The following is a 71910-nucleotide window of genomic DNA, read 5'->3' on the forward strand; positions in this document are numbered from 1 at the left end:
TTTGCTGCTTCTCTGGGCACACTAAAAACACCCAGCAGACACTCACTGCCTCTTGGTAAGCACAGGATTAGAACACAGAGAATTTGCCATCTTCATTTTTCCATTTGCTGGCGTCCTGCTCCGCTGCACACGTCTCTGGATAGCTGACATCAACAATCGAAATCCCTGCAGGAGGCTGAAGTCCCGCAGGCACAACCTGGGTCTCTCCTGGTGGAAGACCCCAGCACAGTGCCACTCCATCCTACGCGTTCTTTCTCCAATGTAATAGGAGCTCAAACCCAACTCGTGGGTTCATTATAACAGATGTATAGTCTAGGGACTTCTAACACAGAACGGGGCTGGGGGGCGGAACACGGTGCCTTACTTAGGGAACACGGTGTCCATTCCGGCACAGGCCATTGCTGACCAGAAACAATTGTGACTGGTCCCTCGCAGAGTGTGGGGAGGCAGACGGTGATGCTGGGCATGGAGCTTGGGGACACACAGGAGCTTTGTTTGAGTGGTTGGCAGTTCAGCTGGCATTACAGCCTTCTGTTCATCACAGAAAATCAGAGACCCAAGAAGCTAGAAATTCGTGAGGCCGAGGTCAGAACTGCGGACAGACCTAGACACATAGCAGCCTGACAGCAAATGAGGAGCAACGTAGGCTTGCTTTCCTCAGATCTGAGCAATCAATTCATTATCGCTGTTTACCCTCTGATAAACAAGTGGCCTGAGAGCTGTTTATAGAACAAAATGCTCATATTCATATTTCTACAACAAAACGGATGTATGAACGTCACCTGTCATCTGCTTCCATCGATGAGGTAGGACACAGTCAGGGCCGTGCAGTGCTCGACTTGCTTCAAATCATAAGACAACTTTTAAAAATTTCAATTATAAGCTGGGTATAATCCCAGCACTCAGGAGGCAGAGGCAGGTAGATCTCTGTGAGTTTCAGGCTAGCCTGGTCTACATAGCAAGTTCCAAGGCAGCCAAGGCTATGTAGTGAGACCCTGTCTCAAACAGCAAAAATAAATAGATATATACAAAGTTGAAAATAACAACAAACCCAGCAGTGCATTAAGTATGTATGTATGTATGTATGTATGTATGTATGTATGTATGTATGTATGTATGTATTATGTGGGAGGGACATGGGTCTCTGACCTCCACACACATGGCAACCCCAGCTTGTCCTAGTTAGCTTTAATTATCAACCTGAGACTGCCTAGAACCATCTGAGAAGGGAGTCTCAATTGAGGGATTGCCTAGATTAGGTTGGCCTGTGGGCACGCCTGGGGGGAGGGGCGGGATTTCTTTGACTGTTATTGCTATAGGAGGGCCTAGCCACAGTGGACAGTGCCATTCCCTAGGTAGGTGGTCCTGAGCTTTACAAGAAAGCTAGCTGAATGTGAGCCTGGAAGAAAGCCAGTTAAAGTGTCTCTGATTTAAATAAAGAAATAAAAAATAGGGGCTGGAGAGATGGCTCAGTGCCTTCCAGAGGTCCTGAGTTTAATTCCCAGCAACCACATGGTGGCTCACAATCATCTGTAATGGGATCTGATGCCCTTTTCTGATGTGTCTAAAGACAGCCACAGTGTACTCCTATACATAAAAAATAAATAAATCATTTAAAAAAAAAGAAATAAAAAATACCTTTCCCCAATCCCAAATATTCTAAGGAAACAAACAAAAACAAAGAAAAATAAAAGAAAGAAAATTAATTAGTTCGAAGAAAGTTGGCATCTTGTAGTAAAGTACTCCTATGTTTTACTTATTAAAATAGAAGAAAACTAGCGAGGAAGCCGGTATGTGTGCTTACCCCTGGTGAGAAGGCTGGGGATGTGGTTCTGATAACACCAGCTATCGGTTTTCAATGGGAGCCTCTGGACAGCATTTTGCCATTGCACAGAGCTATTCAGATGGATACATACAATAGCAGTAGATCTTGTTGGCCTTGTGGCAGACAGGCTTGCTTGTGCAAAAGGCTGCTGTAGCCAAACATCCAGGGTCCAAAACAGCAGGAGATGCTGCCTTCACGTCTCTCCCAAATTGGAAGTTGAGGTCAAGGTATCGGCAGGGCAGGTTCCAACGCGGTAAGGAAGACTTTGTTGCCGCCGGCCTCTCTCCTCCTCTCACAGATGCCGGCTTCTCCCTGACTCCTCACGGTGTCTTTCCTGTCACGTGTCAGATTGAAGGCTGTCCTATTGGATGGCATCCCACCTCAATGGTCCATTTTATCCTGGTTTCCTCCATAAGGTCCCATTAGATAAAGTCAGCCATAGAGGTACTGGGGTTTGATCCTCAATATGGGGATTTGGAAGCAGGAAACACAATTCAACCGTGACTGTATCATTATTGCTGTATTATGATTCCTCTTTATGGGGCCCAGGGAAGGGCACGGCATCGATAGCATGCAATGTGAGTCCTCAGGCCAGATTATTCTCCTATGACTTTATTTGTTATTATATTTTTATGTTGTAGTGTGCATGTGTGTGTGTGTGCGTGCGTGTGTGTGTGTGCATGTGTGTGTGTGGTGGGTGGGTGAGTTTGTGGGCATGCACATGTTATAGAAACCTTGTTGTGACCAGAGGACAACTGGCAGGACTCAGTATTTTCCCTCTACCATGAGATCCCAGGGACTGAACTCAGGTCGTCAGGCTTGGTGTAGGGCACCTTTACCAGCCACACCGCCTCTCTGGCTTCCTGATGTAAGTTTAACATGTCCATGGGATCTTATGGTCCCCATCTCCTTTGATAAGTTTCAAAGTGGAAACCTTTCACTTTCAGGAAAGAGTTATTTACACCTCTGCCTCACAGGTGAGGCTGGGCAGGCAGGCGCTGTTGCTGTGCACGAACAAGAACCTTTTGTGTAGACTCGGAGAACCAAATACCACTGGTGAAGTGGAGTCACTTAGGGTGAGGAACAGCCTCAAAGCTACAGTGTCACAAAGAGTGAAGTGATTTAGAGCGGGGCATAGCCCGATCTCCACACAAACCACAGACCCACCAACAGGCGGGGGCACCACAGTAAGCATGCAGCCTCACACACTACAGCTTGCCTACACAGTCCAAGCCATATTACGACGAAAATCACACTCACAAATTCCTCACAAACTTCATACTCTGAGTAGTTTACTCTTCACACACACGCGCACACACACACAAATGCACGAGTGGGTGTGCATTCATGTGCTCACATGCACACACACACACTTTTTGTACAAGGTTTCAGCTCAGCATGTTCCCCAATGCTTGACAAGGTTCAGGCAAACTGTCATCTGCCTGTCCACCATCTCAACATCAGTCTGTCCATCCATCCTTCTGACGGATCATCACCTCCACGGGCCCACGCCTCAGCTGGTCTGTCCTGTAGCTTGTCACCTGAATTACTTATCTAACTACCTTACCCTAGTTAGCTTTATCTGCTGACGGAGACAGCCTAGAATCATCTGAGAAGGGAGCCTCAGTTGAGGTATTCCCCAGATCCTTGACTGCTATTGACATAGGAGGGCCTCACCACTGTGGGTAGCACTATTCCCTAGGCAGGCGGCTCTGGGCTCGGTATGAGAGCTAGCTGAGTATGAACCTGGGAAGAAGCAATATTTACTTCTCAATGGTCTCTGTTTCAGGCTTTTGCTTGAGTTCCTACCTGACTTCCCTTGATGATGGATTGTGATATAGAGGTTTAAGCTAAGATGAACCCTTTCCTTCCCCAAGTCCCTTTTGGTAAGAATGTCCTGTCACAGGAATCTAGAGCACACCTGTAGAAAATTTCAATCCCAATCCAGGGTTTCTACCCCAGCTTTGACCATTTAGGTTCTGGATAAAGCACACACAGAACTTTTATTATTTACAATAAGTCTCAGTCAACACTAGAGCTGGGCAGATGCAGCCTGAACCCACAACCCTGAGATTGAGACTTTTATGTTTTACCAACTGAGCTAGCCAGGCTAATTTGGATTTGTTTTGTAGATTAGCCTGGCCTCAGACTCACAAGAAACCTACTTTGCCTTTGTCTCCCAAATATTGAGATCAAAGGCCTAGATTGATTTATTTATCTATCTGTATCCGTGAAGACACATCTATTTCCATTTCTTTCTCCCTTCTTTGGGGATTAGCATCTCTGTGGATAAATATACTTACATCATCTTCCTCTTTATATAAATTACATTATCTTTTTTACATATAACTTTATTTAAATTCCATTCCATTTACTGTATAAATGTATTTTCAAGTCACCATGTATTTACTGCGTTTTTATGACTTGACCCATGTGCCATGAGCCAGGACAAACAGTTGCCAGTTCTCCCATGGAAGCCCACGTCTATAGGACTCTCATGCCAGTGTGACACCCATTTTAAAGTTAGCTCTCATGAATTGACATAGTTTCCTTGTGAAACCCCACATTCCAAGGAGACAGGCTGGCTGCTCAGAGTAACATAAAACTCTACCCCACTTTAGCTCTCATGAACATAGCTTGTTGTTGTTGTTGTTGTCGTTGTCGTCGTCGTCGTTGTTGGATAAAAGCAAAACAATTTTGCTCCAACCCCAACTCCGGGTTCCCCACATTGACTAACAAAATATACCTTTCCTAGGGCAAAATGTTTTTTTGGCAACAAAAAAGCATTATCCTTCAATTTAAAATAATAACATAAAAATTATAAACATACCTTCTAAATATACTCATTTCCACATCTATTTCCTGTCTAAGCCATAGGCCATAGGTTTTTAAATTGACAGATAAAATATCCATACAATGCCATCCACCCCTGCCATGATTCTCTCTCACAGCTTTGTCTACAGCGGAGCCTCTTTATGCTCTGTAGCCTCCTTAATCCTTTGGATTCAGTCTATAACCTGCATAGATATTATAGATATCCATTGTAGCGTGACCTTTAATGTTTGATCTGGGAGTTAATACTAGTCATTAAATTTTGCGTATAAAACCCCGTGTCTGCCAGTGGTCGGTTATCAAAGGAAATCAGGATCACTCAGCAAGTGGCAGCCAATGAAACTGATGTAATACTTGGGAGCATGTAGTTTATGCATTGCAGAAAGATGTAAGTGTATTGCTCCATGTCTCTAGCACAGTCAGCGGACGGCCATTCTGTGGGTTGAGCGGGCATGTGGTATGGAGGGACTTGGCACAGGCCATCGGCTATGGATAGAGTGGCGGGAATGGCTTTGGAGAGGGGCGATGGTTTGCATGGGGTGTTGATTATGTGGTGGTGGGATGCTGGAGTGAGCCTGTAGGTTGTGGTGTGGATGCAGGGTGGGTGCGTGCATGTGTGACGTGCCTTTAGCTTTTGTTCAGATGTTTCTTTTACTCTTTGTCTTGGTCTTTGTTCCCATCTTTGTTGGCCTTTGTTTTCTTTTTGTTTCACTCTTTGTTTCAACTTTCTTTAGCTTTTGTTTGGTCTTTCTTTAGCCTTTTGTTAAACTTTGTGTGGCCTTTGTGCGGCCTTTGTGTAGCTTTTGTTGTAAAGTACATCTTGGTTGAGGACCTATCAAAAACACTTTCTGTAATGAAAACCCAGACGTAGAGCCTCTCCCTATATATTCCTCGTGTACTGAGGTGGCCCAGCTCCACCAGGGCCCGCTATCCACAGGAACCTTTCACAACAGCCATTACCCGCAGGTAAGAGGATTCCAGAGCCCTGGTTCACCCTGTACCTCACGTGGGAAGGGTACACACTCCTATGGGTCACACGGGAAGCTATCACAATGAGAGTAGGAGGTAGGAGGACGCAGAAGAGAGAGAGAGAGAGAAAGAACAGTCGTTTATTCTGATCTGGGCAAAGGGACCTTTGGGAACATTCCTCCTAATGCCCCAGGTTTGTCTGCTCCTGAAAAGACCTTGGATTTTCATGTTTGGATACCTTTGTTGTTGGAGAGAGAGATCAATGGTGTTGTTGGTGTTTTCCCTAGTCCCAATTTCTTTTTCAATTGATTGGCATGACTTAAAAATGAGTTTTTGTGGGGCTTCGCTCCTCCCTGAGGATTTACATACAGTTAATGGCTAATGGGGAAGAGAGATGTTGTCTTTAGTCTTTAGTAACCATGTAGCACTGCTAAGATGCCCGCACACCTGGCAACAGAGTCTCACTCATGCTCCTGTGAGGAGCCCTAATGAAACTCACTAGATCTTAACCTCCCCACAAACCCATGGAAACAGAGGGGAGGCCAAATAGGAAGTGGGGGAATCCTAGGAGCAGGAAGAAAGAAAGAGAGAGAGAGAGAGAGAGAGAGAGAGAGAGAGAGAGAGAGAGAGAGAGAGAGAGATGGAGTTACAGACAGTTGTGAGCTGCTAGATGGGTGCTGGGATTTGAACAGAGCAGTCAGTGCTCTTCACCACTGAGCCATCATCGCTCCAGCCCGAAACAAAGGCATGGATATGACTGAAATACATTATGTACTTGTGCAAAAATGTTGCAACAAAAGCCATGATTACGTACAAAGAATATATGCCAACAACAACAACAAAAAAAAAAACATTTAAAAGGGAGTAAAGTTCAAAAAGAAATATAAGTGAGTTTTCCTTCTCATCTGGAAACAGCTGCTTCCCTTAAACACACAGCTGGATTTGTATCGGGGTGTGCAGCCCTGATGACTAAGTCTTCACCTTGAGTGAAGCCACATTAATGCTTCGCCTCACACAGAAGCTCTCAGAAATCCTGGGAGTCTTCAGTCTTTGTCTGAGAGAAAAAGTAAAAGAAAAATCATGTGTCAGGGGAATGAAGCAATGCACTTGGCTAGAATATTAGGAAGAAAGTGGAGAAAAGGTTTTGAATGCTGTGAACAAAACAGGGCGACACCCAGGTGCGCAGATCTGCTGTTTGAGGAGTATTTAGGATGCGGGGCATTGCTGGTGAGTGGATCTCAAAATCGCTTCAAATGTATTGAAAAGTTGCAAGCAATATAAAGAATTCCAACTGTATCTAGTTTATGCAAATGCTAACACGTTACCACGTTTGCCTGACCATTCTCTCTATATGTGCAAGCACACTCACCCCCACACCCTCCCCAGCCGCCTGAGACTGAGCGCACACACTGTTAACATCAGAAAGCTAACACTGAGCATAGCATGCTAATCTGCTATCTAATCTAGAGGCCTCTTTCCCCCTCCTTGGTTCATCAGCAGCCAGTCCAGGCTCACACACTGCTTTTGTCTGTCTTGTCTCTATAGATTCCTTTAACCTGCGAATGTGCCCAGGACAGCCATTCTCCGACAATCTTGTTGGTGTGTGTGTGTCGGGTGTGTGCATTATGAATGTGTGCATGAGTAGACTTGTGTGTACGTGTGTAGAGGTTAGCAGTCAATGTCACGGGATTTCACCTTAGTTTTTGAGACAGGGCCCCTGTTATTTGACCTAGACGTGTTTGCTGGATCTGACTGTCTCTGTGTGATGGGCACAGATGCTCGATCCCATGCCTGGCTGTGGGTGCTGGGGAACTGAACTCAGACCCTACACTTTGCACAGTACTCACACAGTACTCTACCCATTGAGCCATCTCTCCTGTTATAACATTGGTGGCTTTGAAGCTGTTACATTGTTGAATCTCCTTCAGTGTACGCTTGGTCTGAGTGATGGTGATAGGAAGCGGCTTTTGATGGGGTTAGATTGGATAATGGTTAGATCTGGCTCCTAACAAGCTACTTCCTCGCCCCCCCCGCGCCCCCCCCCCCTGTTTCATCCATTTCTCTTCAGCAGAGACCTCACCCTTGTTGGGAAACCTGCTGAATCCAGAATCGTCTATAGTTTGTATAGACGTTCTGTGCTTATAGGATTATGGGGCTGGGAGCATAGCTGTGTTGGCAGTGCCTGTTTAGTATGCACAGAGCACCAGGCTCAGTCACTGACACTGGATAAACTATATAAGCATGGGGCTCATACCTGTGGTCCCAGCGCTCCGGAAGTGAGGCCAGGAGGGTCAGAAGTTCAAGCGCATCCTCGGCCACACAGGGAGCTGGAGGCCAGCCTGGGGTAAAGAGCCTGTTTCAAACAAGAAGCAGATTGTGTGTTCTTGGGATGAATCATCCAGGGGTAGGACATGATGGTATCTAATGCCTCCTTTTTCTCAGTCAAAACAACAAAAGGTCAGGGTATAGAGGTCTCAGGAGGCAGAGGAACATGTGGGTGACCTGCTGACACCTGCTTCTCACAACCTAGAATCCTGCTGGGCTGGGCTGGGACTAGGTTGAGTGTACCCATGAAAATGTACACTCGAATCCGATCATGGAAACCTTTCATTCAGGCTCTGTGGGAGAGTGACTAGGATTTTAAGGGAGCACCTAAGATTTCTATACAAGGGAATTAGAAGAAGTAATAAACGTGTACAACTGAGCCTTCTTTTGATATGAACGAGCATCATGGCTGTGCATCCTTGACCTTGATAGACAGGCTCAGCAGGCTCATGAACAAGGATCTCCTGTGTGTTCCAACACCCACTTCCTCCACAGACCTCTCCCTAGGAGGGGAATTAAAGCTGTAAGATGTTTCTGAGATGTCTTAAAACTTTTTACTCTTAACATCTGTGAGGTATAAAATACTCCTATGTCCCTCCCAAGTGAGGGAACAGAAAGAGGCCACCCAATGACCACAGCTGGCCACACCATCCAATGACCACAGCTGGCCACACCACCCTATGACCACACTTGATTTATTCACAATGAAAAAATCCATTCCTGCTTTACACTTACTAGTCTCTTTAACTAGTCTCTTTAACTAGTCTGTGAAGACAGAAAGCTAGGCCCAACCTGTTTGAGCTGCCAGGGTTCAGCTCTGGTGTGAGCCTTAGGGATTCTGATTGTTGTGTTTGGGACATCAAAGTTACCGTGTCGCTTGACAGAGGTTTTATTATTTGATTTTAGATGTGTAGTGTTTTGCCTGCATGTGTGTATGTGCACCACATGCAGGCCTGAGGTCCAGGAGAGGACCTTGAGTTCCCTGGATTTGGAGTTAAGGATGGTGGTGACTAACAAGGTTGTTGCTGGGGACCAAACTCAGGTCCTCTGCTAGAGCAGCCAGTGCTCTTAATTGATGAGCGATTTCTACAACCCCTGGTAAAGTGCTTTATAGTTAATTATATATCCCATGATGAGCCATCTTGGTGTGGAAAATGGAGGAACAAAATTTCCTTTTCCTCAGTCAAAAGAATTTCAGATCAGGATGTGTGATGTCCAGGAGGTCAGGGGAGTTTTGTGGTTGACAGTTAGCCTGCATCGACAACCTACAAGGTGGCCGGACTCTGGGGCTGAGTCCAATCATCTGGGCTCCGGGAGGGGCTGCCTTCTGCTGGCTGAGCAGCTTGCCCTGGTTCTCACTCTTCCGGTGTCCCTTAAACACACTTGATAAAAATTCCAAAGGGTTTGAAAAAATATGGTGCAGCTTCTGTGCATAGTGACACAGGTACCAGTCTGCTTAAAACCACCTCTGCTAGGAGGATGCTGTGGGATAATGAGACAGGGTTATTACAGTTCCCAGGAGCAGGGAACCACGGGCTCACATCCCAGGGCCTCAGGGGAAGCACAAATAAAAACCAGGTGTAAAATCCTCTATTATTGTTGTTGTTGTTGTTATTAGTTATTGACCTATATTGTGTAAAGCCCCATGTGGGGACAGGCAAAAGGAGGCATAAAGAAAAACCGCTTGTCCATAGTCTCAGCAACGGGGGAAGCACTATAGTGAGCAGTTCCCACCTCAGTCAGAATCTAGAATTTAGTGGGCTATTCACTTGTGAGACTATAGTCACCTTATGCAAAACTAAGTCATCTTGAAGAAACTCGGATCCTAAGGGGAAGGGATGCAGTCTTTTCGGTGAACGTGGGCTCAGCTTGTACCACATTTAGTTTCTATCCATTCATTTACCCACTCAATTAACAAATATTTGCTGAGTCTCCGTGGCCAGCACTGAGCCAGCACCTGGCCATCAGTGTGTGTGCAAAGCTCAGACTTTACAGTAAGAATCTCACAGGAGAAAAGGTGCATGGTAAAAACTAACTTCTGTCCTCTAACAGCTTCCGAGAAGTTCTTCCCTGACCGAGGCCTCTGACCAAACTCAGGCCAGCAGGTCTGCATAGCAACTGCTTCACTAACTGAGCTGTCTCCCAGCCCTGAACCCGTTACTTAAATTAATGAGATGGGTGTCATTTTTTTCCCCATAGTGATGAGATGGCTTACAAATTAGCATGAAATATTACCAGTGCGTCCTTCCTCATCCCCAGACTGGTAGACAGCATCTCTCTAGACTCATTTTAGCGCTGTGAGAGTGAGCTTCCTTGTGAAACACAATTGGCTGAGTTGCAACCATGTAGCTAATTCACCAACTGACCAGTCTGCGCGCTACTGCCTCACTTCTAGGGCTACAAAGAATCAAATGAGAGCAAGACAAGCGGAGAGCAGAGTCCTGGTTGCCAGCCTGGCACGGATGAAAACCCAGGTACGGATCTGCATCTAAGTTGTTGCATGAATGATTACAAGTCCTCAGAACGTCACAGAAGAATGTAAAACCAGCAGGAGACCTTCAGCTCTCTTACTCTTTCCTCCCTCCCTCCTTTCTTTCCTTTCTTAACTTTTGAGAAGGGGTCTCACTATGAACTATCCTGGAACTCACTATGTAGATCAGGCTGGCCTCAAACTCACAAAGATCCTCCTGCCTCCGTCTCCTGGGTGCTGGGATCAAAGGTGTGTGCCATCATGCCCAGCAGCTTAGACACTTCTTTTAGCATGTCAGTTATCTCCTGGTATTCTCAGCCTGGAAATAGAACTATGAAAACAAACTCTATGTTGGAGAGACCATGACTCAAGTCACCATCTGCCTGCTTACAACCCCTTGTACCATGCACAGTAGCCTTCCTATGAAAAGACTCTTTCTCTCTCGGACCCTCCAGCTTCATTCAGGGGACCATCTGGGTCTTTGTCTTAGCGTCATCTGTCTGTCTCTCTGTGGGGCTATTTTGTGCTTCGCATCCCTCCAGAGCGAGGCCAGTGCCGTCTTTCTCTTTATAACTCCTTTGCTCTCCAGTTAAACCAGCATTTGAAACTTGTGCTGTCCCTGTGGGGTCCGCAGCTGCTCTCTCTCACTCACCCTTCTCCGCTAGTGGGTTTTAAGCAGGTCTCCCCTTTCTCTTTCCACCACAACTCCATCCATCAACTCGACTTCTGGAAGTTACAGGAACAAGGGACCCAACACTCAGGTGTATTAGCCCTTCTCTCTTCTTTGTCCGTTGCCACACTGTGGACCTTGTCCACACTTTACCATATCAAAGCTGAAGCTCAAGGCTTTCCTCTAGACCCCGAGAGCTGCTGCTTCGATAGAGCGCTGTCCACACTGCCCCCAGATCCCCTTCACCCAATCACCTCAGATGGTTCTCTCTCTTCTCAGCTGATGCTTTGTCCTCCTGTTTCATGGAAGTAAGTGGACGAGGAGGTCTTCCAGCCCCATTCTCCTCAAGAGCTTTTAATCTCCGAGCTTTGCTCTCCCTCTGTCTCCCGTCTTCTGCAGAGGGCAGGCGTTCAGCCTCCCCCTTCCCCTGTGTTCGGTATTCTAGCGCCTCCTTTTCCCTCGGGAACGTTATTGACTTTCTTCTGATTGTGTCTTCCCCTCTGTACATCTTTCCACAGACACATTTACATATTTACATATTCACAGCTCTTTCATCACACCAACTAAGCAAACAACAGATCGACAACCACCAAACATGAGCACCTCCCCTAAAAGGTTTCTGTGAACTCTCCCAGGGCCCACGCTCTGTCCCTCCATTCTTCAGTGTTTGGCTCCTGCTGCTTATTTTTCCTCTGTCCAAATCCATAGTTGAAATTCCCTCAACAATCTGTCAGATGTGGCTCCTGTTTCAACCACTCCAAGGAACAGCTCTTGCTGTGGTCACCAGTCACTCCTGTGCTTCTACTCAGCTTCTCCTGGAGTTATCCAAGGTGACTATTTTTGAAGCTCTCCTTGCCTCTGGCTCCCGTGATCTCACAGCTCTGAGACTCCCTCCCACTCCTTCACTTAACCTGAAAACCCGAGGCTCAGGCAGAGTTGTTTTTCACAAGACCGAACCAAAGCAACTTAAGGAAAGATTGTTTATTTTGGCTCATGGTTCGAGAGTACCGTCAGTCCATGACAGCGGAGAAGGCATGGCGGGCAGCAGGAGCCTGAGACAGCTGGTCCCATCACATCGGCAGCAGGAAGCACAGAGACATGACTGTTGCTGCTCAACTTGCTTTCTTCTTTTTATTAACCATCACACCGTCTCTTCTCTTTCCACTTTTAGCCACCCATGCGGCCTTAGTCACCACATTCAAACACTTTATCCCCAGTCATATTTTGTTGAACTAAGAGACACATCCAGCTGGTGCCTTCAGCTGCCTCAGCTGGCCATGGACCCAGGACATGATTACCTGCTCACTCTAGGTCCCCAGGAAGATTCCAGGGTCCAGGGCCTGGAGAGTCAGCTCGATAGTTAAGAGCACTGGCTGGTCTTGCAGAGGACCTGGGTTTGGTTCTCAGCACCCACATGGTAGCTCACAACCACCTAGAATTCCAGTTCTAGGAGATCTAAAACTCTCTCCTAGCCTCCATAGGCATGCACACACACGCGTGTGCACACACACACAAACAAAACATTTATACACATAAAATAAAAATAAAATTTAAGACTATTCCTGGGTCCATAGACTATAACATGTATAATTTTAGTTTTGAAATGGTGTGTTGTTTATGTAATGTTTAGATTACCATACTTCTTGTATGTTTATCTTGCTCCATTGTAGTAACTAATGTTTTCACCCCTAAACATGTGCCTGGTGTATTTGTCTATGTGCTTGAGTTGCCAGTCTTGCGTTATATATGTTTCTCTTCTCAGAGATGCTCCAGGCAGAGGGGTTGCTCAGCAAGAAGGACTCTTGCTTAGCCTGTGAGATAGTCGTCTGCCGAGCAGCCCACGCTCATTTGTCTCTGTTGGCTAAAACAAAGCGATACAATAAGGCATTCAACATGGCTTTGTATTCCCAAATGGACGACTGCCTCCAGGATACTGGATACTGGAACTCTCTTAGTCTGTCACGTCTCACATAGTCTCCAAATCCCTATTGGGTTTTGGCATCTTGTGGCTGTCTGCACAAAGGCTCCCTAATTCAAAGTAAATATTTGTATGGTGTTATTTGTTATCTGACACTGGCTTGTCACCAATGATCAACTGCTCAATTTCATTGTATTAATGTGTAGCACACTCCTCATCAAGGAGACACATCCCTGGGGAAAAAAGTTCCTAGCAGGCATGAATTACTAGTCATCCGGCCAAGGGCGATATCCTTCTCTTTTCTGTTTCTGTAGCTGTGGATTGATCAGCAAAGAAGCTGTTGTGTTTACTGTGTAAATCTATACTCAGAGGAAAGCATTAGTCTCTGGCCCAAGAGAAGATTAGCGAGGGTTAGGAACTGCTAATGGTCTCTCGGGGAGCAGGTGGATTTATTCTGCCCTGTTGATCCTTGTTTTCACAGTGAAGACACTGGCGCCATAGATACCAGTGCCTGAACTCACTTCTTCCTTGCAGGAAGACAGGGGTTCTTTGACAGCCCAGGGCTCCCTAACTTATGATAGTTCCTGGTATAACTGTAAACAGCAGTCAGTGTCCAGCACATACCTTTCCCTTGCACTGCCCTGCACTGTTCCCCTGTACTGTCCGTGCCCTGCCCCTGCACTGTCCTGTGCCCCTTCCCTATAAGGCCCCCGTGCCCCGCCTCTGCACTGCCCGTGCCCCGCCCCTGCACTGTCCTGTGACCCGCCCTTCACTTCTCATTGGCTATCCACTCTTCGCTTTGCTGATGTCACGTTTTCCTTATCTCTGGGCCCATCAGGAGGGTTAGGACTTGCTGTTATTTCTTTTTCTTTGAGTATTATAGTCAAGTTGATATGGAGATAACTACCCTCTGGGCAAGGAACATGAATTAGTGGGGGAAGGGGCTTGTCGCCAAGCCTGGCAGCCCGACCAAGCCTGTGGTCTGTAGGATGCTTGTAATTGGGAGGCAGAGAACCAACTCGGGTAAATTGCCCTCTGACCTCCACATACACAGTGATGTGTACACCCCTAACCTCCACATACACACGGACGTGCACACCCCAAATAAATAGACACAATATATTTAAAAGACTATTCCTTCTCAACGATTTGCCTTCTTTTAAAATTTGTACTCATAATAGAGTATTTTTGATTTAAAAATCCTGATTATTAAACTATAATACTTTGACATTAGAACATTTTCTTCTACATCAGAACAGGATGTTGAACTTATAGTTGTAAGTCATTACATAAATCAAGATGGTGGGTTCACATCTTAGAGTGTGCAGTGGACATGTTCACATCTTAGAGTGTGCAGTGGACATGTTCACATCTTAGAGTGTGCAGTGGACAGGTTCACACCTCAGAGAGTGCAGTGGACATGTTCACATCTTAGAGTGTGCAGTGGACATGTTCACATCTTAGAGTGTGCAGTGGACATGTTCACATCTTAGAGTGTGCAGTGGACGGGTTCACATTTTAGAGTGTGCAGTGGACGGGTTCACACCTCAGAGAGTGCAGTTGATGGATTCACATCTCAGAGAGCACGCTGCTATAACAAGCACAATCAAGGCATGGGAGAATGGAGGAAGACACAGTCAAGGAAAGCTCTGGAGTCAATTCCAAAGCCACGCTGTCCTTAAACAAGGGAAGCATGGGGATTTTATTCAGGGAGTCTGCAGAGCCATACAGGGAGGTGCCATTGTGCAGCATGCTCAGTTAAGGACACATTCATGAACACTGTGAGTGAAGGAGTACCCTCTTAAGCACGCTCATGTTAAAGTCATGGAACACAGTATAAAAAAATTAAATGGATGGACAGGAACACCTCTGGGCCTGATCTGCATGCACCATGTTGTTTTAGCTGAAAATAAGTCATGGTTGCTTTGAAGGTGTCCTTATACAGGAGTCACCGCTTGGGTGTCTGCCTTCCTTAGGGTGGCAACGCCTTACAGTGATTTCCTTGTCTCATGAAGCAGCAGTTAGGAGGAGGGTCTTAAAGCCCATGCCCACAGTGACACACCTACTCCAACAAGGCCACACCTCCAATAGTGCCACTCCCTAGCCCAAGCATAGTCACACCACCACATCTGTATCTCTCATTTGCAAACTGGAGTGCTTGAGATATCATGAGTACAAAAGAACTCAGTACACGAAGCACCTGCCTCTGCTTGGCTCATGTTTCACAGCAGGTGCTTGTTGTCACCAGCAAACTAGGATGCTTGTTGTCACCAGCAAACTAGGATGCTTGCCTTGATTTTACTTAGGTAGTCATCTTTCCTGGTTTTGTTTCCTGTTGCTGTGATAAAACACCCTGGAAAAAGTGAATTGGGGGGGCGGTAAATGACTTACTTTAGCCCCCAAATTCCAAGTTACAGTCCATCACAGTGGGGAAGTCACAATGGCAGGTGCTTGGGACATTTGGTCACAGTATGTTCACAGTCAAGAGCACAGAATTAATTCATGCCTGCTTCTGCCCAGCTCATTTTTACCATTTTCTACTCTCTGTCTCTCTGTCTCTCTCTGTCTCTCTCTCTGTCTCTCTGTCTTTCTCTCTCTCTCCTTTTTGAGATACGGTCTCACTATATATAGTTCTGGCTGTCCTGGAACTTTCTATGTAGACCAGGCTAGCCTCCAACTCACAGAGGCCCCCCTGCCTCTGCTTCCCAAGTCCCAGGATTAAAGATCTGCACTGCCACTGCCAGGTTCTTTTTCATTTCTTATACAGTCTGTGATCTCCTGCCTAGGGAGTGGTGCTGCCTACAGTGGGCGTCTTTCCATATTAATTTGTATGATCCTACAGTGAGCGGATCTTTCCACACTGCTTAACATAGTCAAGATAATCCTGCCACAGACAAGCTCATGTGCCAAACGCTATCTAGAAAATCCCTCATTGAGATCTCTCCCCGGTGTTCTAGTTAAATTGGTGACTACAACTAACTGCCACACCAACCATTGATCATTTTAAATTATCCCTCTGTTATAGATCATGCCACTATACATATGTGGATCTGCTACTGATCTCTCAACCCTGTCTCACTGATCTATCATCTTTTCCCAAGCTAATATGCTGTCAATGTGCTTCGTAGTGACTGTTGGCATTCTGTGTGACATAGATTTCTTATTCAGTGTGTCTGTGCGTGGGGTCTATGTTTTGGTGTAGTTCATAGTGAGTGCTAATATTTGAAAGGACACGGATCTCGCACTGAAAACTATCTTGGTTGTCCTCGGGTCTTCATGCTTTCACGAGAACTATGGGATAGCCTTGTCAGCTGCGTGCAAATCTGATATGGGTCAGAGTTACCTTATCCGTTTAGATGTACTCAGTGACATTAAGCATACTATGGAATTAAATAACTTCTTTTTAAGTTTTCAAAAGTTTTGTAGATTAAAACTTTCTAAAGTGTATTTTGTGCGTCTGTGTGAGTACTCGAAATGTGAGTGTGTACTGTGTGCATGTCTGGTACCTGTGGAATCTGGAGAACAGTGTTGTACTCCTTGACATTGGAGTTACATGTTGTAAGCTGCCTGAAGTGGGTGCTGGGAATCGAACCCTGGTCCTTTGTCTTTAATCGCTGAGCCATCTCTCCATCCCTGGTTATGTACGTTTCTTACGGTTGTTATTTAATTCGTCTGATGTATTTCTACCTGTAGATGTTCAGTGGTCTTATGGTCAGTGTGAATTGCTTCTTTTATTATATATATATTATATCCTTGAATTGTAAATGTTTGGATTTTGTATATTGACCTACGTTAGGAATCTTTTTAAAGGTACTCAATTTATTTATTTATTATTTTTATGTGTATGGGCATTTTGTGGGCATGTATGTCGTATGCACCATGGACATACCTGGTTCCTGCAGAGGTCAGAAGAGGCTACTAAGTGCCACAGAGCTGGAGTTACCAAGAGATGACTGTGAGCTGCCATGTGGGTGCTGGGAATCGAACCTGGGTCCTCTGGAAGGGTGACCATGCTCTTAACCCCTGATCTATCTCTCCAGCCCATGTCAGGAGCCTTGTTGGACTTTCTCTGTCTCTCTCTTTCTCTCTTCCTATCTCTAATGTTTGCTTGTAGAGTTTGACAGCCTCTGAATATTTTTGGTATGTATGTTATGTGTCCATGTTCATGTGGGCATGTGTGTGCCTATGTGTGTACATATGTACATGTATGTGGAGGTGTGTGAACCCAACCTTCAATCTCTTTTCTCAGGACACTGTTCACATTGATATTTGTGACAGAGTCTTTCCCGTTTGCCTGGAATTCACTGTTTGGGCTAGCCTGACTGGCCAGCAAGCCCTAGGGGACCCCACTGCTGGGATTACAGACACATCACTATACTGGTTGTTATTTATTTATTTATCTTTAAAAAATGTGGGTTCTAGGGGATTAACCTTAGGTCTTCAGTTCACAAGGCGAGTACTTTTCTGACTGAGCTAACCCCCCAGCCCAGTTTTTAAATTAAAACATTTTGTACAGGATTTCAAACAGTGCTGGGTGACAGCCCTTCCTCAGGTGTCCGATTTAGGAGCCATGCTTTTAAGACACCACATTCTGTTCCCACTACAGCGAGAGGTTGGCCATGAGCAGATACTGAGTTTCACTGAGAAATTTCTTTCCAATTTAACTAATTTATTAATAATTAATTTGTGTATGTATGATATGTGTGGTGCATGTGTGAGTGTGGGCAAACGTGGGGTCTGAGGGCAAACTCAGGTGGCAGTCCCCCATCCCACCCACTTGAGACAGTGTCTCTTTCTTCTTCTCTGCTGTATACCTCAGGCTAGCTGGCCCAGAGCCTCCTGGGACTCTCCGGTCTCTATTTCCTGCTTTGCTGTAGCACTGATCGCTCTTGCCAGCTCTGTGGGCTCTGGGATTGAGCTATGGTCCTCAGACTACACATCGAGAGGCATTTTACCTGCTGAGCCATCACCCTATCCCCAGTGGACTCTTCCTCAATACACCACTGGCTACATCTTCCCTTTCATCGGTTGATACAGTACATTATACTTGCAGGGTTTTCAAATTTAAACTGTTCTGAAATTTAATTTAACTTTGGCTAACTTGTATCACAAACCCCTTCACCTACTAGACAGACAAAAACTGGAGAGTTTCCAGGCTGGAGAGATGGTAGTTAAGAGCATCCGCTGTTCTACTGTAGGGCTCCAGTTTGATTCCTAGTGTGTCCATGTTGTGGGTCACAAGTCTCTGTAATCGGATGCCCTCTCCTGGCCTCTCCAGGAACTAGGCATGTACATATGTGCAGGCAAAACATCCACATAAAAAATTTAAAAAGAAATTTTTTGTATTTTATATATGTTGTATTATTTTGGCATCGCTTCTTTTGATCGTAGATATTGTGTCTTTTGATGTGGAGTAGGCTTTGATTGTTTTACTAACGTCAACTCATACTAATTACCTACACAAGCTTTCTTCATGAAGAACTTTCTCCTGACGTTCATTTAGTGCACCTTTGATAGGCATTGTGTTTTCTTGTGTATGTGTGTATCTGCGTTTGAATTCTAGTTTCCTACTCTGAGGTTCCATTTGCCTAACTTCAGGCCATTGCTACACTTCTTTATGTTAATTTGTTTTAATTAATTTGTTGTAAATATAGGGTCTTATGTGGACTGAGCTGGACTGAACTCGTTATATAGCCAAGGATGACCTTAAATTTCTGACCCCATGCTTTCCTGGCCTGAGTATTGGCATTACAGCATGTCAGATTATTTTAAACTCCGGCTCTCAGGAATGTGTTTCCATATATGGTATGAGATCAGTTGTTACTGCTTTTAGACTTTAAAACATTTTTCCGTTCACTTTTAATGTTTTTATTTATTTATTTTTGGGAAGTTCACACAATTTATTTCGATAATATTCCTTCACTTCTCGCAAGTCCTTCCTGCACCCACCAGAAACATGGAGTCTAGTTTGTGTTGGCCTGCTGCTCTGAGCGTGAGGTCTGCTCTGAGCATGCTCGATGTACCCAACGCCACTTCCTGCTACCCTCTCTAGCAGCTACCAATCGCAAACAGCCTCTTGTATGGGGGCAGGACTTTGTACGCTCCTTCCAGTTCTCCATTCTGGGATTTGGGGTTTTCCACTCTGATTTGTGGGCGTTTGTTCCGTTGTGAGTGCTGCATGGCTCTTGCACTACCAGAGCGTCTGTCTCGTCGGCTCAGTCGGTTCAGACTGAAGCGCTTTGTTTAGATCTTTGCTGATGTTCTAAGAAGCGCATTGCATTCACGACTTTACTTCCAGAAAGCCTTGTTTCTTTATGGCGTAGATCTTTTCGATTACAGTCTTTAAAATTTATTCCTTTTATTATCTATGCAGCTCCAAATTTCTCCCATAAAAATTTTGACATTTTAGTTTTCTCTTTATTTCTGGGTATTTCAGGATTTTGTTGCTGTTGTGAATATAATTTTTTTCCAGTTATTTTTCCCCTAATACTTCATCTCTCTGGGTGTTTGCACACTTCATCTGTCTTTAAATCTTCTTTAAATTAGATTGGAAGTCAGGCCACAGGGAGGGAAAGACTCCGCAAGGAGCCTTCCTTTTGAGCAGGGTCTCCTTGGGGGTGGGGGTGGGGAGGGGTGGGTGAGCTGTGTAGTTGTTGGGCAGGAAGGGAACAGGCAGAAGCTATGTGGTGAGGTCCAAAAGTTGGAAATAATCCTATTTCTTGGGAGCTAGGGACAGGTAGATTGAGTTGGGTTCACTGTCTCTGTGGGTCTGAGCCATGATTCATGATAACTGTCACACCCAGAAATAAATCATGATTACAGTTGGTGCACATAATGAGAAAAACAAAGCTTTACAGTGTACAATAATTTCCTTCTCTTGCCATGATAAGACGTTCTGACCAAAAGCAACTTAAGGGAAGGAAAGGTTTATATTCAGTTTCTAAGTCGCAGTCCATCATTGAAGGAAGCCATGGAAAGGGCACAAGCATGAAGCAGACACCACCACCACGGAGGGATGCTGATTGATGGCTCCCTCTAAAGCTCACGCTTGGCTAGTTTTCTCACATAGCCCAGGAGCATGTGCCTAGGGAATGGTGCTACCCACAGTGGCTTTCCTATATAGCATCAGTCAACACCCCCCCCCCCCCCAACACACAGACATGCCACAGGCAATCTGATCAGGGCAATCCATCAGTTGAGATTCCCTTCTTAGGGACTCTATCTAGCCTGTGTCAAGTTGGCAGTTGACAGTTGAGGCTAATTAGAACACTAGACAATTGCAAACTGTTTCCAGGAACGTGAAATGTTTTTTCTTTTTAAATCAAGTATGGAACTCTAACAAATACTAACAGACATTAGGCCTATTTCAAAGAGTTGGACATATGGTTGCTCTTCATATTTGATGCGTTGAAATGACACATCAACTTAACAAAATAGTTTATTCATTTGGATATTGACAATAGATAAAAAAAAAACTATTGATAAACTCAAGAGCTCACCCATATTGAAAAGGAAGTGAAGCTGAAAAGCTGACATTGATCTTTGTGGTGTACAACTGGAGTTGAGCTTTGCAGGAAAGTTGACACGGGATGCCTCCTGGTCAAACATAAGACAAAGCCCACAGAAAGTCCACCTGGGAATTGCCTTGGGCTTCTACACACATGCTCACTCACACACGCATGTGCACCCACCCCACTTGTGTAAAACTGCAGGAAGCTAGCTCATCATCCAGGGTAAACCTCGGAAAGCAGCGAGGTGTGGTATCAGCAGCGATCAAAAGCTTGAGACTTTTGGCTCTTTAATTCTTCCTCGCTGATCTGAGGCCAAAAGGTGATGGCTTCTGGCAGTTAACTCCTGCTGATAACAACAGGGTGTTAAGAAAAGAAACTTGGTTACTTGGGCTCTTTACTCTTTAACTCAGGGGCGGCTTGCTGGCCAGGCAAGTGTCTCAGAGCCCGTTATTTTGTGAGGCAGAGAGGAAGGAAAGAAAGAAAAGAAATTAGGCACACAAACGGGATGAAGCAGAAAAGGGTTATATCACCACGTTATTTACTTATTTTAAAAATATTTATTTGTTTTATGTGAATACACTGTTGCTGTCCTCAAACACATCAGAAGAGGGCATTGGATCCCATTACAGATGGTTGTGAGCCACCATGTGGTTGCTGGGATTTGAACTCAGGACCTCTGGAAGAGCAGTCAGTGCTCTCAACCTGAGCCATCTCTCCAGCCCCTTGCCACTTCATTTTTGTTCTTAGTTTTTATATCTTTTGAAACAAAAGATGGCCTCATAGCAACTATCAGTTAGAACCATTACAGCAGTAAGGGCTCCTCCCTCACATGCTGTTTTGTGTCTCCCCTCCCCTCCCCTTCTTCATCAATGGTTTCCAGTGAGATGAGTCAGAAAATGGCCAAGGAGGGCCCCAGGCTCTCCAAGAACCAGAAGTTCTCCGAGCACTTCAGCATCCACTGTTGCCCACCCTTCACCTTCCTCAACTCCAAGCGTGAGATCGTGGACCGCAAGTACAGCATCTGCAAGAGCGGCTGCTTTTACCAGAAGAAGGAGGAGGACTGGATCTGCTGTGCCTGCCAGAAGACTAGGTGAGCGCGGGCTCTGGGCCAGGTCTACACCACATTCCCTTTGCTCCATCCATGACTGTCAGCTCCCTGTTAGGAAGGTTCTGGAGGGCGAGCAGAAGGTGGGAGGGAGGGCCGGGCTTTCCTGCTGTTTCCAGTTCCTGCCAGCATCCCTTAAGCGATGGTGGAGAGCCCAGGCTGCAGCCTCCAGCTTCTTTTGGCCCTCTCTGCACCAGCCGCCGTGCCACGTCCCCTCAGAGGCCCAAGCACCAGCCAGCTGCGTCCCCAGTGGTGGTCAGAGCGCCGCCAGCCAAGCCAAAGTCCCCTCTGATGCCAGCCAAGCCAAGGTCCCCTCCGAGGCCAGCCAAGCCAAGGTCCCCTTCAAGGACTGAGCACCAGCCGCGTCCCCGCCCAGAGGTCCGACCACCACCAGCCAAGCAGAAGCCCCCTCAGAAGTCTAAGCAGCCAGCACGCAGCAGCCCCCTCAGAGGGCCAGGCACCAGCCGCGGGGGTTCTCCCACCAGAGCTCCTAGGTTCTGGTAACACCATCTCTTGCCTTTTGTCCCCTCTAGCTTAAGGTCAGTAGCTGTTCTCCGCAAGTACTAACATGGGGGATCGGTCCACAGTACCAAGCCTGTGTAATCCACTCCCCGCATTAAACCCCCTCTGTTTGAAAGACCTGGCGTGGCTTCTGTTTTTCCAGATGTTACTGGTCCTCACTTCAGACGGCTGTGTCTGTGCCAATCCATAGGACTGGAAGTCGCTAATTTACCAGCATAGTATTGGCCACAGTGGCAGGCTGAGTGTATGAGCCTCCTTAACCACCTGTGCCTCAGAGAGGCGTAGTGGTAACTGATGAGTTGTATCTGTGCATGTGTGACGGGAGGACCCGAAGCTCGATTTGCTGCCCCTCCTGACGCATCTCATCAGATATCCGTTTGCTCATACAGCCACTCAGCAAACTCTACTGCTGTATAGATAATAAGGTTCTATATGCTGTACTGGGGAGAGGAAAATAATTTGTGATTTCTGAGTACCAAAAAGAGACAAGCTGGCCCTGGTGTACAGAGTAATCACTCCAGTACTGCCATGCTCAGGGTGTTTATGCCCATGGGAGCCCCAACTGGGAACTTTCCAGCTCTGCCGTGGGAACCTGAGGCTTCACAGAGAAAATTAGGTTCGAGTGGGAAAACTGGAGAAGGATGGCCAGGGAGGCACTTACCCATCTGCTCTACCTTGGGTAGACCAGTTTCCTTTCTTCTTTTTGAGACAGAGAGTCGCACTGTAGTTCAGGCTAGCCCAGAGCTTACTCTGTATTCTAATGTTGACTTCAAACTTATAAAAATCTTACTACTTTAAATTCCCAAATGCTTGGATTAAAGGTGTGAGCTGCCATGCTTGGTGGTGACTTCCTCTTCTCCCTCTTCCTCCTCCTCTCCCTCCTCCTCTCCCCCTCTGCCTCCTCTCCCTCCTCCTCTCTTCTTTATAGACCTTATTTTTTGGTACAGTTTTAGGTCCACAGTGAAACTGAGGGAAAGACAGAGACTTCTATTCCCTGCCCCGCACACACAGTGGGCAGCGTTTTACTCCTCGGAGGTAGATCTGTGTAGTGGGTTCACAGCGAGCACTGGTTCACATCCTTTTCACTCTGCCACTCAGCCCCTGCGCAGCTTTAGAGAACCCCCGTGAGAATCTCACGCATGGTTCTTTCAGACAGCAAAGATGCAAGAACAATTGATTTCCCCAGCCAAGGAACTAACTGGCTGCTGCTCACTAGACCTCAGTACCTTAGAGAGGTATATCCAGGCTGACTGGTCACTGACTAAGTCCCTCCAAGGGACTGGAGTAAAAAAGCTGGCTCACCTGGCTAACTTCTGACATACAGAAGTGGCCAGAAAATGGAGGGGCTGAGGATATTCGTTTTGTACAGAAGAGGCAGTCCTTCATAGGAAGCTAAGCGATGCCTCTGGGTGGTTGGGTTCAAGCTGTAACTGGACGTTCTCTCAGTCACTCTTTGGGTCTCAGCTAAGGCACTTCCGCTGGCTGTGCCCTACTTCCCTGGGAACATAGTACCAGCTTCCTAACAGCCTGCACCTCTCATGCACCCCGAGTCCCACCCAATACTCAAGCTCCCTTCTCAGAGTCTCAGAGGTCCTAAGTAATATACTAGAATAGATATTTAACCACTGCATCGTTTATTTCGTTTATTGATCTATTTCAAATCAGAGGCGAAGGAGGCACATTAATGGGAGCAGTTTACACTCAATCAGGGCAGCTAGTCAGACATTTAGGAAGGGTTAAAAAGGTTTTCTGAAGCTGCCCGAAGTCAGATCTGACGCCGTTCCTGAGGTAGTGTGTTGACGAATCAAACAGTTCAGACAAAGGTCTTTTTTTGGATCAATAATAACTCCTTAGAGAAGGCCCTCTCCCTGGACCGGAGCATATCTGTCTTAGAAATGAATGGGCTTGGTTTTCAGCATCCAGCGGAGGGCAGAAGCATCTCTTTTTTGATGGGAGGTGGTCAGGGCATGTCTCTCTGGGTTTACTCCTTCCTGTGTCTTTAAGATTTGGGATTTGATGCCAGGATTCTAAGATTGTGGAGCGGCCACCGTAAGAGATCATCCTAAGAGATCAGCTCCACAGCCCGGAGAAATGAGGCCACGCGACTAAACAGTACCTTTTCTCAACTTCCATGTCCACTGTTCATATGACTGGTTAAAAACAAAAGGATAATTTACTTTAGTACGCTGATTGTATCTATGGTGATCTAACTTACTCTAGCTTTTTTGGGTGGAGTCTGGGATTTTACACATCATACTCATGTCTTTCAGTACAGACAGTTGTGCGTTTTCTGTTTCAACCCGTTTACCTATGTGTGTATGTTTTGAACTGCTATCTTGCTGAAAGCACATTTTGAGATATGGCTTAGTGTCTTCAGGCTTTATTGTCAAGCTAGAGGATGGCCCCAGATGTGTTTTAGAAGACTCACAGAAGCTCCAGTGGCTGCTAGCATCTCTATGGCAGCGACTGCCAACCGTTAGATGTTAGATGAACATCACCCTGGTGTTCGATGAGAAATACGCACTGGAGTCCTTGGATTCAATTTATGTGATAAACCCAGCTCTGCTGTGCACGTCGATCCAGCCTGTTCTTGGAGGGAGCCTACACTCCCACAGTGATCTTCTGTGAGTGGATTTAGGGCGCTTGCTTCTCCAGCCTCACACAGTCCTAGGCTGTTCGTTTCTCCCGATCTGCTACGTGGGAAATCTTTGTAACTTCAAACTTTCAAAGCTACTTTCAAAGAGTGAGATCAAGGTGGTTTACAGATGATTGACCCTCGTGGGCTTCCATTCTTCAACCTTCCTGTTTGGTTAGGACAATGGTGTTTGATATCTCCTGGAAGCAAAGCCTTTTCTTGCATCTAAGGAGTTGCCATTATCCTCAGTTTAGGGAGTTCTGCTCCCTAAACTGTGCTAGCTGACCCCACATTTCTTTCTGAGCAGGTGCTGCCCTCTGCTGGGCACAGATTTATAGACCTGTTTGTCTTCCTCCCAGGATTGTGTGTAAATAAGGTTCAGGCAATCTTACACTCATCTCTCTAGCTTACACTCAGCTCAGGGCTTGACTGATGTTGATGACTGAATGAGACCAAACAATTTACCTAACAGTCTGACTCAGCAGAAGGTGGACGGCTTTAGCATCGGTTTGAGTCCACACTTTTTGATAAAATTGTAACCAGTGCGTGTCTGGGCCCACCTATTAGTAATACATTTACTAAATGTTGCTTATCTTTTTAAATGTAGTTCATTCCCTAACAAATTAGAGACATGTCAACCTGGTCAGGATTTTATAAGAGTTCATATATACAGATGTGCGCACGGTTACATTTAAGTCTGCGGTATCAGTCACTACTCTCACTGATGTGACGGGCTATCTGGGCAAACACGTTAGGAAGGTTCATTCTGTTTAATGTATACAGATGCTCTGTTTTTATGCATACCAGACGAGGGAATCAGATTCTATTACAGACGGTTGTGAGACACCATGTGGCTGCTGGGAATTGAACTCAGGACCTCTGGAAGAGCAGTAGGTGTCCCTAACCACTGAGCCATCTCTCCAGTCCTGGAAGGATCATTTTGACTCCCAGTTTGAAGGGACCCAGGCCACTGTGGTGAGCAAGGAGTGGTGGCAAGAACGTGAGGTGGCAGGTGACATGGCACCCGCAGTCAGGCAGCAGAGAGGTGACCGCTGGTGCTCAGCTAGCTTTCTCCTTCCTCTTCAGTCCCTGGCCCCGAGACCAGGGGCTGTTGCCCCTCACATTCCAGCCAAGTCTTCTCCTCTCACTTAAACCTTTCTGGGAACTTGCCCACAAACACAGAGATGTGTTTCTTTGGTGACTCTAAATCCAGGGAAGTTGACAACAAAGAGCAAGAGAAAGTTAGCTGAACACCAGCACTCACCTCTCTGCTGCCTGACTGTGGATGCCATGTGACCCACAGAGCCTCAGGTCCTTGTCACAAGAAATAAAATGTTTTTGTTTCTGTTCTAGGGGCGGGATATACTTATGCTAGCTTTGTGTTCTGGGTCCCTTACCACCAGTAGTCAGAAAACCAAATATTATGCATGGAAACATATATATGTGTGTGTGTGTGTGTGTGTGTGGATATATATATATATATATATATATATATATATATATATATATATCCTTTCCTATGCTCAGTTCAGGAAAAAAAGAAAATCAACATATCAGTTTTGCCCAGAGATTACAAGAGTTGAGAAAGCTGGATTTCTGAGGAGAGAAAAAAACAAACAAACAAAAAAAACATCTCAAGTGGTTCACTCAGAACTCAGCAGTTAAAAGCCCTTCTTGCTCTTGTAGGACCTGAGTTCAGTTCCCAGCACCCACATGGTGGCTTACAACTCTATAACTTTAGTTTTAGCGCCCTCTTCTGGAATCTGTGAGAACTGCATGCACATGGTGCATATAGACACACACACACACACACACACACAAAGTAAACACATCTTTTAAAAATGCCCATGAAGTCACTGTTGTACTAAGTGCTCTGCAGGAAGTGGACACCACCTACCAATTTGTAAATCTTTCTTTTTCTCTCTATAAATCAGATTGAGGAGGAGGAGCAGGTCAACCCCAAGAAAGAAGTGACCGAGAAGGGACTTCTTGTGAATGGACAGCCTCTGCCTGTGGACCTACTGCTTCCCCGCAACCCATCTGCTCTCAGACGAATTATCTGACCTCAAGTATGATGCAGGAGTGGACGCCTGCTGATGTAACAACCACAGATGCCCTCAGTCCCCATGGTGTGGGAGCCTTAGGGCAGCCTTCCTGGAGGTGAGAAGGGGGCTCTTCGTGTCGTACTCCAGCCATGGAGTCCTGGAAGGATCCCTTGTGCTCCAGAGCTCAGGGAATGGGTCTTTTGGTTTCATCTGGAGCCCCATTCTCTCTGGCAGGTGCACGGTTCCTTGGGGTCTTTGGCAAAGGTGATTGCAGAGCTAATCCACACACATCCCTCCTTCTTCCTCTCCCCTCTCTCCCTGCATCTGGTCAGCACACATGACTCTTGATCCTTTTCTTTTTCTTCCTGGTTCTCTGTCCGGCCTCTCTTGCTTGCACACCATTTGCTTCCCATTTACCTCTTAGTCAGCAGGAGTCAGGGCCAGAGTCGACTCTGGTGAAGGGCCATGGAATTGTTAGAGTAACATACTAAGTTGTTGTATGATCCTTAAATGCGGAGATGTTCTGATAAGTAGGGGATCGCGCTAAATTCCCATGTGAACTGTAGGCAACTTGTGTCAGAAACAGAGGAAATGGAGGCATCCTCCTTCCTCCCCCTCCGCGGGCCCAGTCTTCAGCCTCACATAGGGCTTTGAGAGAATCAGTTCCTGCCCCAGTCTGGGGAGAACCGCCCTCTAAAGCCTTGCCTTTGAGCTTGTCACCTGCGCAGACTCCCGGCGCAGCTCTGACTGCTTTCAAATTATATCATTTAGGAAGGTCATATGGCTTCAGCCCTGTCCCCCCCTCCCCCCCATCACTTCCCTCGCAGCATCCTGGACAAGTCCCCATGCGCACTTGTATAGGTCTAGAAAGAGTGCCGGGAGCCTTTCTGTCTCCAAATCAAAATCCCTCAAATTCCTGAGAAAGGCCGAGGTCTGATGCTCCAGTGCTTCCCCTGGCTGGCCCTCCGCATCTATGTCTGTGGCAAGGAGAGGTGAAGGAAAACGGGAAGGGAACTTGGCCTTCTGGAAAGGAAGGTAAAGTGTGTGCGCTTGCGTGTGTGTGTGTGTGTGTGTGTGTGTGTGTGTGTGTGTGTGTGCGCTTGCGTGTGCGTGTGCACGCGTTAGAGAGCTATCAGTCCAAGATCCGGTCCCTGAGTAGGAGGCCTTCCATGGGATGAAGGGGTCTGTGCTCACTGTGTAGGTGGAGTAGCGTGGGGCTGAGTTTCCGTCTCCTCGCTCTGGTCTGCCTCCACAATCCGTAGCCCCAGACTCCCGGGGAAGAATGAGCCTGAGCATGGGCTCTTGTTCTAGACCACAGGAGCTGGCCCTCCCCCATGGCATGGCACTTGCTTGTACCCATCTGTACACTTGCTGTGAGGACAGAGATTGGGCCAGATGGAAGCGCCTCGTACTGCCTTGTACTCGTGTGGACTGCTGTGTGGGTGTTGGCCTTGGGAGTAGTTTGGGGAGAATTGTGCCAGCTCTCAGTTTTCTTGCCCAAGTGCAAATGCTAGAGGCCCCTCCAAGTCCCAGGTTCATTCTTGTCCCCCAAAGGCCTCAACTGCAGGAGGTCGTCATGAAAAGGCCACAACAGTACATGCATCACTTCAGAGTCCCAAAGCCTTCTCAGCAGGGGGCATGTGGTGATCGGCTTGGGCCTCTTTCCCCAGTCAGCCCAGATGGGCCGGGGCGGAGGGTGGAAGGAGAGGAGTTGGATAGATCCATCTCTAGTCAGGCTCCATCTGGGTCGGCCCCACAACTTCAGCTTGCTTTGAGCCCAAACTTTGATAAGTTATAAGCACAAAGAGGAGAGAGAGACACACACACACACAAACACACACAAACACACTACACACAAACATGCACACACACCTTGTCACTCCTCACCCCTCCTAACACTTTTCTCCTTAGGAGGCCAGTGGACAGGAAGGAGGCCATGTCTCTATTCACAAGGAAGCCAGGCTCAGGGCCTGACTCAGTGGTTAAAAAATTCTTGCCTTGCAAGCATGAGAGCTAGAGTTCAAATCCCCATGACCCACACGAATGCTGGGTAGGCCTGACAACGTACCTCTAAATCCAAACTGAGAAGCTGGTGACAGGAGATCCCAGAGCAAGCAAGAGTGGCCGTATCAGTGAGCTCTGGGACTGACTGGGAAACCCTTCCTCAGTGACTATGGTAGAAGATATGGCTGACTCCCAGTGTCAAACTCAGGGACTCTATGCACATGCACCCCTGCATGCTTGTGCACATACACTTGCACACACACACACACACACATGCACACACACACACACACACACATACACACACACACATACACACACCACACATCCACATGGAAATGGGGAAAAAGGAAACACGAGCGTACCAGGCTCATGGTTCTTCGAGGATGGGTGCATCCTAGCCAGGATTTAGAAGCCTTTCCCCACCCAGGAAGATCTCACCATTTCTTCCTCCTGTTCCCTCTCTTGTACATGTGAGCTGCTAATGAGGTGCTTCATTCACCATGGGGCTGTGTGCATGCTCCTCAGAGCCTGTCACACTCTGGCCTACGGGTCCTACACAGGTGCTCTGAGCGCAGATATCTTCTCAGAGATTCCTCCACGGTCACCAGACTCCATCGTTGTCTTCCAGGATCATCCGCTGACTTACTTATTGTTTAATTCTCGCCCCGATGCTTTGCCTAATGTAAACCCCACGGCTGCCCCACTGATTGATCCTGTCTCCAGTTATCTGGCACTAACAAGAACTCAATAAATACTTGCTGACTGAAAGGACGTTTATTTGCTTTTAAGAATAGTTTTTAAAATAATTTTCAAAACGTTTGGATCCTTTTGAGGACTCAGAGGCATCGATTGCAGCTCACAGGGAATTGTTGGTGACCTTGGCAGGAAATGGAAGTGAGGATGGGGAAATCCATGAATGTAAATGTAACACCCTCAGCTTAGCCTGGCCTCCAAGGAAGCAGAGGATGTGTCCCATCGGGTTATTAGCTGGGGGTGGGGGGGCTTTTGATTGTAATGCAATGCTCTCGGGACTGGGACAGCAGGATGTCTGATGAAAAGCCACAGGGCAATTAACTGATGGAGCTAAGAACCTAGGTGGTGGGCAGGGAGCTTGGGGACAAAAGGAGGGAGACATATGATTCTCACTGGATGGGGAAAGAGGAAGGGAGAATTGTAGATTAAGTGAATTTTCACATTCATTGGTGAGGTGTGGGGTAGCTCTTGCCTGAACCCTTGTTTACCTTATATAGGACACAAGGCAGCCAGTTCACTGGGGTGGTAGCTAGCACAGGACAGATGAAGTCAGAGGGGAAGGTTCCAAGGAAGTCACTCCAAATCACCTATGTGGGGTGTACTGATCCCTGCCCCCCATATTTGAATGAATTTGTATTTTATTTTAAAAAACGATTTGTTTATTTATGGTGTGTGCATATGCCATGTGCACTTGTGGAGGTCAGAGGAGAACTTGAGGGTGTCAGTCTCCTTCTCCTGTGTAGGTCCTGGGGACAGAAAGGCGGCTAAATATCTGGCCATTCACTTCATTGCACACCCCCCCCCCCCCACCAGTTCTGACTGGCCAAACTCATGTCTCTGTGAAAATGAAAGACACCTTTCCTGTACCTTCATTCTCCCACAATGCTTCTCAGGAGGCTAAGGCAGCTGTTGTGGCTTAAGCCCCCAGGGGAACAAGGACACTATAGGAGACTTTCACTGAGTGACTCTCTCATGCAGGGAAGGTTGTAGCTAGCTTGTTTAGCCCAGAGCAGTCCTTGCAAATGAATAAAACCAAAGTCATGTTTGTGTAAATATGTATTCATAAATATATTCACAAATATACAATTCATTTTCTCTCAAGATGTCAGTCCCTGATTTAAAGCCCTTTAGGGGTGAAGCAGTTTCTGCTTTCCACTCATAGTTTACAGGAGCCCATCTGTCATGGAACCCAGAGTGCTAAACACTGTCGTACGATATTGAAAAGAAAAAAAAAAATAGAAGCATTGACCCTAAAGTTCAGACCCAAGTCGATGCATTTCTGTGTCACTGGTAAATGGTGCCCATATTGGTTGATAAAATGCTAATTTAAATATATTGACGATTGTAAGCTTGACCCAAGAGTCTCAGTGAGGGGTTGTCTAGATCAGATTGGGCTGTGGGCATGTCTGCGGGAATGTGCTTTGATTTTCTTTTTTCTTTTTCTTTTTTTTTTTTTTTTTTGGTTTTTTCGAGACAGGGTTTCCCTGTGTAGCCCTGGCTGTCCTGGAACTCACTTTGTAGACCAGGCTGGCCTCGAACTCAGAAATCCGCCTGCCTCTGCCTCCCGAGTGCTGGGATTAAAGGCGTGCACCACCACGCCCGGCTGATTTTCTTAATTGATAAGGGAAGACCCAACCTGAAAGTGGCTGGCATCATTCCTGGATTTGGGTTTTTGGAAGCTATCAGAGTAGAGCAAGCTGGCTGAGTGCTAAGCGTGCACACACTCACTTCTGTCTGTTCCTGACTGGGCTTGCAGTGTGACTTTCTGTCTCCAGCTCCTGCAGTAAGAATTGTGAGCTAAGGTAAACATTTTCTCCCCAAAGTTTCTTTTTCCAATTTGTTTATTTTATGTATGTGGGTACACTATTGCTATCTTCAAACACAGCAGAAGAGGGCACTGGATCCCATTACAGATGGTTGTGAGCCAGCATGTCGTTGTGGGGAATTGAACTCAGGACCTCTGGAAGAGCAACCAGTGTTCTTAACCACTGAGCCATCTCTCTAGTCCCCTCCCCTAAGGTTTTTACTGTTTCTTTTTATTTTTAACATCAAGACATGTTATCACATCAGCAGAAATGAAACCAGGATAGAAATGGCCGGACTTTGAACACATCTTTTATCATCCCTCTCCTGACTGACAGAAGCAAACGGGAGATACCTGCCTTGCCCGTTCTACAGAGATGTTGTGTAGACCAAGAAAGAACTTAAGCTCTAAAGGTTGAGTGTATGTCGATGGTGACTAGCTTTTACAAGACTATCTGGGGACAGCTGGGATGCTCTGGGAAGTAAATGTGACTTTAAAGGTGGCAGATCCAGGCTTTTCCCTACCTCGGGCACTAACCAGTGGTGTCCTGCCAACAGCTCTGCCTGTGGCTTTTGAGTCATTCACCTGTTCAGAACACAAGAGAACCTTCCAGAACCCCCCCCCCCAGCCCTGCAGTTCTGTGATTTCAGTGGACTGTGTTGTCTTTCAGCTCAATCAATAGATCGTACATGTGCAAGATAAGGGAGTGGATGTCTGTGCAGTTTCTGTGCTTGAGGTGGGAATGTACACAGAAAAGCTGAGTCCCTTTATTTCCTGGGTGGGGCAGTTGCTGGTGGGTGGGTCTACCAGACTCGACCCTGGAGGAGCAGTGCTGTGGTCTACTGTCCTTTGGTGGCTGCCTGTCTTTTATCTCTCACAGTGGTTGAGCTACCACCACATCTGTCCTCTAGCATGCCTACAACTCCAAGTCAGTAAACTGAAAGTGTGTACCTAGCTGTAACTTGTTGTATGCATGTGCGTGTGCTGGTGTGTGTGAGTGTGTGCTTGTGCGTGCATGCATGTGTGTGTGTGTACATGTGTGTGTGCATGCATGTGTGTGTATGTGCATGTGTGTGTGTGCATTCGTGTGTATGCCCAAGTGTATAGGTCTGAGGATAACTTTTGGGAGCCAGTTCTCTCCTTCTACCACATGGGACCCAATATCAAACTGCGGCTGGCAGATGAGGTAGAAAGCGCCTTTATCCTCTGCACCATTTGCCAGCTTTATCCATGACTGCTTAAGCCGCACGATTTTTCTCTTATTTTCTGAGTCCTTTTTGGCACCTCTTCTTCTGTTTTTATCTTAGAATAGGCTTCTTCTCTGGAAGCTAGATACATGAGTCAGACACAAACAAGCTACATCCCCAGGGCAGGAGAGGGGGTCCTTTCAGTTTACTGACTGGAGTTGTTGGTTGAGCTGGTTTCAGGGGTGTGGCGTTCCACGGGTCTTGCCCCTCTCTGACCTCCCTATCCTCAGGGCCAAGAGTGTGACCAGAGCTCGGGTGTGTGCCTCCCTTCACAGATATGTCCTCCTCTTCATAAGAGAGGGTTATCTGCTTCTGAAGGATGTAGGAGGCCAACGGGAACGCTGAGGTCCAACCGCCAGGAGAACCAGGGGAGGAACAGCTCCATTTAGTTCTGATGGTTTTTCTCTCCCCTCAGCACGTGGACGATGTCATCCCATCACCTCCCTCTATAACTGCCAGCGAGATATCTCTGTCAACTGTCTCGACTCTCCCTGGTAAGATTCTTTTGTCCCTTCCGTTATTTTTAACAAGATTTTTCCTCTCTGTCACTGACATTCCAAACGTTGGCTGTGATGTCACTAAGTACAGATTTTATGTGCTTGTTCTGCCCAGGATTCAGGTTCTTCAGGCTGAAGATTCTTGTGTCTTCTTGGATGTGCAAAACAAGGCCATGGTACACAACCATCCAAACCCAAACGGCAAATACAAAAAAGAAATTGTCAAGGGTTGGTGGTGACGTGAGAAAAATCCTAGCAGCTTCCGATGGGAGTCTATACATTGTCACCACTGAGCTGTACTCTGGGGACACTGTCAAGGCAAAATATCTTAAAACCTCTAATCAAGTGACTGCAATTTTAGGAATCCATCCTGGAGAAAACTCATACCCTTTTAGAGAAGGAGAAATGCACAAATTTGTCTAAAAGATCGTGGTTTGTAGTTAAGAGAGGTGGAATGAAACTAGCCAAAATGTCTGTCCACAGGGAATGAGAGAATCAATTCTGGGACGTTCACAGATAAAGTCCTAACAGCGGTTAAAAGCCAATCTGTCAGATAGACCATGTCACGTAGGTAAATCTAGAAAGCAAACTGAGAACTATAAAAATCAAGTACCGGGCAGTAAATGCAGTATGACGTCCTGGGCCTGAATATTGACACCCCACAATCCTGCATTGGTTATTGCTTAATAAGGAGAAGCCACAAGATCTCATACTTTTTCTATAATGCAATAGGATTTAAAAATGACAGCAGAACACAAAGGCACTAGAAATTGTCCTGTCAGAAATAAAAGTATAAGAAATAATTCCTGGCTTGAGGAAATAACCCAGACTAAAAGCTACATAGAAACGGCTTAACAGTACTGGCAGGGCATATATTTGTTTGGAGAGGGTCGATGTGAAGTCTGTGAATAGTCTGGGATGTTTACAAGGTTGCATAAATTTTAAACACCAAAAATATTTGTATTGAATCAATTTTGGGTCTGGGCTATAGAGTCCGCCTTGTGATGGTTCCTGACACGAGAGAAAAGGGAAGAAATGGAAACACAGCTCTCGAATTTTCCTTTAAAGACCAGGTAGGTAGGAAAGGACAACAGGATGTCGGGGAATGTGGAGGGATGTAAAACAGACAGTATTACGGTGGGGAAAACTCAGTGTAGGGCGATAAGAACATCAGAATGGCCTTGTGCTGGGAGCCGGGGTGGCCAAGCACAGGCAGATGCTTGAAGACCCCAAAAGTCACCATGGCGTCCTCACAGCCAAACCCGGCAAAGTTCAGATCAAGTGCACGGATGGGGGCCATGTCAGTGGAAACTGTCGAAGGCATGCAGAGGGGGTGAGGAAGACAGCCAGGAGGAAGAGATGGCTCAGAATGCTGCACTACAGCAAAGAAGAAGCAGGCCAAATATTGTCCTAAGGCAGCCAAGGGGTCCCGCTTCCTCTCCTGAGGACACTGTGGCTCCGTGGAAGTGCCGAGACAGAGGCAGGGGAATTTAACTGCACAAAAACTACACGCAGAAACTCAGGTGCTAAATGAACATATACGTGACCACCTTTCTGAGGACCAGGTTCCAGTGAGTGCCCAGGGCTGTTACCTTCTCGACGGTAACTGAGCTGAGAAGAATGGGAACGGGATAGGAGCACACAGTAGCCCATTGGTGAGACAAATTCCCAGGCTAGCTTCATCCAATCTATTAAGGAGACTTTATGCTTTTTCATCTTGTTTACATTTTGGCAAAGCAAAGCCCATCCTGAGGGCTCGTTTGTCTCCGCCCTCCACGCCGCCCCTGAGACACGGAGCATGCGCATTAACCCAGAGCGCGCTAACCCATGCGCAGCGTTGGACGTTAGCTCATTAATGTGAATAACCAGAAACCACTAAATTTTGTTTGTTGTAGAAATAAAACCCGGGGATGGATCAAACCTATCTGGAGACTGCTTGAAGCTGATGGGTTACTAAGCAAAATGTGCCTTGGAATTCGTCACTGAGTCGCGTTGTAATCATTACGTACTGTTTTTCTACTTAACATTGGCTCTCAGGAACATTCCCCAGTAAATACTGGAGAAATTTCATAAAACTCCAAAAGCTGTTCTTCATAAATTTCTTGAGTAGCAATTCAAAGCCACAATGTCTGACATTATTCTGAATGTTAATTAATCTTACATTTTGGGAGAAACGGAGGCATGTGCCTGGAGTTGTTGGGGTCTCCAGGTAGAAATCATCATAGCATTTACTAATTCCCATGAGGTAAATATTCCCGCAGTGACGATACTCAGCGGTATGAATGGGAGAGCTGGCCGCATTGGCTCCCGCGCATCGTTTATTGCTCTCTCGTGACCTACCCTTCACTATCTTCATCCACATGCACAGGCTGGTGCAAGGCAGATAGCTGCTTACCTGTGGGCCTCTATGCAAGCAGAGTTTAATACACAAAGTCATGGGCTGGAGAGACAGCTCAGTGGTTAGAGCACTGGCTCCTCTTCCAGAGGCCCTGGGTTCAGTCCCAGCACCCCCATGCTGGCTCACAACCATCCATAAGTTCAGGTGGTCCTTGGCATCTGATGCCCCTTCTGGGCTCTGTGGGCACTGACATGGTGCACATACATATATGTGGACAAACCACTCACAAGCATAAAATAAACAAAATTTTAAAATGTGTATCTAGCCGGGTAGTGGTGGCGCACACCTTTAATCCCAGCACTCGGGAGGCAGAGGCAGGTGGATTTCTGAGTTTGAGGCCAGCCTGGTCTATAGAGTGAGTTCCAGGACAGCTACGTAGGATATATAAGATAGATTCAGTTTATGGAGCTTCAATGGGGAAATCTGACAGGATTAAAAGATTACGTTTATTGACAGGGTCTCACTATGCAGCCCTGGCTAGCCCAGAATTCCCTGTATAGACAGGTTGGCCTCCAACTCGCACATATCTGCCTGCCTCAACATGGAATTTTTTTTTTTCAATTTGAGAAATGGTATTTTTATTCTATTTTACATTTGACCACTGTTATTCTTTTTTTAAAATTTTGTTTAAAGAATCTTTTTCTTTTTTAAAAAAGATTTTTATGTATGTATGTATGTATGTATGTATTTATTTATTTATTGTTTTTTCGAGACAGGGTTTCTCTGTATAGCCCTGTCTGTCCTGGAACTCACTTTGTAGACCAGGCTGGCCTCGAACTCCGAAATCCACCTGCCTCTGCCTCCTGAGTGCTGGGATTAAAGGCGTGTGCCACCACGCCCGGCTTTATTTTTTCTATTTATATCAGTACACTGAAGCTGTCTTCAGACACACACTAGAAGAGGGCATCAGATCTCATTACAGATGGTTGTAGCCACCATGTGATTGCTGGGAATTGAACTCAGGACCCCTGGGAGAGCAGTCAGTGCTCTTAACCACTGAGCCATCTCTCCAGCCCTTTTTAATTGTTTTTAAAGTAAGCACACAAAGTAATAATTTCCTAGTGATGTTTTCATGTATGTATGGAATACAACAGGCATCCTGACACTTTGTCCTTACCCCACCTCCCCCCACAGTGCCAGTCCCTTCCCTAGACTGACTCTCTTCCTCCTGGCATCACATGATGGTCACACACAGCTCACTATGGTATGCTGCCCTCTTCATTTTCTTTATCATTAGTCAAGAAATGATCTGATCATCCCGCCCCAGGCTCTAGTGCTTAGCCTTAAAGTTATTAAATACATTTATTTATTTATTTGTTTACTGTGTTTGTATGTGAGTATGAGTGTGATGGTCTGTGTGTGTGTGTGTGTGAATGTTATTGTGTTTATGTGTGTGTTTGTGTGTGTTAGTGTGAACATTAATGTGTTTATGTGTGTTTGTGAGTATGTATATTAGTGTGTTTGTGTGAGCATTAATGTGTTTATGTGTGTTTGTGTGTATGAGTATGTTAGTGTGTTTGTGTGCGAATGTGAGTGTGTTCGTGTGTCTGAGTGTTAGTGTGTGTTTGTATGAGAGAGTGTTAGTGTGTTTGTATGTGTGTGTTTGTGTTTTAGTGTGTGTGTTTGTATGTGTGTGTTTGTGTGTGAGTGTGTGAGTGTGTATGTGTGAATGTATGTGAATGTTAGCATGTTTGTGTATCTGTGTGTGAGTATTGTGTTTGCCTGTTAGTGTGTTTGTGTTCGTATGTCTGAGTGTTGTGTTTGTGTGTTAGTATGTGTGAGTGTGTGTGCACACATGCACACACATGTAGCAGTCAGAGGACAACTTGCACAGCTGATTCCTTCTCCCCTGTGAGTCCTGGGCATGGAACACAGGTCATCTGACTTGGCAGCAAGAACTTAGCCCACGGAACCATCCAGCTCTCCAGACCTGAGCATTCAGCTTTTGGGGGATTCCCTATGAAACTGGGGCTTCTTTCCTTTCAGAAATTGATGTTGAAGTGACAGGGTCCTAAGACTTGTAGAACCTGGATGCTGCGGAGCAAGGTTAGGGATAGCTGGGCGTGGAAGTGTAATGAGCTGTGGGTGGAGTGGGGCAGTGGTCAGCTCTGAGACGGTGACCTGAGGTTTGGTAGGATGGCAGCAGCTCTTTGTGGTCCTCAACAATTGAGAAAATGAGATAAAAGCTCTGAAGCTGAAAAATTAGATTAATAAACTTCTTTACTAAAGTCGAGGCCAAGGGACTAAAACAGAGATGAAGAGAAATGCCCAGAAGAATCTGTGAACCAGGATCTTGATAAACAGTCTAGGCTGGCTTTGAACTCATCATCTTCCTGTCTGGTCCACCTGAGTTCTGGGATGACAGGCCCACACTTCTGACTCAGCGTCGCCATGGAAGTGGTTTTAGAGGTTTTATCTGCTCTGTCCCTTGAATGCCTTTCATCACTGTGTATTTTTTGCACAAATCTATTTGGAACATGAACCAATGATGTTTGTGCCTCTGGATTCTAAAATGATTCTCTGACAAGAAGAACCTGGGCTGCCCATGGGGGACAATTGCCACATCTCAGGGATATTCCGGAATCAGAGTCAACCTGTGATCCCAGATGCTGGAAGAAGGGAAGGCTGGTTAGAGCGCCAGAGTGGGAAGTTTGTGGTGTGAAAACTGACAACCCAGCAGGGCTGCCCAGAAAGCGCTCGCACGCCTAAATTGCTTACTGGGAACCCGACTAGGCGAGCTCTACACTAAAGATTTGTTTTTAATAGTCAACTGGTTACAAATGCAGAACCTTATTGTTCTGATAAAGCAACAAGTCTAGCATGGCCAGAAGGGGGCATAGTGGGACCTTAACTTGGTCCCAGAGATGGCTGTGAGGCGTGGCTTATTTGCTGGAAAAGAACATGCGCGGGTGGATCAGAGAGAACTGGGTTCTCCAGGCATCCTGGAGATACTCTGTGAGCGGTTTCTCTTTCCACGGTCGGTCAGGTCCTTCCTGGGTTCCCCGCCCCAGGCGCCAGGGTGAGTTTTATCAGTGGTATTAGGATTTCCTTGTATAGTCTGGGATAGAAGCCCATCGTGCCTAAGACCCCAGCCATGGCTCCCACACAGAGGGACTGAGTACTTCCTCCCAGGAAGCACAACCTGTCTTGGGTTCATGCGACTCTGGATTCCTAAGGCGGGCATTGGGAATTCAGGGTGTGGTCACAAGCAGACATCTGGTGTGGAGGATGAGGCATCCTGTGGCTGAGGGTGTCTCTCTTGGGACCGCAGGAACAATGACATAGGACAGGAGTACCTAAAAGAAGCATTAGGGCAGGAGGGCTCTGAGGACAGTGGAATGGCATGGCAGAATGGAGAACACTTGCTTATTCGCTCTTAAAGGTACTTTACATACAGCAACCAACTGCTCTCTCTCCCCATAGGACATCATTTGGTGCTTAATGAAACCCAAGAACATGTCCATAGAATTAACTGAATATTTTCCATGTTCAGCCCAGCTACCAAAACCAGTCATGACAGACTATGCTGATGTCATTTTCCTCCCCCACTGACATAAGTCCAAGGTTTACTGTGGTCCACCATGATACTGTTTCATAAGATAACATACTGTCTTAGTCAGTCATGGTGCCCTTCTGTCTTAGTCAGGGTTTCTATTCCTGCACAAACATCATGACCAAGAAGCAAGTTGGGGAGGAAAGGGTTTATTCGGCTTACACTTCCATACTGCTGTTCATCACCAAAGGAAGTCAGGACTGGATCTCAAGCAGGTCAGGGAGCAGGAGCTGATGCAGAGCCATGGAGGGATGTTCCTCACTGGCTTGCTTCCCCTGGCTTGCTCAGCCTGCTCTCTTATAGAACCCAAGACTACCAGCCCAGAGATGGTCCCACCCACAAGGGGCCTTTCCCCCTTGATCACTAATTGAGAAGATGCCTTACAGCTGGATCTCATGGAGGCATTTCCTCAACTGAAGCTCCTTTCCCTGTGGTAACTCCAGCTGTGTCAAGCTGACACAAAACTAACCAGTACACCTTCTTTAACATTTTTTAAAAGATTATTTTATGCATATGAGAGCTTGCAGGAATGTATGCCTGTGCTTCACACGTGTGCAGTGCCCATGGAGGTCAGAGGAGGGCATTAGAAGGCCTGCAGCTGTCGTTACAGATGGCTGTGAGCCACCATGTGGGTGCTGGGAATCAAACCCTCGTCCCCTGGAAGGGCAACTGGTGCTTCACCACTGGGCCATGGCTCCAGTCCCAGTTCTTGAAGTCTTCCATGGAGGTATTGGGAGAGAAGGAAGGCAGACGGTTGGGAAGTTGCAATGCAATGGAATGTGAAATGGCTGCTGTCTTTTCAACACATGTAGAAGAACACCAGGCTGCTAAGCCTTTAGGAAAGAACACACGTTTGAGTGACATTTGCCAACAACACATAGGCCATAAGATTCCCTCTCCCCTCCCCCGGATATTGTTCACTGTCCTGTGAGTGTTCCTCTGGGAGAAGTGACACCCTTGTTGCCTCTAGGCACCTTTTAGATGTCTGTATCTGAGGGATGTTAACATACCTGCTTGTTGGAACTCCAGCCTTTTGTCCTGGAGCCAGGACAAAAGAATCGCAGGGCATTTGCAAGCATATCAGATAATTAAATCAGTAAATCAGATAATGCAGTGCCTCTGATTTACTTTTAAATGTTATTCGTCACCAATAAATGTATGTAGTCTGTGCTGTCTTCAGACTTGAATAAAGATTTTTGCCTGCAAGTTCATGAATAAAACTGGCGAGATTACTGGCAATCACTCCGCTAGAAAAACACTGGGAAAACGTTGTTGATACTGAGTAATCTTCATGAGTGAGGGACGGAAGGCCCCGGGAAGTGAGGGCTATGGAATTCTAGTTTAAAGCAAAGAACTATGCCCAGCTGTTTTCTAAGGATGGGAAGTGGTGTGGGTGGAAGATGTGTATTGCTTTTAATACCTTTCAGAGATAAAGCCATCTCTTTCACGAGAACCTTGTAATTGAGTTTCAACCCAAGGGTTTCTAGGAAAGAACACATCTAGAATTATAAGATAAAAATGTTTTCCTGAGACAAAAACCATCTTTTCCTCACTCATGTCATAAGTGCACGAGGGAAACCTATTAAACACCATTTTTAGGGAAACAAACAAACAAACAAACAAACACCCAGATAAGGGTCCAGGCTTCCAAACAAAACAAAACAAACCCAACCCGATGGTATGATGGCCTGCCAGAGCAATTAAAATAAGGCCGGAAACTGCTGGGGTGGGCCGGGGCATGAGCAGAAAAGTGGCCTCCAGGCAGTGGAGCACAGGATAGACCTCTTGAAGAGACCTGCTTAGTGATAAGCAGGCCTAATCCCCAGCATTTATCAAGAGCCGAAGGGGATGATGGGAGGAGAGGCTGCCCCCTGCTGGGGCTTCCTGGAATTTACAGTTTAGGAGGAATGAGTCTGCCTCGTTCACTTAGTCTTTCCCAACCTTTACTTTTTTATACAATATATTTTGATCATGTCTTCCCCCCACCCACTCCTTGCAGATCCTCCCACCTCCCCATCCACCTAACTTTGTCTCTCTTTCTTAAAAACAATTCACAAAGTGAAAATCAAAAACCAACAAGAACAAAAGGTTCACGGACACCACTGAGTTCGCTCCGTGCCGGCCAACGCCTCCTGGGCAAGGGGCTTGCTCTGGAGTGTGATGGGGCTTGCTCTGGAGTGTGACGGAGAAGCCAGTGACACTCATGGACAAAGCTGGTGGGTGGAAAAATAAAAAGGTGGTACATTTACAAAATGGAATATTATTCAGCTGTTAAGAAAAATTGTGATGGAACCCGAAAAGAGAGCACCCGAGTGAGGTAACTGCGACCCAAGAGGACGTTTTGTTGAGTTATTAGTCAAAGGGCTCCACAGAGATCCCGGAACATCACGCGCTACTGCCAAGGCTATTGGCTGCCTTGCACAACCTGATAGTAAGGCTCCGTAGCTGAAGATAGCACTTATTTGTGTCATTGAACACAGAGAAGTTGAGCTGGTGCCCAACTGTGGGCGCTTCATCCCCACCAAGTAGCTGGCAGTCATGGTCCTGGAAGATACTCCGCAGACTACCAAAGGGGACAGGTGGTCATCCCGATCACCCGGCTGAGACCAGCCTGTAGGATAGACTGGCTCAACACACACGTTACGGGAGTAGCCAACACTTTTTTTGATTGGCTTTAAGGCTGACCCCATGAGAAGGAACCCATTCCTAACATTGCTGAAGTGCCCGGGAACCAGAGAGGAGGTTTCCCCCCAGGCCTGGGACCTGCTATTAGTCTGGTAAAGAAACGTAGCAGTGAGTTGACTCTTCCTTACGTACTGCTGTGCTCATAGATCAGAAAGCCCGACCCACATCCAAGAAGTTCTAAAGAAGATGGGAATCCACACGGAGACCCACAACTGGACAGTGTGCAGAGAGTGAGAGACTTCGGAGCACTCAGTCCCAAATGGGCTGTCTCCATCAAACCCCTGCCCACCAGGCTTGGGGAGCTGTGCAGAGAGGAGTGGAAAGCTTGTTAGAGCCGGAGGTGACCATGACTCCCAGGAAACAGTGACTCCCAAGCACAATAGGGCTGAGATAAGCTCACAGAGCAGAGGCAGTGTGCCTAAGACCCGCACAGGTTCCAGACAGATGGGCCCCAGCATGGAGAGAGGGAAGTAGACATGGAGTCCCACTCCTAACCAAGAAGCTATCTGCGATGGATCTCCACTGGAAAAGGGAAAATCTAAATATAAGGGCAAATATACAGTATTTGTTCTTCCGGTCTAGGTTACCCCACTCGGGAAGCCTCTTTTCTGGCTCCGTCATAATTTCATTTTTAACACCTAAATAATATTCCATTGTATAAAGTTATTACCTGTTCATCAGTTAATGCCCACGAACAGAGCAGCTATAAGCATAGAGTCTCTAGAGTAGGCTGTAGGTCCTTTGGGTAGATGCCCAAGACTGGTCTAGCTGGACCTTGAGGTAGAGCTATTCTCAGTCTCCTGAGGAACTGGTTTCCACAGTGGCCATACAAGGTGTACTTCCTCCAGCAGTGAAGGAGTGTCCCCTCACCCTACATCCTGGCCTGGAGTGTCCCCTCACCCTACATCCTGGCCTGGAGTGTCCCCTCACCCTACACCCTGGCCTGGAGTGTCCCCTCACCCTACATCCTGGCCTGGAGTGTCCCCTCACCCTACATCCTGGCCTGGAGTGTCCCCTTACCCTACATCCTGGCCTGGAGTGTCCCCTTACCCTACATCCTGGCCTGGAGTGTCCCCTCACCCTACACCCTGGCCTGGAGTGTCCCCTTACCCTACACCCTGGCCTGTACACATTGTCATTTGTTGTATTGATATTAATCATCTGACTCTTTCAAATGATGGTGTCTTTTGCCATATGGAAGCTGTTCATCTTCATAAGGTCTCATTTATTGGTTGTTGCTCTTAGTGCCTGTGCTATTGACGTTCCGTTCAGAAAGTCTTTTTCTGTGCCAATGAGTTCAAGCCTATTCCCAACTTTCTCTTTAACCAGTTTCAGGGTATCTGGCCTTACACTGAGGTCTTGATCCAGCACTATTTGTTGAAGATGATGTATTTTATCCAGTGCATATTTTTTGGCTATTTTTATTTATTGTAAAAACTAGGTGACCATAGGTATGTAGAATTATGTCTGGGTTTTCAACCTGATACCATCAATCAATATGTTCATTTTTATGCCATTGCTGTGTGGTTATTACTATATCTCTATAGTACAACTTGATATTGGAGATAGTGTTACCTCAATTGGTTCTTTCATTATTCAGGATTGTTTTAGTTATTGTGGGTGTTTTGTGTTTCCATATGAGGCTTGAAATTGTGTTTTCAGGTTCTGTGGAGAATCATGTTGGAATTTTGATAGGTATTGCATGTAATTTGTAGGTTGTTTTTGGTAGGTGTCTGTTTCACAATCTTAGTTCCACTGATCCATGAGCACGGGAGATCTTTCCATCTTCTGATGTCTCCTTCAGTTTCTTTCTTTGAATTCTTAAGATTTTTATTGTGCAAGTCTTTCACTTCTTTGGTTATCCCTCAAATTCTTTTGAGGCTTTTGGAAGGCATGGTTTCCTCGATTTCTTTCTCGATTTTCTCCACCCTGCTTTGTTAGCTGGAGTCAGTGTCTCCGGATTATCACTTTCTTGTTGTTTTCCTCCAAATTCCTCGAAGTCAAGCTCATTTGTCAAACTTCTCAGGAAATAGAAACAATCCGTGCATGTACAGGGATATTCGTTATCAAGAACTGGCTTGTGAGCCCAAAGGCAGAGAAGTTCTAATATCCATGCTTACAAACTGAGGATCCAGAATTTGAGAGCTGATGGTGAGTCTCATCTGAGGAAACCCAAGAGCCTGAGGCCAGGGAGACCTATTGGGGTCTGTACTGGCTGGCTTTGTGTGCCAGGTTGACACAGGCTGGAGTTATCACAGAGAAAGGAGCCTCCTTTGAGGAAATGCCTCCATGAGATCCAGCTGTAAGGCATTTTCTCAATTAGTGATCAAGTGGGGAGGGCCCCTTGTGGGTGGTGCCATCCCTGGGCTGGTAGTCTTGGGTTCTATAAGAAAGCAGGCTAAGCAAGTCAAGGAAGCAAGCCAGTAAGGAACATCCTTCCATGGCCTCTGCATCAGCTCCTGCCTCCTGACCTGCTTGAGTTCTAGTCCTGACTTCCTTTGGTGATGAACAGCAATGTGGAAGTATAAGCTGAATAAACCCTTTCCTCCCCAACTTGTGTCTTGGTCATGATGTTTTGTGCAGAAATAGAAACCCTGGCTAAGACAGTGCCAGCTCCAATCTAGAGGCTGAGAGCCTTTGAACATAAACAGGTTCATGTCCAATGGCAGCCAGTGTCACAGCTTGTCGGGGCTATGTGGGCCATACGCTGACTGGATGGGGCCCATGCTGTGTCTACACCCTTTAACTCTCTAGGCCACCACATCAATCTACACTTAGATTTTCACGTTATCCAGAAACATCCTCCGTGGGAACAGACCCAGTCAAACTGCCGCCCATCCAGCATCACTCCAAACAAGTTTTGTGTCCACTTACACTGAAAAGATTATTTTCAGAAGTGGGTCTTCAGAATTTCTTAAACTCATAGAATCAGGGGGATTAAAAGTTGTCTAGTTACACAAACAATGACTCATTAAGCAATAATAAAAGTAGGACTTTCTCTTCCCCCCTCGCTTCCTCTTAGTTCTTTGAGAATTTTGTACAAAGTTATATCCGCCCTTCCCCCAGCCTCTCCCATTCTCTTCATCCCCTCTTCCCTCTCCACCCAATTTTGCCCCCCTTTTAGTCCACCAAGTCCAGTTGGCACACCCACATAATCTGGTGGGTGCCCACTGGACCGTGGTGCTTTCACTTAGCAGGGCCCACACCCTTAAAGAAGACGAACTCTTCCGCTCCTAGCAGGCATTAACCGCCGATGGCTCCTCCTCAGGTGTGGGGTTCACACTTATCCCCTTTCCACACTGGCGTTCGGTGGGCTTGGGTTTGTGCAATGCTCCAGAACGCTGCCACAAGCCACGGGTGACCTCATATGTGCAGCTGTCCTGCTGTATCCGGATGGGTCTCTTTCCCTTTCGTTATCCACTGCCTCTGGATCTTACAGTCTCTCTGCCCTTTCTCCAGCAGCGGTTCTGGAGATGTCGCTTTTCAGCTGAGCACACTCTCTCTCGCTCTCCTCACCTGGAGGCTCTGGTGGGTCTCCGTGTTAATCGCCGCCGTCTATTGTAAAAGAAGCTTCTCTATTGAGGGCTGACAGACGCATTGATCTGTGGGTAGACGTCATTAGGAGCTGGTTTAATACTGTGACCATTTCGCACTGCCCGCTCCTCCCTAGCCCCTGCATCCCTGCCTCGTCTCCCCCCCACCACTTCCATAGCCTTTCTCAATTTCAAGCCCATTTTCCAAAGACATCTGAATAAACGGCCACTAGAGGGCAGCACCGGCTGCAGTTTCTCCTGAAACCTCTGAACTTTTCAGTGGGGCCAAGGCTGACAAAGGTTGACTTCTAATTACCACCATACTCATGTTATACAGAAAGATTTTTCTCTTCTTCAGGAATAGTAGGCAATTGAGAGCTTTGTCATAGAGGCAGCTTTTGAGTCAGAATTCGTCTTGACTTTGATTAGATGGAAATGCCCGCAGAAGGGGGACTGGATATGCTTACTGCTTCCTTCCTCTGGCTGATAACACAGGGCAGCCGTGCATAGCTCTCAAGAGCAAGCTGCATGCCAGTGTAGGTGTGGCCAGAGCCCCGGCCCAGGAGAGTTCTCATTCCAGAGGAGTATGGAGCCGTCATCGACAGGACAGACAAGCTAACCCAAAGGCTGAGGTTACCGCAGACAGAAACAGCCAGGCAAAGCCAAGGCTCGGCCAGATCCTGCGTTTGTCAGCTTTACACAGCGACAGGAGCTGAGGGGCTGATTAGGATGCTCACGTTAATTTGGACCTTGAAGTCTCATTGTTTGGTGCCTGGTAACAACAGCCATGGTAAAAAAAAGAAAATATTTGTATACCAGTGACTCAGCATGTTGTAAAATATTGAAGCTGGCTGGCCAACAAGCAAATAGAACAAACGAAACCCCCACAAATACTCCTCCTCATTATGAGGCCAGCATTGATGCTGTAGGGCTTAGTGGGCAAAGGCTTGGTATGCAAGTGTGAGACCCTCAGTTTGGACCCCAGGGACCCATGGAAAGCCCCACACGGTAAGACCATCCGGTAATTCCTCTGCTCCTGTGGATGGGAGGCAGATGGCAGCGAATCCCCAGAAATTCACAGGCCAGCTAGCCTGTTGTGTGTAGCGGGAAACAACATGAGACTTGGATTCAGTCAAGGTGGAAGGTGAGGCAGTTACCTGCAGCTCTCCTCTGATTGTCACCTGCGCACTGGGGCACACGTGTGCCTGCACTCACTCATGAGCACACAAGCACGGAAATAAAAGCACACAAAAATCCTTAGGGAAGCGGTGTCATTATTACATTGGATATGTTCCCTTCTGTGGCAGGTTCCATCCTGCCTCGAATTGGACAGCGTGCGATTACCAAGTGGGAGGGGTCGCCCAATGTTTCCAAGCCCCAGTCTCTATGTAGCCCGCCCAGAGTCCACTTGGCTTGGCTTCTGAGGCCTCACCTTGTGTTTGAAGCATTCTGTCAGCTTCTTCGTGAACCTGGAACCTGCTAGGCAGAAAGACAAAAGGAAATCCTGAGGTCAGCAGAACAAGCCTGCAGAGTGGTTGATCCACTTTCAGAACACGTGGATGGCTGGCGCTATGCTAACTCCACATTCCGCTATTTCTTGCCAAAGCCCATGACTCTGTGGACTGCAGCTGAGGGTGTTTTGCAGGCAAATATAGCTTTGAGCTCTTTTGTGAGCTTGGCTCTGACTCCAGGAGGTCTTGATGCACATGAAGATCTGAAGAAGAGGATATGCCAAGAGGAGTTATGCAAGTCTTGCAGAAAGAGTGAGACTTCCTGCCTGGAGAGTAGAAGGGAGAGGAAGCACAGTAGGACTACAGCTTCCTGGACTCTCCCAGGAATGGCCACTTTAGGAAGAACAAACCTCTCTGTCTCCACTACTTTTATTTTTTCCCATAAAAAATATTCCATGAATCCATACATACATGTATGTATACAGGTATGTATGCATACATGTATATATGTATATATGCAGGTATGCATGCATGTCTATATACATGTTCATAGGTATGCATGTGTGCATGTCTGTATGTATATATGCAGATATGATATGTATGTATGCAGGTATGTGTGCATATATACATGTATATATGTATGTCTATATGTATGTATGCAGGTATGTGTTAGCACATGTCTGTATGTATGCAGGTGTGTATGCATGCATGTCTCCATGTCTCTCTCTCTCCATATATATATATATATATGCAGGTATGCATGCATGTAAATATGTATATATACAGATATGTATGTATGCATACATGTCTATATGTATATATGCAGATATGTATGCATGCATACATGTCTATATGTATATATGCAGATATGTATGCATATACATCTATATGTATGTATGCACTTGGAGGTAGCAGTTCATGTGTGGAGGTGTAGGGTCTGAGGATAACTTGGGGCAGTTGTTTTTTTCTCCGTTTTGAGTTTGCAATAGTGGTTTTCCTTGAGCTTCTAGAGTTTTGTTCGGATGACGGCAGATCCCTTTGTCAAGTAAATCAGAGATTTTTATATGTCCCCTTCTCTCCATTTACACTGAGATGGAGAAGAAAGCAAAAATGACATGTGGCCCCTGTCTTAATTTCCCATAGAGGCAAACGCGTGGTTGGGCACACTCTGTTGCATGGCTTTGGTCAGATGAAGTCTGATTCCTCAGTAGCGGCACTCAGCCAGGTGCCACTCCTCGAGATCTCTCTAGGGAAATTAGGTAGCTTCCTGGCCCTCTGACCTGAAAGAGATCAGCAGATGTGATTCTCCTTCATGGAAGCACAGCCCACTTGGGCTGTTTTTGAGGCTTGGCTTGATCTCACCTGCTGTCTTCATGCTTGTTTGCATGGACTGGGCACGGCCCATGTCGCTGGCATGTCAGCTCAGAGCTTCCTCCAAGGGCATGAATCCCCCACTTGCAGCGTGTTGGCCCTGTCCTGTGATCTTAGTGCTCAGGAAGTGAAGGCAGGAAAATCCAGAGCTCAAGGCTACCCTTGGCCACACAGAGAGTTCAGAGCAAGCCTGGGCTACCTGAACCTTGTCTCAAAACAAACAAACTAAAAAGGGCTGGGAATACAGCTCAGTGGTAACAAACTTGTCCCAGCACACAAGGGGCCATAGGTTCAATCCCCAGCATCACAAACCCACAAACAAAACAATGCAAAGTGAAACAAAAGGCCCTCCTCTTTTTTATGTGTGTGTGTGTGTGTGTGTGTGTGTGTGTGAGAGAGAGAGAGAGAGAGAGGTCTATTTTTAATTCCCTAGGGATGATGGCTACTTTTGCATGAATTCATTATTCAATATATATAACTCTAGTTTAACTTATCTAACTTCCCACATTAACTAGAAGAACAAAAAAAGAACACACTAACATAAAATTTTCAAGTGTCTTTCTTTTTTTGAGACAGCATCTTGTGTAGCTCAGGCTACCCTCAAACTTATAATTGAGGATAACCTTGAACGCTGCTCTTCCTTCCTCTACCCACTGAGTCCTGTGCCTCCACACCCTGTTTTGTGTAGTGTTGTGGGATTCATACATGACACTTAAGTGTTCTACCCATGGAGTTAGGCCTCTAGTCTCTAGAGTGCCTATTCGTCTTGCTAGGGTTGGGTTCATTGTGCTCGGATGAATAATTTGTATTGGAAATCTATAATCAACAAGGAAATATCCGTCAACTCTTGTGTGTCTGTGTGTGCAAATGCAAGTCCAGGTGAGCATATATGCTTGGGTGGAGGCCATGGGTCAACCTCAGGCATTGTTCCTAAGGAGGGTGTGGGGTAGCCTCAGGCATTGTTCCTAAGGAGGCCATGGGCTAGCCTTAGGCATTGTTCCAAGGGGGCCATGGGCTAGCCTCAGGCATTGTTCCTAAGGAGTCCATGGGCTAGCCTCAGGCATTGTTCCTAAGGAGGCCACCGGCTAGCCTTAGGCAGTTGTTCCTTAGAAGGCCAGGGGTCAACCTCAGGTGTTGCTCCTTAGTCATCATCTCTGGTGTTTCTTGAGACAGAGTTTCTCACAGGAACTTAAAGCTTGTCGATTTGACTGGACTGACCAGACTGACTAGCCAGAGAATCCATTCCAGGGATGCTCCTGCCTCCACAGTCCAGACTTGGGATTATAAGCACACCCCACCACACTTAGCTTTTTACATGGGTGCTAGGAATTGAACTCAGGCCCTCATTCTTGAGTGGCAAGCACTTTACCGAGCAGGCTCTGACTTCATAACTCAGACTAGTCTGGACTTTGTGGCAGCCCTTATGTCTGCACCTTTGTCTTAGTCTCCAGGCTACTACTGAACGTGTGTGGTTAAAGCTGTGATCTTGTTTCCTCAGGCCCCTGGGAAGCTGGGGAACAGACATGAGTTTCAAAATGTCGCCGTGTCTATCAGAGGAACAAGACAGTTTTAATGACTTTTTTTGGCTAAACCTGCATGTATGTGGCCCCGTCCCATGGTAGGGGTCTTGGCCTGAATATAAAGGAGGAAGCAAGCTGGAGGCCAGCATCATCTCTCTGCTCCCTGCGTGCAGGAAGGTGAGCAGTTGGCTTGTGCTCCTGACGCTGTGACCTCCCTCCTTCCCTCCCTGCACCCTCAAACCATGAACTCTTCCTTGAGTCCCTGTAGCCGGGTATTTAGTCATCACGAAGGGAGAAATAACTAGAGCAGGGGCTGTGGTTTTTCCAGGGTACCGAGATGTTAAGGAAGGGAGGCAAGGCTCAGATCAAACCCAGCTGAGTTGGCTAACTTTGGCTCCACAGCCAATGGAGGGGCTTGTTCAGTTGCACAGTGGGAAGCTCACCCTTCTAAAAGGAGCTTTGGTGAAGGGCACTGCAGGTGAGCCGAGCTAAATGCCAGCCTCCAAGCTCTATCCTGAGAGACAGAGGAGTGAGCCCAGGACTCCTCCTGTCCTTGCTGCTCTCAGTAGTCATGGCTGTCTCTCCCAGAGCGCTGTGGGGAATGAGAAGTAATCTTTGCTGTGTCCCTAGTTTCTGTGAGTGCGAACTGCTAGGGATGCAGAAACACAGTTGCCAAGAACCACTTGGCCACAGCAGAAAATTTAGAACTGTGAGCAATTACCGGAAGCAGAGGAAGAATTGCTGCAGTCAGCACTGAAGCTGGGAAAAGGGGTTGAGAGTGGGTGCGCACAGTGGGATGAGTGAATGGGACCACGTGACCTGAGCACCGGCGCTGGTCTGGTCCTCCTTGGTTAACCTTGAGTACCAGCTCTGAGGTAGGCGCCCTTCACCTGTCAGCCTTTTGTGTCTGTAACAAAATACCTAAGACTGGATACTTTATAAAGAACAGGGAGCTGGTTGTGTAGCGATTTCCTTGGAACTAGAAAGCTGCCCCCGGGAGAATTATGGGGCCCTTTGCGAATCAAGAAGCTTCCCAAGTTCAAGGAAGGTGAAAGAAAATTCTCTAGCGCTCAGCTCGCAAAATTAGAGCAGCAGAAAACAGCTGCTGGGGAGAACGGCTGCCCAGCTCAGGTTTTCCAGTCTATCTAGCTGCCTTCAAGTCAGGCAATGAGCTCCGGGGTTCCGGCTTTCCAGGATCATCACCCATGCTGGTGTGAGTGTTCCGATGCAGCTCTCTGTGAGTCGTGCAAGCTCCTGTAAGTGACTCCTCACACCCTGACTCCTGTTCTATTGTTGTGATAAAGCACCAAGACCAAGGCAACTTATAAAAGGAAGAGTTTATTTAAGGCTTATGATTCTAGAGGGTGAGTCCATCACTGACATGGCAGGAGCATGCAAAAGTCAGGCTGGCATGTCGCTGGAGCGGGAGCTGATTGCTTATGTCTTGAGACACAGGCATGAAGCAGAGAGAGCTAACTGAGAAGGGTGCTATTTTTTTTTTTTTTAATCTCAAAAGGCCACCCCTTGTGACACACGTCCTCCAACAAGGCCACACCTAACCTTTCAGGTTTGTGCTGTGAGGTCAGAGGAATAAATCTGCTGAAAGATGCTCTCCGCTCTGTATGGCAAAGCAAAAAGGCCTTTGCAGGAGGCCAGCAGCAAGCTTTTTAGACCCCTTTGGGACTGGGAGAAATAAAAGCCTGCTTGTTTCACCAACTGAGGACTAAGTGTCCAAATATATGAATGAGCCCATGGGAGCAGTTCTCATTCAAACCTCCTCGTGGCTATCTGGAGTAAATAGACATTTGTTCATTTCTCTCCAGGAAAACGTCACTCAGCTGGACTGGAGAGAGAACTCAGCCAGGCGTCCGTTAGAGCACAGAACTCATGTACACAGTCTAAGAGCAGTGTTGTCTGCTTGTAATCCCAGCTCTGGGAGGAGAGGCAGGCGTGTCCCTGAGGCTCACAGGCCAGCTAGCTTCCTTAGTGCGTTCTAGGCCAGAGACAGCTCACTTAAAAAAACAAGTAACAAGCAAACAAGCAAAACAAGCAAACAAGGTGGATGGTATGCTGAGGAACAATTCCAGAGCTTGACTTCAAGCCTGTATGCACAAACACCTCATATACACGTGTACACACACACACACACACACACACACACACGCGCTTTACAAACATACAAACATATGCACACATACATCATTCACATGCACAAAATATACACGTGTATACATATTTCACACACTCACATATACACACTTACACATACACAGTGGAAGGGGGAAGAAAAGCTTGCTTTTGAGAGACACGTTTAAGGCAGAGCCCATCACTATAGGAAGCGTCACTTCTTACCGACATTTCTTCTCATAGATTTGCCTCATTACTGAGTAAACCTTGCTCACCTGATTTTCACAATCGATTGCTTGTCAAATTCTGGTTTCTCTGCAGTTGTGTTTCTGAGGTTGGGGACTATTGACAAGTAGGGAGACTCCTGAGTGTTTCTAACCAGATTTCTCCACAAATGGAAATACAAGGTCAAGAGGATGTTCTCAGTTGTAGCTGCCATGTCTAACCCAAAGACCACAGAATACATTGTGTTCTGGCTTCTCTGCACACAACTTTAGGCAAGCGAAGTTCAGACACACAGCCCTGGTTCCTTGAGACCATTTCACAAAAAGGGCTCTTAGGACATCAGCTGTATTGGTGACTTTTGAATATCTGGTGATCATTGGGTTAACTCTTGTAATTTTAGAAACAGTCGTTTGGTATTAGTAGTTCTAAGTCAGGCTATCTCAGAGAAAGCAAAGAATAAAATGTTAAAGGCAAATGTTTGCTGAGAGCCCCTTGGGAGGGCAACAGCTTTGGTGGATTTTGTCCTTGGGGCTCTCTCTAGCTTCAGTTTGAGAGACACTGGGAAGGAGTGGCTTAGAACTGGTGCGATCCAGTCTGGGGAGGCTGGAAAACTGATTTTCCTTCTCTTTGAACTTCCTGTTGTTAACTGTGAAGATGTGTGTGGTGATGTCAGGACTGGAGGCTTAGCGTAAGAGCATTGTCAGCAGACGTTTATTCTCTTTCAGAAGCTCCGTCTCCATCATCCTGACTCACATTCCATGTTAAATGCTTCAGTCTTTGACCTCGTATCTCTCTCCAGGATGCATTTGTGGTTCACCCGGGGTCCCCAACATAAGAAGGTTCCTTATGAGAGGACAGTTGATCATTGGTATCCTGTATTGACAGCCTTCAACTATTTTCTGGTTTGGTAAAGAGACAGCGGGCCATTTAAGCATCTTTGTCGTACAGATCTGAAGCGTCTACCCTTCCTGTAACCCCCTTCTGTGCACTTGGCAGTCAGAGGACAATTGTAAGTGCTGGTTGGGTTTTTTCCTTCCCTTCTCTGGGTCCCAGAGATGGAACTGAAGCCATCAGTCTTGCTGGCTAGCACCTTTATCCACGGAGCCGTCTTGGTAGACTTAGCTTAGATTTTGGGGCAGGCTGTCTCAGTGGACATGGAGATGACCACTTTTCCATATCGGCTGGCCGCTGAATTCCAGGGTCTGCTTCTTGGAATCCAATCCCCAGTGCTGGGCTTCCAGGCGTGCTAGGTCCTGTCCAGATTTCTATGTAGGTGTTGGGGACCCCCCTCCCCCATGCTTGTGCAGCAAGCACCTTATGTATCGATCCATCTTCCCAGCCGCATGGAATGTGGCTCTTTAATCTTTTCCATGTATATACACTTATCATCCTGTCATTTCATTTACTCTGACACTTGACACCATTCTGGCTGTGATCTGATCTCTTAAATTTTATTTTAAATTAATATCTGTCTGGGTGTACAGGCACACGTTGTGGCTTGCGAGTGGAGGCCAGAGGACAGTGGTGAGGTTTGAAAGCAAGTGCCTTCACCCCTGAGTCACCTCACACACAGCTCCTCCTTGAGGAAACTGAGTCACATGGCACAGGACGGTGTCTTACCTGTGGAATGTTAGACATTCTAGAACCAAACAGGAGTGGATACCAGTGAAGGGCTCTGCTACTTAAAAAAAAAAAAAAGTTTATTATTATAAATAAGTACACTGTAGCTGTCTTCAGACACACCAAAAGAGGGCATCAGATCTCATTATGGGTGGTTGTGAGCCACCATGGGGTTGCTGGGATTTGAACTCAGGACCTTTGGGAAACCAGTCAGTGCTCTTACCCGCTGAGCCATCTCACCAGCCCCTCTGCTATTTTTAATAAATACTTACACATGGTTCCGTGTGGTTCTCTACACAGCATGGTGCTGCAGCGCAGCAGCTCGCCAATATGTGTTAGTTGTCTTCTGTTTGTTTTTAAAATCAATTGACAATGTAACCATTTCAGTACAAATGGACTCCAGACCCTGTTAGAATCACTTCTTCCCATACTCACTGAATTCACAGCGGCACTGCCTTTAACTCTGAGCACCACTGTGACTGGCTTCTGGGACTCTTGGCTTTATAAATCACATTCTGAGCGGAGAAACCTTCCAGGCTCGCCAGTACGGATTGTCTCTCCACCCTGCCCAACTCCACCCTGGGCTCTAATGCCCATCTTCATTCAGCTCGGTCAACAACAATCTATCCAGAGAACTGGGGATGGAGTCATGTTCCCCACCTACAATAAGAAGGATAACTGGTCTACCCAGGCCAGGCATAGAGTGGCTTGAATCCTCATTAGAACAATGCTGCAGAGATGCTGCATGCTCTTGGTTCAGTGGTCTCCAGGGGGATTTGACTTCCTTTGGAATCTAGCGAAGCCTGGGATGAGCATCGTGTCTTGGTCAGTCATGAAGACAAAGACAGAAGGAAGGATATGGGTCTAATCTCATCTCCACTTTTATCTCTGTCGTTTTCCTTGGTGTAGTCCCACATAAGCTTGACATTCCTAGGGCAAATTCCCCATGAAACGTGGAGGTGCCAAAGGCAGCTCTTGGCAGCCCCAGCCTGCTAGCCCTTCCTTGAGAACTCTTTGAAAGGATAAACAGTATCAGATTCAGAGTGTGGTAGACGTGAGAAGGCACTGTGGGTGGTGCTGCAAATTGCTGTGTGAGAGGGAGTGGGAGACTTGATCAGAAGGATGAAGCAGGCACAGTCTAACCTGTAATTCCAGCACTTGGGGAAGTAGAGGCAGGAGGATTGGGACCCAAAGTCAGCCTAGACTACATTAGACCCTGTCTTCAAACAAAAGAAAACAGAAGTTTAGTTAGAAGGAATCTTTTTAAAAATTTTTATTTTGTTTTAAATTTCTGTTTGTCTGCCTCTCTTTGTCTGTCCGTCTCTCTGTCTCCATCTCTCTGTCTCTGTCTCTCTCTCTGTGTGTGTGTAAATTTGTGAGGCTAGGGGCATCAGGGGCAACTCCTTGGAGTTGGAGTTAGAGGCATCATCCCAACTCAGGACCTTTGGAAGTGTAGTGCTCTTAATTCTTGAGCCATCTGTCTGTCTCTGAGGGTCTGTTTAAGTCTGGGCATTTTGTAGTGAACCACATCACAAGCTAAGTCAACCATGTCTTTGCAAACCTGTCTCAATGTGGCACCTGTAATGGCCAAAGACAGACGTTGTAAATAGGGCACTAGCCTTATGGCCTATTGTAGACCAATGGTATGACCTTGGTTAGAGCCCCGAATGAATCTGCACTTTAAACTCCCTCCCCTGTGTAAACCGTGGTGTGGTGTGTGGCCTGTTGCCAGGTTGGCAGGATCCTTGCTTACAGAGAGCAGCACAGGAGAGACAAAGACGCCGTTCCGTTATCAACACCTCCAGCGTGTCCTGGCTGAGAGCTTGAGCCATCATAACATTTCTACACCAGCTATGCAAGGCATTCTGTGCCCAAAGACCCTTTTGTACTGACAGCACATTTTGCTGTTGGCAGAGGCAGAGAGGACCTGGCCAGCTGTCACGTGTTTTCTGCCTGTGTGTAAGTGTGCCAGTGTGCTTAGAGAGGCACCAGAGTCACAGTCAGCCTTCCGACATTCTCCTGCTGGGACTACACGGTGAGAATCGGACAGTCAAGGGCAGGTGAGACTGGTCAGTGGGTAGAGACGCCTGCTGCCAAGCTTGGTGGTCTGAGTGTGATTACTGGGACACACAGTAGAAGGAGGAAGTTGTCCCATGAACTTCACATGTCCGACATTATGAACCAGACTTTCGAGCTCTAAGAAGCAAATCCCTCTTAGCCAGGGATTGGAGACAAACAGCTGAGATCCTCAAAGAGTCCAAAGAGCTGGGGTCACTTACTGGCTCCTCCAGTGGCAGAACGTTCTAGAACCAGGTCCTTTCCCGCGTTCCAAGCTGCCTCTTTGTGAAGATAGGAAAGGGAAGATTCTGAGTCTAGGGATCACCCACATTCTGAAATTCGCTTATTCTGTAAAACGATTTGGCCGCAGTTAGAGACATGTAGGTAGACTACACGGAAGAACGAAAACTCCTTAAAAAAAGAAGGAATAAAAACCAAAAGAGACAGAAGAAAATGGGATGGTAATAGGAGAGATGTGAAAAGACCCATGAGACTCCTGTTCCCTGGGGGCCTTTCAGGCGCTGTCCGCTGTCTGTGGTCTCAGGGGTTTGTCTCTTTACTGTGAGACAGATTCTCTCGGGGACCCCAGGGATTGCCAGAGCGTAGTTCTCTGTTGCACGTGCGTCTGCTTCGCCGCTCCTCCCTTTCAAGCTTCCTGATGCCAGTGGGTAACTGGGTTACTACCTACTATCCAAAGGATGATGCCCGAGCTGGGTTCAGATTCCAGCATCTGCAATGAATGGCACACAAACTGCCGGTGATTCCAGCTCCCGGGGGAAGCTGGCGCCCTCTTCTGGCCTCCATGGGCACGGCCCCACTCCCACAAATCTTAAAAAAAAACAAAACCAAAAACCAAGTAGTTATGTCATTAAACTATTGTAATTGGCGAGTGATGTCAGAGGTGTGGTAGAACTAGCTGTTTTAGGATGAAGTGTGTTCAGAATGGATGTTATCATCTCTCATATCAATGAAAACGAACAAATATCTGCAACAAACAAGGATAAAACTAGAGAATTTCAGCAACCCATCAGATAGCAAGAAAGACTATGAAGAATTCAGTGCATATAATTCACATAAAGATACATAAAAATGTAACTGGGTTTGTATTTAAATGCAAAGGAAGAAATAACTTAAATAAGAAAAATAGACCCCCAGACTGGCTACTCCTTAGCCACATGTCCCTCAGTCAAGCACGGGTTTCTTCAAACGTAAAGTGGGGCGGGGAGATAGCTCAATGGTTAAATCCTTGCCTTTCTCAGAAAGGCTAAGGATGGAGCTTTGTATCCCCAGAACCCATGTCACCGAGTTGCAGAGGTGGCCTGCGTGTAATGCTAGAGTCGATGGCAGAGACAGGGATCCAGAGCTGACTGGGAGCTAGTCACATTGGCGAGCTCTGGGTTTGATTGAGAGATCCTGGATGACTAAGGCAGAAAGCAAAGGAGGACGGTTCCTGACATGACCTTGGTCTCTACGTGCTCCCATGCTCACACACGAGTGCACCTGCACACTTGCAAAGACCGGATACACACCAACGGGCTGCAGTGACTTGGGGGAGAGTATTTGCAGTTAATTTTTGTGAACAGTGTTTAGCCTGCCTTCTGGGGGGTGGGGGTTCAGTCCAGAATAAAGCTGACACAAGGTTGCTAGGCAAGAGCTGTACGCTACTGCTGGTGTTGGGTTGGGAGAGGGTCTTGATGGCTCTTGTGGAGACGGTGACTGGAATCTAGAGGAAAGGCCACTTAGAAATACCAGAGTGTTTTTAGGTATTTCCTCCCTTGAGTGCTCCTTCAGGAGCCAGGCATGGTATCCATTCAGACCCCGATAGTCCTCCTTGGAATGCCCTTTCTGATAGCGCTCAGCAGCCAACATTACATTTTTAAATAGTCTATTGATTTTTCCATCTCTTGGCCATAGAGTCCTCCCGGCTCTGTTGACACAGCAGAGGGCTCACACTGCCCTCTCTCTGAGCTCTTTACATGCAGTGCACAGAGCCAGCGTGGCACACCCTGGGGGGGGGGGAGAGACATATCACAGCCTGGAGGATGCCTGCAGAGGACCTGTCCCTTCCTAGCCAGCATGCGCGAGTCGTGAGTGGACCGGCTCACTGATGGGACTGGAGACATCCTTAGGGTGCTAGAGAAAGACAGAGAGGTGGTGCCCACCTGGGAGCTCTGGTTCATTTGTCTTTGTCCCTCAGATCTGCCTTGCTGGCCACACTTATTCTGCTTGGAGAGAGCAGGTGGCTGCTGTCATCTCCTGCAGAGACAAAGCCTCTCACATGTGTGTGTGTGCACATGTGAGTGTGTTCACGTGGAGGTCCGTGGACAATCCTGAGTACTGACCTTAGGAACATGACCTATGTCCCTTGAGGCAGGGCTCTCTTTGGCCTTGTATGACTTACATTTTTTTGTTGTTCTCATAAAACACCATGGCCCAAGAAAACCTAAGGAAGAAAGAGTTTATTTTGGCTTATGGCTCTAAAGAGCTAAGAGTCCTCGCAGGCAGAGGAACAGAGGTGTGGCCACAAGCGGCAAGCTTGATGGCTGAAGCAGAAGTTGGGAGCTCACATCTTTAACCACAAGCGTGAAGCAGAGAGAACAACCTGCATTATAGGGTGAAGTCCTTAAACCCTCAAAGCCCGCATCTGGTGGCATACTTCCTCCAGGAAGGCTGCACCTTGCAAACCTCCCCATACAGCACCAGCAACTGGGGACCGAGTAGTTAAACATTTGAGCCTTTGGGGGACATTTGCAGTTAAACTGCTACAGGCCTAGAGATCAGGAATTAGGCTATGCTGCCTGGCCAGGGAGCCCAAGGGGTTCTCTTGTGTCTAACTCTCAGATCTGGGTCTACACAGATGTAATCCACACGCCCAGCTTCTTCATGTAAGCTCTGGAGATCAAACCGAGGTCAACGGTTGCAAGGCAATTGATTCACTGCTGAGCCATCTGTCCAGCCGCAACTCATACATTACAAACTGTTGTGCTCTTACTGCCTCTCCATCGCATGTGAGGATCAATCAGATCACTGTACCCTTGGATTGTATTGCGTCCAAATGTTTGTTCTTAGGATTTGTTGTTTCAGTTTCCGACTTGAGTTTCAGGAAAGAACCATTTAGTGGGCTTTGGCTTGGGATCAGTGCAGCGCCTTCAACCATTTTGTTTCTGTCTCCCCAGTGTTGTGAGCAGGGATGGGGGTGGGTGGGAGCATAGGGCACGGGTGTGGGGTTTACAAGCACTGCCACACCCATCACCCGCCTCACTTCAGCCAGCATTTGCTGGCATTGCCTGGGCAAAGTGCACCCGTCTTGTATTCCAACCGGGGCTGCAGTGGTGTCATGTGACACAGGACACCTCAGGTTCATTCTGCATTTGACTTTGTATTCATGTTTGATTGTTGAATATTCAGAAATGTCACCATTGTCTGTCTGTTTGTTAATTAATTAATTAATTAATTAATTTGACAGGGTTTCTCTGTGTAGCCCTGGTTGGCCTGGAACTTATTCTGTAGACCAGGCTGACCTCGATTCAGAGATTCGCCTGCCTCTGCCTCCTGAATGCTGAGATTAAAGGCGTGCGCCACCATGCCCGGCTGGCAGAATCTTATGACCCCCTTATATTCAGTTGTGTGAGATCATCTGAGATGAAGGAACCTCAATTGGGAAATTGCTGACCTGTGGGCAAGTCTGTGGGGCATTTTCTTAATTAGTGATTGATGTCAGAGGGCCCAGTTCACTGTGGGTGGTGTCACTCCTGGGCAGATGGTCCTAGGTTGAATAAGAATGCAAACTGAGCAAGCCATGGGAGCAAGCCAGGAAACAGTTCCTCCACGGGTCCTGCTTCAGTTCCTGCCCTGAGATCTGAGATCCTGCCCTGACTCCCCCCCCCCCCCCCCCCAGTGATGAAGTGTGATCTGAGAGGTGTAAGCTGAGAACATCTCCAAGTTCCTTTTGGTCCTGGTGTTTTATCACGGCAATAGAAACCAAACTGAGACTGGTTGGGAGCCACGGCGTATTATTATGCTTTATTATCTTTCTCTGTGTGCGTGCATGTTACAGAGCCCCATGGAAGTAAGAGGACAACTCGTGGGGGTTGGGCCCTGTCATTCCACCACAAGGATCAACCTCTCAGATCATCAGGTTCTGGGGCAGGCGCCTCTGCCCACCGAGCCATCTCACCAGCCTCATGACCCACAGTTTAATGAACTCTTTGGTGATGTCTGTCTTTTTAGGGTTTATGGAGGGTGGTGTGCTGGTGATGTCAGAGCTTCTAAGGCCACCCTGGGAGGATATCTCTCTGGCTCTGTTACGGTTGAATTTTACAGAGGATCAGGGAAGAAGAGAGGTCTTGTGACTAGAAGGAGCTTGGGAGAGGGACAAAAAAGGGCTGTCGAGAGAACCAGGGTCAGGGAGGGGGGAGCCAGAGCAAACAGCTCTCTACCCTCTGGCCCACTCCCCTCACCTCGGCTCCACAAACCGAGAGAGACTGCTGCTGACGAAGCAGCTTTTCTCAGATGAGCACACTGGGATCCAATTCACATCGATCTCCCCTTCGTGGCCTGTTTATTTTGGGCGCACGCATCCATCTGCTCGTGGGACCACTCAGCCGCTCCTCGGTGCGCACGCATCCATCTGCACGTGGGGCCACTCAGCCGCTCCTCGGTGCGCACGCATCCATCTGCACGTGGGGCCACCCAGCCGCTCTTCAGGACGTTGCCTCAGCTCAAACTTTCCAGGCCCAGAACCGTTTCTCATATTTCATGATCTCAAGGTTTTGCCAAAACGTTCCAAGTTAGAGGGGTGGGTCAGAACCGCGTTGGGTAACAGTGTCAAGCGTTTGTAGTGAGTAGGCACTAATCTGCATCAGTTAGGCTGGTGGACATCTCTGGATCCCTCAAAGCGTTTTGCATCACGCTCATTATTAAATGTCTGCAGAGGAAAAGTCATGCATCCAGCGAAGTTCCGATGTCCTTCCAGGTCCTACTGTAGGTACTGGGGACAGAGTGAGGAGTGATGGAGCAGACCTGTCCCCCAAAGGACCTTACATTTTGGCGGGCAAGGCAGGAAATAGAAAACATCCCCCACCCCGGTTTGGCTGCCACTGCCTTCATCTATAACTATGGAAGCTGATACATATTTCATACACACATAGTGGATGGGGAAGATTTACAGGAAGAGGGGAAATTCTAATTGTTGGGCTGTGCACTGTGATAATAATCTCTAGCCACAGAGTGGCTGCTTTAATATACATTCAAGAGGCTGGAGCCATGGCTTAGTGGAAGGGGGACCTGGGTTGAGTCCCTCCCGTACACACAGTGGGTCACAACCACCTGTAACTCCAATTTCAGGCCATCTGACGCCTCTTCTGACCTTTGCTGGCTTCTGCACCCACGTGGTGCACACACCTACACTCAGGCACACAGGCAAGCATATAAAATCAAATAACAAAAAATTAACATACGATTAAATTGAGATGATTAAAAACCTTAGGTTATCAATGTCATCAGCTATTTCAGTGATCACCGTTGCTACCATCTATGGTGGCGAGCGGTCACCCAACCAAACAATGCAAACAATACACTTCTACAGTCCCAGGGAGTCTGCTGGACAGCGCAGCTCTCTGCAGCCGTTGCTCCCACTCCCCTTTAGTATCGAAGCTCTAGAACAACCTTGTTATGGTGTATTGTGTTTCACGTCCACATATTTATTGCAAGCCAATGGCTCACATCACTATGAACTGCGATGAGTGTCAGCATCTGAGGGTGACCAGCAAGCTGTCGATCAGGAGAGATGATGAAGTGGGTGTGGCTGGAGTTTGGAGGATGAGAACTTGGGAGACTCCTTGGAGCAGTTCCTGGAGGAGGCTGAAGGTGCGGGAAGAGCAGGCGTCTCCACAGAGAGGCAGGAAGGGGCCAGGGCTCTAGTCCCAAGGTCAACGTGCAGTTTTCAGGGTAAGGCTTCTTTTCCTGTCAGATTTAACAGCTGGGTGAGTCTCGGTGTTAGCTTTATGTCACCGTGACCAAGCACCCGAGACTATCAACCTGAAAGGAGAAAAAAAAAATCTATTTTGACTGATGGTTTAAGCACAGCTATTAAAAAAAAAAAGAATTTATTTTACTTTTTATTCATGTGTCTATGTGTGTCTGTGTGCACATCTGTACACATGAGTGTGCCTGGGGATGCTACAAATGGATACTGGGTCTCTTGGAGTTAGAGTCACAGGCACTGGTGAGCTGCCTGACATGAGTTTGAGGACCTGAATTCAGTCCTCAATAGTGTGTGTTCTTAACCTCTGAGTGTCTGCAAAGTCACGATTTCAGAGTTTTTTGGCCCATGAGTCCAGGCTGGCTCTGGGCCTGTGTTGAGGCAGAGCAATGTGTTAGCATCCAGGGCGGAGCACAGGCCCTCACCTGAAGGCCGCCTGGAGGCAGAGGCAGAGTGACAGGGACACAGAGACAGTGAGAGAGACAGAGGGGATGGGGTGGACCGAGGGCCTGCCACTGAACCTGGCTGATGCCCCCTATGGTGGTGCCTCGGGCAGCGGGCCAAGCGAGTGGCTTTTGTGTCATTTAAAGCCCAGCCCTGACCTGACGAGCCTCATCTACGCTGAAGGCAACACATTTTGCTCCTTGCTTCAGGAACGCTAACCTTGGGCTGTGGAGACAGCGGCGCAGAGCTTAAGTGCCTCCCTCACAAACTGCAGGACCAGAGTTTAGGTCCCCAGAAACCAGGGGATGTTGGGTGTGTGGGCCTGTCTGTGATTCCAGCATTGGACTGAGCTGACTGTCAAGATAGCCATATGGGTCGGCTCTGGTTTGAATGAGAGACCTCAATGAATACCTACATATTCATGTGTGCTCACATACGTGCAAAGCAGCATGCTTGTGTGCACACTGCACACATGCATCACACATACACACGGCACTCATACATCACACATACACACTGCACATATACACCACACACATACATACCACACACACACACAGCACACACCCAGTACACACATGTACTTCACATACCACATACACATACTGGACACATACAGTGCACACACACACTACACATACACACTGCACACATACACTACACAAACACAGTGCACACACTTTACATACCACACATACACAGTGCATACACACTTCACACACATACCACACACACACACACACACACCACACATACACACTGCACACACACAGTGCAAACATGCACTTCACATACCACACACACATACTGAACACACACAGTGCATACATCATACACACACACACACACACTGCAAACACATGCTGCACACACACTGTGCACACACACACATACTCACAAACATGGAAAATATTAGACCATATGCCCTCTCTGTGGGTCATACCCCAACACCTCCACAGGCATCAGCAACCCAGAGTCTCATTAAACCTTGCTGTGCAAAAGTCTACAAGTAGTGTGGGTGCACATATGTAACACCCGTCCTTGAGGCGGGGGGTGGGGGGTGGGGGGGCTCATTTGGGAGCTGAAGCAGCTGGTCCGTCATACAGTAGTCAGGAGCAGAGAGAAATCAGCACACCCGTTTGGTCTGCTTGCTTACTGCTCATGTCCCCCTGGCCTTCCTCACTCTTTTAAAGAGTATTTATGGGAGGCAGAGGCAGGCGGATCTCTGAGTTCAAGGCCAGCCTGGTCTACAGAGTGAGTTCCAGGACAGCCAGGGCTACACAGAGAAACCCTGTCTCAAAAAACAAAACAAAACAAAACGAAACAAAACAAAACCCAATAACAACAACAACAACAAAGAGTATTTATTTTGGGCATATGAGTGTTCCGCCTCTCGGTTTGTACATGCACCATGTGCATGCTGTACCCCCAGAGGCCAGAAGAGGGCGATGTTGTCCCATTGCCTGAAATTGGAGTTCTGGCCAGCAATCTAGTGTACAAACCCACACAGATGCACAGACACACATAATTACAAATAAAACATGTCTCTACAAAAGAGGGTTCTTTATGAATACCAAAAGGTATGAGCATCTCTCCGGAAATCCAGCAGGTCTTAGGGACTCTACTAGGAACCAGGGACAAAGCCGAAATATGTGATACCTTATGCTATAGTGTGTCAACATGTTCCCAGGTAGATCCTGGAATCTGAAATTCAAGAGGAAAGAGGTGGTCCACAGGCGTTCAGAGCACTTTCTAAAGCATGAGACTCTTAGGCTTTTTTTTTTTTTTTTGAGTCATTATCTTCACTGTGGCAGAGATTCAAATCACATTTAATATCTTTCTATTATTTCCACATCATCCATCCACATTCCCAGACCAATAACTTAGCCACGATGGCAGTCGCCAGACCTCACTGGGGAGGAAAATAATTTGATTCTGCTCAGAAAGGACACGATGGTCTGTGTCACCCCTCTAAGATCAGCAATCAAAGCGATTGTGATTTTCTCCTTTTTCTCCTGGCTTGATAAGACCTTTCTCCATAATGAATAAATGTGTATTCATGCACTGACCCCGAGTGTTTCCCCTCTAGAAATAATTGTGTGCCTCTCTGAAGAGACTCCTTATTATCCCCACAGAGAAAAGATGGCTGTGTCACCAGTGGCCCATGGTTCACTGACGTAGGCCTGTGAGTCAGCTGGACCCTGGACAGTGATCATAGCTGTGGCAAGAGGGGACAGACTTCTGCTCTGGGAATTGCTAATTAGAGAACAGGGAGGGAGTCATGATAGGGAACATTCCAGAAAGGAGTCTCTGCTGAGTTATAATTATGGCTGGGTCAACTCACAGTCACTTATAAAAGTAAAAGTGTTTCCATTGGAACAACCAAAGGCTGAGGGTCTTAAACTTGACACCAAGACATCACTGTGAAAATGGCTCCTAGCTTGCTCCCTACTGCTGAGTAAACACCATGGCCAAACACTTGGAGAGGGAAGGGTTAACTACACATTAACCATTGTAGTCCATCCTTCAGGGAAGTCAGGGGGGTGGGGGCACTCAGGGCAGATGGGAACTGAAGACATGTGGGAACTTTGCCTACTGGCCTGTTCCCCATCGCTGGTCCATCCTGCTTTCTTATACAACCCAGGACCCCCTGCCCAGGGAGGTCACACCCACAGTGGGCTGGACCCTCCCACACTCATCAAGAAAATGCCTGTGGACTTGCCTACAATCTGATGAAGGTGTTTTCTCAGTCGAGAGTCCCTCTTCCCAGATGATCCTGACTTGTGTCAAGTTGGACACACACACACACACACACACACTAGCCAACACACACTTACACACACACACACACACACTAGTCAGCACACCAAGGGAGCAGTTGAGACAATGCAGATGTAGAAGAGAGGCCAGATTCTGGGATAACCCTATGCCTCTCTAAGAAGTACCCATTGTGGCTGAGCCTAATTGGTAGAGAACTTGTCTAGCATGCACTAGGTCCCAGGCGTGATACACAGGATCACATAAACTAGGAGCAGTGGCTCACACCTGTGATCCGAGCACTCTGGAGGTGGAGGCAGGAGGATCACTGTCTTGCTAGGGGTCATTGCTTCTGGGTTACTTAGAACTAAGTCCAGAAAGCTCACATGTAAATGGGGACAGTGGCTCTGTGGTCAACCGCAGGGGGATTTCAGTGAAGACTTCAATACATGTTCCCAAATCTGAAATGGTTTATTTGTTGGTTATGTTTAGAATTGTTAAATTCCCTTGCTCCACGCCCACTTCTTCCAGTTCTTTTTTTTTAAAAAAGATTTATTTATTTATTATATGTAAGTACACTGTAGCTGTCTTCAGACACTCCAGAAGAGGGCACCAGATCTCGTTACGGATGGTTGTGAGCCACCATGTGGTTGCTGGGATTTGAACTCTGGACCTTTGGAAGAGCAGTCGGGTGCTCTTACCCACTGAGCCATCTCACCAGCCCATCTTCCAGTTCTTATAATTAAAATTAGGATGGCTTGGGGGTTCTTCCTCCCTCCCTCTCTCCCTCCCTCCTTCCCTCCCTCCCTCTCTCCCTCCCTCCCTCTCTCCTTCCTTTCTTCCTACAGAAGGAAGAGAGACAGGATCTTCTGTATCTTGGGGTAGCGTCCAATTCTATGTAACTAAGAATGGCTTAGAACTCCTGTACCTTCTGCCTGTACATCCCAAATGGTTGGATTACAGGCATAAGCCACCACATTTGGTTTAATAATTCAATTAACTAATTAACTGATTGCTCAATCAAATACAGGATTTCATGCAGCTCAGGCTAGTCTCAAACTGAGCATGTAGCTGAGGATCACTCTGCCTGCTCCCTCCATCCGAGTGCTGGGATTATAGGCGTGTGCATCCATGACCTGCTTACGTGGAGCTGTCAACCAAATCCAGGCCTTTGTGCGTGCTAGGCAAGCACTCTACCAACTGAGCCACACATCCAGCCCCGGAATTGTCTTTTAACCAGAGAATGTGAGAGAGGTCTTTATAGACACTATTACTGCACATATTTTTTGGTGGCTGTTGTTGTTTGAGGAACTGGGGAATTGAAACCTTGAATACAGGACCCTTTTCATGTTAGGCAAGCACTGGACCACTGACTTACATCCTCAGCGAAGAGGGAAGCTTTCTAGAAGCAGCAGAAGTATCATCACTCAGACATGGGCCTGATGTGGGATCAGCAACCAAAGCCATGGCATAAGAAAGCAGTAACAATGTAACATTTGGAAAGGCAGGGCTATTGTTTCCTAGCAGAATAAAGCAAGGAATCTAATTGAGTTGGAGGAAGCAAGCAGCCGGAGCGGTTCAGTAAAGCCCTTGCTGTGTGGGCACTGCACACACCATTCTATTTACACTTGCACACTCCTGGGAATGGCCAGCAGGAGCCGAGGAAATGATACTGCCTGCTTTAGTGCTCAGCAGAGTGCCATCCAACTGTACAAATGGGAGACCCATTTCCAAGCAGGAAGGGATTCCTCTTGTCCTTTCATAGACACAGCTTGGGGAGTGCAAATGGGCTCAGCGTTTCTAGAGCATAATTCAGCAGTCTTATGCAAATCTGTTCAGGCTGGCTGCAGAGTGTAAATGTGAAAGGGATATAGCAATAGCATTTTCTATCATCGTCATTGTCATCATCTTCATCACCACAACCACCACCACCACCACCATCATCATCGTGCAAGTATGTTCATGGCGTGCATATGTACACGTTTACATGTGTGGGAGGTGTGAAGCATGCAAGCATAGGGAGTTGTTTTGTAACCTAGGACTCCACTTGGTTTGGCTTATGCACACAGTCCTCTTTTGAGAATGGAATTGGCAGCCTAGCTCCTTTGCCCGTGTGTGCTGCACACACCCCCTCCAACAGTGCACCTGGCAACATCTGGCAACCTCCAGCCCCACCCTCTCTGAACAATGTGAGAAGTTTCTCTTTCCCCGAATGGCTGTTAGAACAGTTTCTATTTAATTTTTGAGATGATTACTTATTTTATTTTATGTTCCTGAGTGTTTTTCCTGCATTTGTGAATGTGTACTGTGCCCACTTACAAATGAGACATTTCTCCAACTCTGACCATCTCTATTTAAATGTATTCCTGTATTAAACAGTATCTTGGTCTGAGAGGGGAGGAGGGGCTAATATAGCCTGGGTTGATTTGGGGTGTATGTGTGGGTGTGCTGGTTAATTTATATTGTCTACCAGACACACGGGGGAGAAAGGGCACCTTCATCAAAGGACGGCCTGGACCAGACTACCCAAGTTGGGCTTGGTCATGGTGCTTATCACAGCCACAGATATAAACCAGGGGTCTGGAGCAAGGGTTAAGCAGGCCAAGAGAACTGGCTGCTCTTCCAGAGGACCCAGGTTTGATCCCTAGCACCTACACTGTAGTTCACAACTCCAGTTCCAGGGGTCCGTGCCCTCTTATCACCTCTGAGGGTACCCGACATCTGTGTGGTGCCCGTAGACACACATGCAGGCAAAACACTCACGTAAAAGAATACTTTAAAAAAAACTAAAAAGAAAGCAAATAATGACGATATGCAACAAAGCAAAACTGTCTTTAAGTGAATTTTCAGGACGAATCCCCTATTGATCATTTTGTGCCTACGCATATAAGATAATTGGTCATGCATATGATTAAAATCGGGTGCATTGTGGGAAGAGACACGTCCAGGAGAGAAATGGTTATACGAGCTAATTTATCATTCAGGCCACAGAACCAAGACTGGAGACATGGCTCAGTGGGTTCAGAGCCTGACAGCTCCTGCAGAGGATCTGCGCAAGTCTCTGGTGGTCTGGGTTGGCTTCCGGGTTCTTGGCCTTTTATCCAGGAACTGAACAAAAGCCCACGCAGATGTGCAAAACCGTCTCACTACCCGCCAGATTACAACTGGAGGGTTGCCATGTGTGGGAAATCCTGCAGTAAGTAGTTTTGCTCCATTTTACTTGCCCAAGTCTTAACAGTGAATTATTATTTAGTTAAAACACCATTGATTGATTAGCAGATAATTGAGAGAGGTAATTAAAAGGTAGTCACTTAAGACAAACTGAGTTTTCGGATAATTGACCCAGGCTGGGCTGACGGCCAGCTATTTACTGCTGTTGCTGGTGAGGATATTTTACCTGACGGTGAATGATTGACATGCACGCCCCGAATCATGTGAGTGCCCAGTATGTTTGAAATTTAAAACAAACCCTTTTCTTGACCTTGGGGCTCTGTGTCCAGAAAGGAGGAAGGCAGATACGGCAGCTATCCAACTCTATTTTCATAAAAAAGCCAGTAGTGAATTTTATATTTAGTTTAGACTAGACTGGCAAAATGGACCTCTTGTAACAGACAGAATGGGGCTGGCTTTATCTGCTCCCTCCCTCCACCCTCTCTTCTGAAGACCTCCAGACTGTCGGCCTTCTCTTCCTCACCTCCTTGTCATATCACTTCGTATTTATTAAAAACCACTCGACATGCCCTGTGGTCTGCTTTTCATTACCAGGAGACATAGGAGGAAGCCATCAGCTCAGGACCGGAGCAGAGCTGTGCTCAGTGTTACAGGAAGGGTTCAGGATATAGCGAGAGCAAGGACCGAGAAACTGGCCTCACTTCCTGGGCAGGAAGTGAAGGAGGGAAGCAGAAGTGAAGGGGAAGTGAAGGAGGGAAGCAGAAGTGAGGGGGAAGTGAAGGAGGGAAGCAGAAGTGAGGGGGAAGTGAAGGAGGGAAGCAGAAGTGAAGGGGAAGTGAAGGAGGGAAGCAGAAGTGAGGGGGAAGTGAAGGAGGGAAGCAGAAGTGAGGGGGAAGTGAAGGAGGGAAGCAGAAGTGAGGGGGAAGCGGAACTAAGGGGGAAGTAGAAGGGAGGAGGAAGCAGAAGTGGCCCGGATTTTACTACTGCCTCCTGTAGCCATGCCCCCTGCTTTACTGTGTCCTTTATTGCTGTGATAAACCTCATGATCTAAAGCAACCCGGGGAACTAAGTGTTTATTTGGCTTAAAGCTTAACTTCACTGAGAGAAGTCAGGGCAGGACCCTGTAGGTGGAAGCTGATGCAGAGGCCATAAAGGGATGCTGCTTGCTGGTTTTCTCAGCCTGCTTGCTCTCTTATAGCATCTTTAACACCAGGGCTGGCCCCACCCACAATGGGCTGGGCCCTCCCCCAAATCATGAATCAAGAAAATGCCCCCAGGCTTGTTCATAGGCCATTCTGCTGAAAGCATTTTCTCTACTGAGGTTTTGATCTTCCGAAATGGCCCTGCTTGTGTCAAGTTGATAAAAACTGACCAGCACACCCCTGGGGACCTGAGAACGTCCCCCATGGCTGTCTCAGAAATGGCCTCCTGATGACTCCCACTGGGAAGGGCCATCCCAGCCCACACTACAGCACACAGTCCGCTCTGATCCAGCCTTTGGCCATTATCCAAGAACATTAATACCTTTATCCCTTACCCAGTCTCTAAAGCAACCTTCCAGCTCTGTCTAGCGTTCTATCCTCACCCCGCCCATCCTCCACACAGCAAGCTCTAGTGAGAAGGTGAAAGCAGTGTCGCCGCTGTCCCTTTCCTTTCGGCTCCGCTGCCTGCACAGGCTCCTGCTACCTTAAAAATAAACTCCAAATGAAAATGTACAGCGGCCAAACACTTCCCAGTCAGATCCTTTTCCTGCAGCCGGCAGGAGCCAGGGCAGACACAGCCCCCTTGTTACCTCTGGAAATCTGTTTATTCCCTCCCCTTTGTTTGGGATGCTCTTTTTTGTTCACGGTCTGTGGTGGCTTGATGCCTCCCTCTACAGGGGACATATTTGGTCCTTCGTTGGTGAAGCTGTTTGTGGGATGCAGGTGGTAAGGGCCCGGTTAGGAGGGGCAACCTTGTTAGAGGAAGTGCATCAGAGGAAATAGCTGGGCCCCACTTTCTGCTCGCTCTTGAGTGCTCTCTCTCTCTCTCTCTCTCTCTCTCTCTCTCTCTCTCTCTCTCTCTTCCTCCATCCCTCTCCTTCTCTTTCCATCCCTCCCTTCCCCCTTCATCTCCCTCTCTTCCCCCTCCTCCCCTCCCCTCCCTCTTCAGTCCTCCTTCCCTCCCTCTCTTTCTCTCTCACTTCCTCCCCCTCTCCCTCGTTCTCTTTCCATTCCTCCCTCTCTTCTTCTCCCTCTCTCTCTCCCTTCTCTGTCTGTCTCCCTTTCCTTCTCCATCTCTCCCTTCCCCTCCCTCTCCTCCCTCTCTCTGTTTCCCACTTATGAATGCCATGCGATTAACCTGCTTTCTGACGACCATGTTCCCGCTACCGTGCCTTTCCCGCCATGATGGATTGGGTCCCTCTGGGACTGTAAGCTAAAACCTTTCCCCCCGAGTTGCTTTTCGTCAGGGTACTCCATCAAGCCACAGAAAAGTAACAAAGGCACTGTCCGCCTGACTTCTTACTAATGTGCTTCTCGAGGGCTCCATCACAGAGCCACCCCCAGCAGGGGCCGTCAGTGGCCCCTCTCTTCCTCTACCATAAAACTGCTGATTCGTTAGGGAAAAGCGCACCGAACAGGCCAAATAAGTATATGTTTAAGAAACAAGAGAGTAAATTGCTGACACTTTAAAAAAGATTTACTTTTAATTATGTATGTGTGTGTGTGTGTGTGTCTGTACATGTGTGTTCAGGTTCCATGGAGGCTGGGATTGGGAGGTTCAGTTCCCTGGAACTGGAGTTACAGGAGGTTGTGAGCCACCAGATATGGGTGCCAGACCAAACTCTGGCGCCTTACAGAGCGGTACTTGCTCTGAGCCACTGAGCTGACTCTCACCAATACCTTTGACCGTGGAGGACTGGATAACAGCCCTCAGGTGATAAGCAGAAACCCGAATAAGGGAGGCACAGAGGAGCTAGAAGGTATTGAGAAGATCTTGGGCCATAGAGGTGGATACACCGGGTACTTTCCATGAGGTCAATATAGCTTTGATGTGCAGACCGATGCACACATTATGAGAAAGGTCAGAAGTAAACTTACTCTTCCGTAAGGACATAAATATCTACATACCAGCAAGCCAAATCCTGCAGTAACGCACACCGACCAAGTGTTATTCAAAGAGGCACGGTTGATTTAATTAAAATTTAATTAGGTTTAATTTCAAACCGACACCTTCAACATTAACAAAATGTAGCCGAACAATGATATGACTATCTCAATAGATTATTCATTCCCCCACGCCCTGTAGTGTGCATGTGGATGCCAGTGGACAGCTCTCAAACTGGTTTTCTCCTGTCACCTTGTGGGCTCTGGGGTTCAAAGGTTGTCAGACTTGCATGCAAGCACCTGCACCTCCAGAACCACTTGCTGGCCCCCAAAGCATTTAAAATATAATTCATTTAAACATTTACTTGTATGTGCTATGTGTGGTGTATGGAGTGTGTATGTTATGTGTGTGTGTGGTGTATGTGAGTATGTATGTGTGTGTAGTATATATGTGTGTGTGTGTGGTATATGTGAAGTATGTGATATATGTGAGTATATATGTTTTGTGTGTGTGTGCGTGGGATATGTACTATATGTGAGTGTATATGTTGTGTGTGTGTGGTGTATGTGAGTGTATAAATGTATAAATGTGTGTGTGTGTGTGTGTGTATGTGTGTGTGTTCAGGTGCACATGGAGACTAAAGGAAGACACGGGGTCTTTCTCTTCCACTCTCTGCCTTAGACAGGCTCTATCACTGAACATGGAGCTTGCCATCTATCTAAATAGACTGGCAGCTAGCAATCCTAGCTGGCCTCCTGTCTTGCTCCGCATTGCCCCATGTGGAGCTGTGGG

General features: G+C 47.1%; 1 protein-coding gene across 3 annotated transcripts; it reads left to right on the forward strand.

Moving 5' to 3' along the window:
• Positions 1-5547: 5547 nt before the first annotated feature.
• Mobp (myelin associated oligodendrocyte basic protein) lies at positions 5548-35785 on the forward strand. Of its 3 annotated transcripts, XR_003837625.2 has the most exons (7): positions 5548-5623; positions 10347-10425; positions 21401-21610; positions 21823-22125; positions 26717-26942; positions 33054-33132; positions 33251-35785. XR_003837625.2 is itself a non-coding variant. In XM_021173306.3 (4 exons), exons 3-4 carry the CDS (start codon positions 21405-21407, stop codon positions 22127-22129), a joined length of 513 nt encoding a protein of 170 aa, XP_021028965.1. In that variant the 5' UTR covers positions 5548-5623; positions 10347-10425; positions 21401-21404. The 3 variants fall into 3 exon arrangements, 1 of the variants encoding a protein (XP_021028965.1); XR_003837624.2 differs by lacking the exon at positions 21823-22125 and having other exon boundaries at positions 33251-35782; XM_021173306.3 differs by lacking the exons at positions 26717-26942; positions 33054-33132; positions 33251-35785 and having other exon boundaries at positions 21823-22129.
• The last annotated feature ends 36125 nt before the right edge of the window (positions 35786-71910 follow it).

Source organism: Mus caroli, unplaced genomic scaffold (assembly GCF_978045245.1).
Source record: "Mus caroli unplaced genomic scaffold, Mus_caroli_1 scaffold_11, whole genome shotgun sequence".
Taxonomy (NCBI): domain Eukaryota; kingdom Metazoa; phylum Chordata; class Mammalia; order Rodentia; family Muridae; genus Mus; species Mus caroli.

Bases quoted from the DNA above. Each gene is read 5' to 3' on its own strand.
- Mobp (XM_021173306.3), top strand. From the start codon at position 21,405: ATGAGTCAGAAAATGGCCAAGGAGGGCCCCAGGCTCTCCAAGAACCAG. The intron at 21,611-21,822 runs GTGAGCGCGGGC...TCTCTGCACCAG, and splicing joins TGTGCCTGCCAGAAGACTAG to CCGCCGTGCCACGTCCCCTC.